The sequence below is a fragment of the Halichoeres trimaculatus genome, unplaced genomic scaffold, assembly GCF_033239565.1.
Source record: "Halichoeres trimaculatus isolate MK-OKI-2021-1 unplaced genomic scaffold, fHalTri1.1 fHalTri1_scaffold_16, whole genome shotgun sequence".
NCBI classification, from domain to species: domain Eukaryota; kingdom Metazoa; phylum Chordata; class Actinopteri; order Labriformes; family Labridae; genus Halichoeres; species Halichoeres trimaculatus.
The window spans coordinates 30472949-30533046 of NW_027437194.1; the positions used below are offsets into that span (position 1 = coordinate 30472949).

At 41.5% G+C, this 60098-nt stretch overlaps 1 protein-coding gene across 1 annotated transcript; it reads right to left on the reverse strand.

The window, feature by feature from the left end:
• Positions 1-2403: 2403 nt before the first annotated feature.
• Positions 2404-52848, reverse strand: LOC141805642 (protein FAM163B-like). Its single transcript, XM_074690785.1, has 3 exons — positions 52718-52848; positions 12901-13016; positions 2404-4964 (listed from the first exon to the last, which is right to left on the reverse strand). Exons 2-3 carry the CDS (start codon positions 12991-12993, stop codon positions 4524-4526), a joined length of 534 nt encoding a protein of 177 aa, XP_074546886.1. The 5' UTR covers positions 12994-13016; positions 52718-52848; the 3' UTR covers positions 2404-4523.
• Positions 52849-60098: the final 7250 nt, after the last annotated feature.

Below are 60098 nucleotides of genomic sequence, written 5' to 3' on the forward strand. Positions count from 1 at the left end.
TTACATGAAAGTCACAGAGAGGACAAAATGCTGCATGTCTTCCATCCGTGCTCTTTGTTTACTGTGTCGCGTTTTCTTCTTTGTTGGATTTTATAGCGCAGTAAGCTGCTACCGCGTCGCGCTATTTTTTACCAGCTGCGGCTTCCGACATCTGGCTTACACGCCGCCCATCACAAGAGGGCACAGTTTGCTGTGGAAACGCAAACGGGATCAGACTTAACTGTCCCAAACCGTCCCAAACCGTACTGAACCGACCCGGACTGCTTGGTGGAAACGCAGCTTTATAGACCTGGGTAATCACAAACACCAAGTCTGCAGTCTTTGAGTATGTTCCTTAAGTGAGCCATACTGTATGCACAATGTGCATGTATCATACTTTCATGTTCAAATGATATCGAGTGGTGGAAAGCGCTGATTAATTAGTATTGGAACAGGGTGTTTAGCATTTGGTGTAATTACTGAATAAGCATATAAATAGTGCCATGACATTCGTGCGTAATGTGCCACAATGGATGCGCTGGCATTGCTGGAAGTTCACACAAATGGTAGGATCAGGATGGAGAGAGTCTTTAGGGACCACGAGGAGTTCTGGTTCATGATGTTAACTGGCTAATGAGCCCATTTCGATTCCCTCGAGCAGGGCTCTTGGACCTATGTGCTGAACTGGGCCCAATGTTAGAAAGATCCACCCGCCGGAACGGCGCCATCCTGGTGCCTATTCAGCTGCTGATCACTCTGGGGTTTCTGGCAACCAGCTCCTTTCAGCAGGAACTAGCTGACAGGGATGTGTTTGATATTATTAAAAATATATAATTTTTCATGTTCTTTCTAAAGCCCATTTTGATCTATATGATACAATTCAGTTAACTTGTCCTTATAGGTCTGGGATATCACAGCCTTCCCTCAGCAACATAATTCCAACCATTTTGGATGGCATTATAAACATGACCAGTCAATACATCCGGTTTCCTTACACTGTGGGTGAACAGGCCAACATCAAACGGCAATTTGCAGCAATGTCCGGTTTTCCAAATGTAATCGGCCCAATTGACTGCACTCACGTTGCTGAAAGGGCACCGAGTGGAAATGAATTCATCTATGTAAACCGAAAAAATGTGCATACAATCAATGTACAAATTATTTGCACCTCAAGTATGGTTTTTACAAATTTAGCGGCACGGTGGCCTGGGTCAACACACGACTCTTTCATTCTGACGCACAGCAGTGTAGGGGACAGATTGCAGGCAGGTGCTGCAGGTGATAGCTGGCTCCTCAGTAAGAACAAACACCACTGCAGAAATTCTGACTATTAAAGCCTTTTGTTTGATTATTCTTTTTATTCTTCAGGTGATAGTGGCTACCCCCCCCCCCTCACCCCATTTGCTGACCCACAGAGCACAGAGGAGGTGCGCTTTAATATAGCCCACTCTTGTGCACGCTCCTGTGTGGAGCGAGCCATCGGCCGGTCATCAGCCAGAATTTCTGCAGTGGTGTTTGTTCTTACCGAGGAGCCAGCTATCACCTGCAGCACCTGTTGTGGAATGAGCTCCCCCTCCACATAAGACGAGCCCCCTCACTGACTTTTAAAAAAAGTCTTAAAACCCATTTTTATTCTTTGGCTTTTAACCCAGCTTGAGACTCTGCTCATGTTTTAGTGTTTTGTGATTAGTTTTAATGCTTATTAATTTTTTCATTGTTTTAAATCACTTTTTAAAACAATTTAACAATTATTTTACTATGTGTACCTTTGTTTTATTTACATATTTATTCCTGCACAACTTTTATGTACAGCATTCTGTTTCAGCTGAGAGTGTTTTAAAGTGATTTATAAATAAAGTTGAATTGAGTTGAGCTGAGACCTTTCTGGATGCTCTACTACACTGAAAAACACTGCACAGATATGTCTGTACTGATTGTGATTAACCCCTTGATGCCAGTTGTCGTGGATTTGTGACATACCCTGTCAGGTCTTGATGCAGCTGAGATGACCTTTATATCCCTCTAATGCCTATTGATTCATACACCATACATACACACAGAGCAAGGATGGAATCAAATGCACCTTGTCCAATATATTAGTCAGAGGGTAAACTTATTTTATCTATGTATAGAATACAACTTATTTATAACTACTGAGTGTGCTATATTTAAATATACAATCTCCACACAATGGAGTAGCTGTAGGACTTCACAATATAAACAAAAAAACATTTGTTTTTGATATCTATGATTGTAAATTAATTCAGGCAGTAAGCGTTTAAAGGAACAATTGTGGATTCCCATGAAAAAAACAGAAACTAAACCACTTGGTATGTTTTTTTAGTGAGCTCAACAGAACAAAGAGGAGAGACACGACAGATTTTCACACCATTTTATAAGCAACAATGTGTCTGTTAGTTATACATTAGAAACAAGGACAGAAACATTTCTGCTGTACTGTACTGAGTCTGAAAAACCAGCTGGATCATAAAATAAAGCAAGTAATTCAAATACTTCAGGGTTAAAGCAACACTGCATTTGAATATACACTTGTAATAATTATAATAATATTCACTAATAATTATAATAAACTCTCTCTTCAAGTCTTTATGGCACTACATTTCTCTTTAAAAAGTAAGGAAAGCAAAGCGTTGACTTTGTGTGTGTGTGTGTGTGTGTGTGTGTGTGTGTGTGTGTGTGTGCGTGTGTGTGTGCGTGTGTGTGTGTTGTGTATTTGCACGGAAGCACATGTCACAACAAGGGAGAAATCATAACAAAAATCACTCACTGTTTCAGCCTTTGGGAAAATAAAGGAGCATGAATGCAGAAAAAAAGAAATTAGGAGACAGAAGCGAGAGAAAGGGGAAGAAAGGAGGACAAAGGAGGAGAAGGGGGGAGAAAGGGGGAGGGAAAGACCATCCACTTTAAGAGGGGAGAGAGAAAAAGGGGCATCCTGTCATCTTCAAGTTTCACAACCACCAGCATATCTTCTTCAAATCAAGCATTAGATAATTTCATTCATGAAGTGTGCGTCCTTTGTCCTTAACACTCCTGTTAGAAGACCAGGCCTCCAGTCAGGCTGCTCAGCCGAGCGCAGGAAATAAAAAGCATCCCAAGATGAACTCTCAGAGTACCTCTGAGCAAGTATTCTTCAGTCCAACGAGTTGAGAGAACAGAGGCAGAGAGAGACTAGGGTGTATGCTATGGCCTGTTAAATATTTATAGATGTTGCTATAAAAGTGAAATTATCTTTAGCACATGGGTCCATGTATCAACAGATTTGGGACGACACAAGGAGCGCAGTGAAGAGTCCACCAAATGAAACCTCAGTGAAGAAATATGATGATACACATGGTTACGTGTTCCTGCAAATTCAATCTGTGTGTGTCATAAAACAGTACACATTTAGAAAAGAGCTCTGAGCTTACTTAAAGTTTGTCAAATGACCTGGTGGAGTCATTCTTGGCATCAACAGAAATGTCAAAGTAACATGGCCTACAGAAACGAAAAACCATCCCCTCCCCCTTCACATGAAATGTTCAAAATGTTATTGCAACCCGACACTGGGTTCAGTTTACTGTAGGGGGGGCGGACTGAGTGAAACTGTATGGACTAAGAACTCTGTTATGACAATTTATCGACTCTCACACACACACACACACACACTTGCATGCAAACACAGGCACACAATCACACAAAAGCAAGAACCAGTCCCCTTTTTGGCACCGAGTCCCGCCAGCCAGCAAAAATCACAGAGGTCTTTTTCTGCACGTGTGTATCAAAGAAACTGGCCTCCCGTCAAACTGCAGCCCTCTATGAAAGGATGTGGAAACACAAGCAGGGATTTCCATCTTCTGTGAGCCCTTTATGTCTTAAAATATTATGGCCTAAGTTAAGTTAAGTCTAAAATGTCTGTGGCTGGCAGCTCAAAAACACCCTCCCCCTTCCTTCCCTCGCCTTTCCACTGGCGATGAGTGATATTTTATAATCCCTCTAATCTAGCGGATGGTGGAACAGACAGATCATCCCATCACGGGAGGGGGAACCATCGGACTTCACCTAATCATATTTTGTCTGTAGCAGCTATGGCAGAGAGAAAATCCCTGCCGATTATGTCATTTGGACATGGCAGGAGTTTGTCTCTTTCAGGCCACGGGTCGAAGGGTTCAGGGGAATCAGGGCTTTGCAAACTTTACCAAGTTGTAAAACAAATGCCATTCTTGTTAAAAAATAACTATTCAAAACAAAGCAAGAAGTTCTTCTGTGGGTATTTAAACATTTTTTAAATACTTTAAACTTTTATAGGTCCAAGAATAAGGTCCTGGACCTGAGCATAGTACCTTTAAAAATCCTGTCCTGAGAGCAATCTGAGTTCTCAATTCTGCAAGAGGTGATCAGTAGGAGACCAGACTTTATCACACAACACCAGACTGGACTACACCGGTCAAGATGACAAAAACACAATCAGACTCCAGCTGTCCAGCTCAAGCCAGTCTCACTCAGTCTGCCATGATCTCCCTCTGAGGTCCACCTTGGCCCATCAGCTAAACATCAGTGCTGATGCTGCAGCTGCGTTGAAACATGTCCCTCATGGTGACCGAGCGGGCCAGATTGGGTTTCCTGTAGTTTGAAATGTTCACAGGCACAGGCAGCTCCAGGTCCTGCTGCTGCACGCTGCGATAGCTGATCCGGTCCCCTCCATTCCTCAGCCCATCTGGTTGATGGAGGACCTGGGGTTGAGGAGGCGGCTGGAGGTAGAAAGGCAGATCATAGTGCGTACAGGAAGGACAGAAGGTCTGTGAGCGTGTCAGTTTCCTGGCCAGAGGAGGGGTGGAGAAAATGGCCGGGCCATTTTGGATGGAAGAGGCGGCGGCTGTTGCCGCCACAATGTTGTGATTGGAGTGGACCGGTGGGAGGCGGGACGTAACGGCAAAGTCTGGCTCCTCCTCCTCCGACTCGGACTCTTCTTTTTTACAGCAATAATACTTAAGGTGGGAGAGGAGGGGAAGATGATGGAGGGAGATGAAGAGAGAAGGAAAAGGAGAATGTTAGAGAACTTTTCATGGTTGAAAAAATAAAAAGATAATTCAAAAAACAGAACTCAAAAACTTACTCAGAAATAATTTGGTCAAAACTTTTCCCTGCACTGGTCATCTTAAAAAGCTACACCTATTTGATATCTGGTTGTGCATCCAGCTATGGTGCATCAGCTGATCATCACTGATCCAGATCAAGCAATGGGTTAAACTTTAAAGCACTCTTTGTCAGGTCAGTTTGCATGAGAACAAGATAAACTTTTTATTTGTTTGTTTGTTGAATGGAGGTCTTATCATCATCTTTAATGTGACCACTTGATTTTGTATCAAATGTTGATTTATTTATTTATTTGTTTTTCCTTTTTCCTGTTTGTATGATGTTTTTCATGTCTTTCATACCATGTTGGCGTTTTGTTCCCTCAGAAAAATGTAATTTTATTTGAGCATGCCTTGAGGGCTTGAATCTAATATTTCATTTTTATACTAAAGTTGACGTTGATGGACAAAATGGTTTAGAATACACTAACGATTATCATGCATATGCAACATTGGCTGAGATTCTGCTATTTGTGCTCAAAGGCAATTAATCCTACATGCTTGTAGGATTAATTGCTGTGTAGATTAGCTAAGTGTCGTACTGTTGTACTAAGGGACTGTTACCAAACTGAGGTTTCTTCACTTATGCTCAACATCAGATGTCACCATTCAGCCCAAAGATGAAGAAAACTCAGCCAAAACTGCTCTTGTAGCTTGTTCCTGAAGGTGGGCCATCGAGTTTTCTTGCAATTACTACTTAATATACCGAGCTAGATCCATGTGGCTTCCATCACCTCTGTTCAACAGAAAGTGCTCTTCTCAGGTTCACTTAGGAGGATCCTCTGTTCTCGTCTTATTGGACCTCAGTGCAGAATTTGATGAGTCAGACATCAGGAAAGTGTCCCTCAAACTGTCTCAAATTGATCTCTTATTCCTCTGACAGAACAGTTTCTGTCTCTGGGTGACTAGTGATGTTCCTGTACGATTTGTTCAAAGTGAACAAATCATCTTGGTGAACGAACTAGCTGAATCACTTACTGAAAAGATTTGTTAATATTCTGAAAACCTCCAGTGCCCTCTCCTTTCTCCTGTCTCATATTTCTCTCAAGTGTCGCCCTCTCTCCTTCCCCGTGTCATGTCAGTGATACGTGATGACTGAACCAACCAGAGGCAGTTGGTCAGGAGCCCTGTGTCTCTCAAGCCCGCCCCTGCAGCTCCTGCTCATGTCTCCAAAAACGAGGAAGAAGAAAATATTTGATTTAACCTTTAAGTATCCTAAAATGTCTGTGCTATTAATGGCTGCTGTCAGTTTGTAAAACTTAATTCACACAGCAGACTGTTTTAATATTGGATCATGTCTGTGTGTGACAGAGGCTGAGGACCTGCTGTCTCACACGTCCAAGCTTGGTCATCCCCACTACATACTAAGCTCAGTGGCTTGTTTTTCACCACTGTTCTCAGTACAATCGCAAGCAGAACTTAACAATCAACCGTCCATCCATCCATCCATTTTCTTCCGCTTATCCGGGGTCGGGTCGCGGGGGCAGCAGCCTAAGCAGGGAAGCCCAGACTTCCCTCTCCCTAGCCACTTCGTCCAGCACTTCCGGGGGGATCCCAAGACGTTCCCAGGCCAGCCGAGAGATGTAGTCTCTCCAGCGTGTCCTGGGTCTGCCCCGGGGTCTCCTCCCGGTGGGACGTGCCCTGAACACCTCACCAGGGAGGCGTCCGGGAGGCATCCTCATCAGATGCCCGAGCCACCTCATCTGGCTCCTCTCAACGCGGAGGAGTAGCGGCTCTACTCCGAGCTCCTCCCGGATAGCCGAGCTTCTCACCCTATCTCTAAGGGAGAGCCCGGCCACCCTACGGAGGAAGCTCATTTCGGCCGCTTGTACCCGCGATCAACCGTGTTTTAGCTTATTAAATTCTGATTCACAGGCAGAGCTGCAGAGAGTACTGAATGAATCACTTTACTGAACTGGTTCTAATGATTCAGTCCACTGAAACAAACAGTTTTTCCCATCATTGTTGACAACAGTCTCATCCTTGGATCACCTGCTGTGGTGTCCATCAGGGTTCTGTCCTGGGTCCTCTGTTGTTCGCTCTGTATCTCCTTCATCCAGTGTACCTTATAAGATCTTCTAAAGATGTTTCCTTTCATTTCTGTTAAGATTCAGTCTCTGTAAATCTCTTTTAAACCTCAAATTATCTGTGTATACCTGCCTGAATGTGCACTTTACAAAGCTTGGATGGCTGATGATCTTCTTTTGCTCAGAAAGGAAAAAAAAACGAGGTTCCTTTCTATGCTCTTCTACTCTGTTGTTCCAGAGGTGAAGAGCTATATAAATCTTGTTTATTATCCTCAGCTATTAAACCTGCCATGTGCAATCTAAGAGGCCAAATGGGCCTGGCTCTGAGCCTGGACCCTCATATAAATAGTATCTTTTCACCATTTACTAAATGTCTTTGAACTCAGACCTGTTTGGATGAGCTCTAGATAATTGCTCCTGCTTTTGTTTCATCTTGGCTCAGGGATTAGGATTACTCTGCATCCTTAACTGTAAGACATAAATACATAGTTAAAAGTATTTAGGTTTAAAGTGGCTTTAACAGGAGTTCCACAGATGCATTACCACACTATGCACTAAAAGCATGCATTAATTGATTTTTTGTAATCAATTCTAACGCATGTCCCTGGTCTCCATCCCCCATGACCTCTGCTGTTCATTCAGTTCCTCTGAGTGAATCAAGCTCTTGTCAAGATGGTTTTGCTTCTAACAGTTTCAGCCTCTTATTTTAGTTATTAATATTTTTTTAATTGTGTTAAATCCTTAAAAAAATGGGCTTGTTTACATAATCCACTTTTCATGGGAGAATTTGTGGTTGCTATTCCTGGCTGACAACATGTAGCTTTCAAGTGAATTCCTGGCATCCAGCCATCCAATATGAAGTCTTAATATGAGGATTAGTTTGGATTCTGCTGTGAAATATAAGAATCTTAAGAAGTGAAATTAGCTCTAAGGGGAGAGGCTCATGTGTCTTCCTCTGCAGACGTGTTCACCCAGTTTCCAGCGTTTCCTGGTAAGTGGACGACATTTATATGGTCGGCTGGTTTGATCCAAGGTCTTTGACAAGTGTTCTGTTTCAAGCATTAGCTTGATATTGATATGGATGGCACACCTCCATTTCGTCCCTCTTTCCTCACAGCGCGGTCTATTGCAGAACAGCCATTATAGCTAAATTGCACCAGATCGTCTCCGCTCCATCATGGGGCTGGATCTGACAGGTTTTAATGTGTTAACCCACTCTAGCTCAGCTAAGTTGAGGTCCAGCTCCTTTTCCAATCCAGCAGGTCCAGTTCTGCAGGATTCTTTAGCAAAGATGCATCAGTCCACACAGAGCAGAACAAGCAGAACAGAAAGTGAGGCACCAAAATAACATAAAAACATCCGGCTGACTTTCAAAATAAAACACTCTGTTTCAACGCTGAAATGTGTTTTCTTTTAGTACAACAGCACACTACACACTGAGCTGAGCCAGGCCTATAGTCAACAGGTTTGAGGTTTTCAGAGGCCAATAAAGACAACGAGGAGAGACTCAGCATTGGGGGTAGGCAGTATGAGAATTCATCAGTCACGTTGGACGTTAGCTGTCCAAACAGTATCAGAGCAGACACATAATGACACACTGTTGGAAGCCCAGTGCTCAGCTTAGCACAAACATAAGACAAACATAAGAAAGTTATTTCCCTAAATCTAGAAAGGCTATTCCAATAAAAACTTCTACTTTAACTGCACATGTAAACAAAAGAAAAAAACAAAAATAAAAATGACCATTTTACATTCCTGTGTATCATACACATTTTTTTATCTTAGAGGTAACTCATTGGAGTGAATACACTTAAATCTGCTTGACCGAGTTCCTCATGAACTAATATGTTTGTCAAACTCAACACCTCCAGTTTAGAAAAAGAACATGTTGAACATTGAACACTGAAAGGGAAAAAGCAGTCTAAGTATCAGACTCAAAGGCTACGTTCACACTGCAGGCATTAAAGCTCAATTCTGGTTTACAGCTAAAATCTGATGTTTTTGTTTCTTCACATTGCATTTTTAAATGTGGCCTGTCTGCAAACTGTGATGTGGACTGCTCTCCTTCCTGAAGTTACTCGCATGCTCAGTTCAACATTACTGACATCATGCGCAGATATTTAGGGAAAAGAACATGGCCCCAGGCTTTTGGGGCTTGTTTTCTAAAGTGTAGTTGCTAATTTGGGTTTGCTTTGCTGCCTGTTTAATCCCAGCCTGAACAAATTCTTAAGTTTCACTTTCACTTTTCTCCATGCGCTCTTCTCTCCACCCCTCCCAGCTCCATCTCCGCTTTCCTCCATGTTTGTGTTCATTGAGCATGACCTCTGTTTCAGAATGGCGTCAAAGTTGGATAAAATGAGACCTGGCTGTTCAGACTGCGGTCGCATTCAAAGAATTCCAATATGTATCTGATTCAGTACCACATTTAAAGGTGGCTTGAATCTGATTTGAAAATGTCACATTCAATATGAGTTGTGCTGTTCAAAGTGTCAAAAACAGAACAGATATGGGTCAGATTCAAGTGAAAAATCAGGTTCAGGTGGCTTCTAACTGAAGTGTGAACGGAGCCAAAGAAAGGTTTTTAATAGCCAAAACGACTTCTTGTGACGTCAAAACACATCTCATTCTTCTCTCCAACCAAGGGTGAACTCTACAGTCTGCTGCATTCAGGTAATTCCTGCCGTTTGTTTTCTATTTGTGCCTGTTGGTAAATATTAGTTAACCAGCAGCATCATTCTAACTTAACTTAGCTTAGCCATAAATCAGGTCATAATCATCCTACAGGCACCTCAAAAACCAAATCACCTACACGTTCTTCATTGCTGATGTATAAAAATGACAATGTGCCTTTGTAAGAAAGGTTATGTGTTGAAGTATTTATAAGCAGTTTCCAGGCAACCAGGAGAAATTACAGGAAGTTAATGTTTGCAGCCAAGAAATGGCATAACCATTGTGTAACCAGTGCATAACCCGTATATACTAAAACAGGAACCTGGTTGGACCTGGTTAGATAAGTAAATATTCCACATGCTAAGTTTTAGATGCAATGAAAGTTTGTTTTGTCACCACAGGACAGAGCCAAGTTAGCTCAGTTTTAAGCTAAGCTAACTGTTTTCTTCTGCTCTCCTTCATCCTCTGCATGCCCTACCTGAACACCATCCATCACCTCAACCAGTGTTCAGCTGTTTTCCACCATGGGATCTGGTTCTGTCTGGTTTGGCAAAGTACACAATCATTAGCATTTTCACTTTCAGACCTACATTTTGGCTTCCCTTTGTTGGGAAACCACTCATCACCTTGTTCAAACATCGAAATAATCTACTTTTATTGATTGTGACAAAGTTTAATATGTTTTAACTCATAAAGAGGATGGTTATGGTTTAATACAAGAGTTGGGTTTGGTCCTATCAGGACATGATCAGGTGTTTAATTCAGTTCATCCCCTGAGCGGTGAGGAGGGCACAGAAATGAGTACATCAATTTGTCAAATTCCAAATTCACAGACATTTGTTCAAGGCGCTGGCAGGAAAATGTCCTTGTATTCGGTTTGCATTCGCAAACGCATTCGGTTGCTAGGCGCTACCCAAGTAGCTGCCTGTTGCAGCAGCTCTCTAGTCTTTGTCCGTTTCTTGTAATTTTTTCGTCTCTTTTTCGTAATCTTTGTATTTGGAGTGGATCATCACTTTGTATGGTTCATTGTCGGTCACGGACACCAAACTTTTTGTGGCTTCGGCGGTATTTTTTACTACTTTTCTCCTGTGTTTGTCTGGAGATCCTACATGTATCCATGGCTGCATTGTTTACATGCGAAATTTGCTGTTAGCAGCCTGTAGCATGTCAATGCTAACTAGTGTAGGGCTTGATGATTTCCCTCGAGCTGAGGAGAAGGAGGTGAGGACGACGTGCTGGTTCTCGGATGTGAGCTGGGAGGTGACGACGTGGACCTGTCCTTCCATCCATTGTTGTTGGGAACGTGGGATCTAGCCTCGGGGGATGGACGAGCTAGCTGTGCCAATCCAGCGGCATCGTGCTGTTCACGGACGTGGCTGACAGAGCTGACATCGGACGCCACGACACATCTGAGGAGCTTCGCCTGCTGTGAGCAAACAGGATCCAGGAGACAGAGACTGAACAGACTGCTGGGGAGGCTCAGTCCTGGACCCTGTGGAGGTGGAGACTGGCTGGGCCGGAGAGTGGTGGACGAGTGGTGGACGGGATGTCGTCATCTAATTTCTTATGGACATTTTTGCACTTTCTATACTCTTTCTTACTTTTGTTTTCTTAAATGCTGCGGTGACTCCTGAATTTCTCCTCGGGGATAAATAAAGTATTTTCTATTCTATTCTATTCTATTCTATTCTATTGTAAAGTCATTTGAACATTTTGCATTCACACATGCAGCTAAGCCAGAAAATTGCAAAAAGTTTTGAAAAGTTTTTTTTTATGCACGTATGAGTGTAGCTGTTGTGATTTATGGAGATGGTTGTCAAGAGAAGGCCTGGACCATTAACAAATTTTGATGAACATTATACTGTCCCACAATTATTGACGATAAATATTATTACTTTTAATATTATTTTGAGACCAAATTAACTGCTAATATACAGATAATATATCATTATAATGTAGCACACTCTTTCAAATGTAATATAATTTTGTTTCTCATTAATATCTTTTACTATAGTAATTGGAAGATTAATAACTTTTAAATATCCTTAAAAACAAACAAAAATAAAAAATTAAATGGGCTCTCAGCCAAGAATTGCACTTAATTAAAAAAACATATTAAAGGGCAGCATTTCTTTGGGATGTAGCAAACTCCACTTTCTGTGTTCATGTGAATTCTCATCATCCAGGTCAGATTTCTGAACGTGTCAAACCGAGGAAACTGGACTGTTCAGAGTTAGTGAAGACGTTTCTCCTCTCATCCCTGAGGCTTCATCATCCTCATCAGCTTCATCCCAAACTATAAACAGTCCAGTTGTCAGGGTTTTAAGCGTTTAGAATACACTCTGTGAGCGCACACTGTTTTTGCTCTGCTCAGTTTATTTTTACTTAGTGGATCAAACGCTTCAGTGAGTGTTGACTGTCAGGACCAAGGCTCTGTATCTGCAGGTTCAGTTTCTTCCTCAGCTGGGAAAACTGGTGGTTGTGTTTTAGGTGGACATGTGAGTTTGTTGTGTTGCCTTTTTTTGTTGCTGCACACTGGCTTGTCCGTGTTGATGAGCTCCCCTTGCTCATTCAGTTTGAAGCTGAAATATTTCTACTCTGGGACTGAAGTGTTTTGCTTTAAAATTGTCTTTTTTCCTCCTAATTTCTGCTACATTAACCTGCGTTTCCCCTTACAAGGCACACTTGCTACACTATGTGTGTTTACGTTAGCCTGATGCTAGCAGCCCGCCTCCTCCAGAGACAAAGATTTTGGATTACTACCAAGAGGGTTCACTCTGTTCATTCTGCTACAGAACAAATGCTCCCTGGTGCTTAAAGCAACACAGTGAACCCTGGAGTCATCCAGCCTGTTTGAAGGTGAGACGAGGAAAACAAACACACATGCACATGGCGATATATATTGGGCGGCAAAAGTATCAAGTTCATTTCATTTATTGTTTGGTTAATTGATTTATTGACTATCATCTTAGGCCTAGTCAGAGAGGCAGTTTTTGTCATAATATGTGCAGTATGCTACATAAAACTGATTGATCGATTGATTCAGAGAAAGTATAGGAAATGGAACAGAGCCTTAAAGTAGCTGTCCTTACCTGTAGCCTACAGTAGCACAGCACAGCGATGATAAGGAGTAATATAACCGTAGCAAGTATTCCACCAGTGATGACCACTGTCCCGGCTGTCATTCGTAAGGCTCTCCATCAACACCCTGCAGAAAGCGGGAGGCGAGGAGCAGGGACAGAGACAGGGAGCAGAGGTAGGGAAAGAGCAGAGAGGAAGAGGAGGAGTGGAGAGTGAATCAAAGGAGAAACAGCAGAGGAGAAAGTGCACAATTCATCAGCACAGAGGTTTTATTAAGTAGATTATGACTGTGTGTCATCTCACTGGTGCTTATTGAATTATCCAGCAGTTAGGAGACATGTAATAGAATCATCCTACAAGTGCTGCTCATAATATAGACAGGATGCCGGGCTGGAACAGGCCAAAAAATGTGTGAGAGAAAGGGAAAGAGGGGGAGAGCAGCATGAAAAAGGAGCAAAAAGGACAGAAGAGAGGAGAGATAAATGGATGGTGGGAGTACGGAGAGCTAAAGTGACTGAGCAGGTGAGGAAAACAAAGACAAAGTGAGCAGTGAATTGAGACAGAGCGAGTGGGAGAAGGAGGTCAAGATGAGCTGGGTAACAAGCCGAGAACGGGACGTGATGAATGGATATGAAACAGGGAAATAAAATGATGGAGGGGATGAAGAACAGTTTCTGAGAGGTGTGAAATAAACAGAGCAAACATGGAAATGAAGACCAGTGGATGGGCACAGGACTTCTGCTGAGATTGAAGATTTTGAGAGCAATCCAAGTTCAGAGACAGTCAAACAACATTTTTTATGCAGGCACCCGGGACTCATGAACATCTAATCCCAAAGACTTTTGTTCATGGTTTCAAAAGCAACAAAAGAAGAAGAAAAGAGCAAAAAAAAAAAACTTGACACAAAGTCTTGGCCAGAGTTTTCAAGGTCTTGGGAACTCACCGGAGAAATGCTTTTTGCACATGGAACGACAGAGAGAGAAGGTTGAAAAGACCTTTCCTCTGACAGAATTTATAATACTGCTCTTTAAACGAGAAAATCTTCATGAAGAGGAAATAGGGAAAGTAAAAAAGGCACAACAGAAACAAAAAAAACAGTGAAATCGACCTTCATTGCAATAACCAGTAGGATACGTACAGCTAGAGGGCTCGAGAGTTGACCTTCGACCTTCAGTCAGAGCTCATAAATGCAGATGTTGACCCCTGTGCCCTGAGCTTGGATTAATCTTGCAGACTTCTGCAGATAAACATTTACTATACTTAAATTTCCCAACTCTTTACTTCAGGTAAGTCTGTGCACTTGTTATAACAATATAACAAAATCTACATGTTGATTTATTTATCCATTTACTTTGATTGTTTGAAGGACAGTCCCTCAAGATAAACTTCTTGCTTTCAATGGAGTCCTTAAAGGTAGGGTCTGCAGGATTTTCCTAAATAAATAAAATAGGAATAATCTTGCTTAATAGTCTCATAAGGGCCTCTTTATATGTCTGTCAGTGTCTGTGTCTGCCTCAACCCCCTCCTCAGCCTGTATGTTGATATTATGATTGTTTCTGGGTGGAGGGTAAGCGTGGTTACATCAGCCAATCACAGAGGGCCCAGTGCCCAAGTCAAGTGACTTTCCGTGTTGATTAGCAAGTGGAAGAAGCTAATCAGAGCAGCTACAATAGTCGATGCAGCACGGAAAAAGAAAAACACAACCAAAGTGAAATGAAACTCTAAAACAGGTAAAGCTTTTTCCTAAACGAGAGTGAAGCTTGGCTCAACTTTCACTCACTTTCGGGAACTGGGAGAGTAGCATGGGATGAAGAGTGAAGCAAGTTAGCCCTCTGCTAACCAGGTTTGTGTCTAATACCTGTGATTAACATGCCAAGTCAGGTGCACGGCTCTCGGGCCTCTGTCATATAGAAATACGATGCTACAGGTGGTTTCTGGGCTAGTGAGTGTGTTCACGTAGTCACGGTCGGAGGCTGTGGGTGTGTGCTGCTGCTGGCACTGAGCAAAGGAGGAGGAGCCCAGTTTGAATGTTGTGTTTACTAACAAGTACTTAAAACTCATGCAGACCCTACCTTCACAGTAAAATTTGGAAAAATTAGATTTCCCAGTTTGATCCATGTTTTGTTTTAAATAAAGGAGGCAGGTTTATCTCTAAAATAAAAGTTGTAGGAGTGGTTCATGGTTGAGGTAAATATTTGAAATGAGGTGTTTTACATTTATTTAATTTTACAAAAGCAGGGAGTAAAACTCACTTAAAGTTTCTGTTGAACTGTGGTTTCATAAAACACTGAAAAATCTTTCCTGCAGTGCTTCCACATAACACATGCAAACATGAATGACTGGAGTCAGCTTCTACTGAACGTCATAACAACATTTTGAAACAGAGTGATCGACTTGAGACTGGACTGACCTCATTCTGGGTTTCATTAGATCAATGCTTCCCTTTAATTAGCTCTTTACAGTCCCTACAGCAGCTGGATTACCAGAAGAAGCTGGAGCCTGGAGGTTTTCACTTTATTCTCTGAGCTGATGTACATTAATCACAAACATGTAAAATGAAAAAAAGTCTTTCTTCTGTTCAGCCTGAACCTCTGGTGTTGAAAAAAGTATTGTAGGATGTTTCAGGCTGTGTTTGATCCCTACAGCAGTGTTTTCATCAAGAAACCTTGACTCTCTATGACAACAACAGCTGGACTTACATTCCTGCAAAGAAGTCCCTGCTACCCTGATGTTAGTGGGTCACAGCCACATCGGTCTGTAACACTTACTGATGAAAAAGCACAATCACTATGAAATATTGTGAAGCACTGTTTGGCACAGGATATCCTGATAACAGTGTTTGCTGTGGTCTACTCAGGCTGTTTGATGTACACCACAGGACACCGGCACAAAGATGGTGTGATTAATCAAGATACATTCATAAGGTCACTGCAAAACAGATCTGGTTCCTGCCTGTCAAAAAATAATGGTGGGCAGGTAAAAAAAAAAAAATGGTGGACAAATTTGGCAGTGAGTAGGCTGGATGTTACACAACAGAAATGGTTTTTCAAATCCCTGATTCAAGATCTATTTCAATGCACTGAGGCAAAAGTGATGAGAGGAGTGGTTTGGGATCCTTCCTCAGGATAATTTGAGCATCCAACACTTCATTTCTTGCAATCTGTTTAATATGAAGCAGTAATCTGCAGTTAGATATTGGACGAGGATCTTTATTAGAAACGTTAGTGCTATTCACACAGGATAAGTATCATGCAGGGACCTCTTATAATTTCAGAGTGACCTCCTGATGTCAGTTTTTGGTGTGGCACATTCAGTGTTTCTCATGGTTCTGGTTGTAAAAGCTGCACAGACCCACTGTGCTTTAGCAGCAGCTTCTCACCCTGCAGCTCACTGCGAGCCATACATTCAGACATAAGAAGAAGACATCCACAAGGCTTCAGTCATACAAGGTGCAGTGAAAACTTATGGGCATGCAGAATACATGTGATTTGTCTTAAAACTTAAAGCCACTTTGCAAAAGATCAGTGTTTCCTGAGGCATATCCCTGACAGTTTTTTTTTTTAATTGATAATACAATCATGCACTCAAAGACATTGTTCATTGCTAGGGATGGGTACTGAATTAGGGACTTTTATAGGTACTGACAGACTTCTGTCAAAGGTACCAGGTACCAATTCAAGTAATACCAAAAGGTACCTAAAGTTTGTACCTAAATGCATTCTTGTGACTGTGAGGCAGAGGAAGAGTAGGTGATTTTCCATGCTGGACATGAACACAGCATTGCAAGGTTATATGTTGAAAAAGAAATATGTCATATTGAAAAAAAAAAAAATTCTATTGTTAAACAAACTGATTTTTTTTAACCACATAATCACAAAAAAGAACAGGAAATTGGTACCGCTGAGTACTGATACTAATTGCCAGGTACCAGGCATTAGTACCATATCGTTTCAAATGTGAAAGGTACCCATCCCTAGTCATTCCCAACCTGTCTTTTAGGCTCACTGTTCTCAAACCTCTTGGGTTATGGAGCTGTCTAAATATATTACTGAATGAAGGTTTTATTTGTTGTCATCATGATTGTGTCAGCTTAGCATCCTGTGAGTGGCATTACAACAGGGATGTGTTTTTTTTATTGTTATATTCACATCCATAAATGAGACTTCTTATAGCCTATTTATGATGACATAGGGCAGGGGTGGCCAACCAGTCAGAGACCAAGAGCCACAAAAATGACCGTGGTACTACAGAGAGGAACATCACACACGGGGTCTTACAAACACAATTCCTCTCACGCATAAATGGAGTGACATAAAATGAAAATCAAAACATTTCCAATTTTCAAAACAAGATTTATTGTGATTGTTAGTGTGTTTAAATTTGTACTAGAGAAGAGAAACTGAAACTTAAGTATCAATGTGTACACCCAAACACTGATCCCAAGATTAGCATCAGTATATACCTATTTTAGATTGTGTGGTTCACATTTTTATGAATGGATCGAAGAGCCACATGCGAATCCCGAGCCGCAGGTTGGCCACCCCTGACATAGGGGTACATAGCGAGTCTCCTTTCGCCCTGTTAAAACTTTGCCTAGAAAGCCAAACGCTGCTTTTATTTTCTTCTTTTTTTGTGCAGAAAATGACCAAAAAAGCTGCAAAGACGGTCTCAAAAATATTACCATCATAAAATTACAGGGATGTCCCTTTTGACTGGATAAGTATTATCAGAGGACCTATGTATGTCTGACATTTGGTGATCTACCCTGGAAATTTCAGTTTACAAACAGACTTGATCAATTTGCACAGATGCCCTCTGCAATTCTGCAATTATTGCATTATTACAAAAATGTCCCCAGGTGAAACTAATCCTGTGGGAATAGGGCTTTAACCCACAAAGGGCACCTGTGAGGGCTCTTTATTGTTCTATCCCCCAGAGGGCATCCAGCTGGGACTATAACATGTTAAAGCCACTGAAAGGGCAACGAAGGAGACAGGGTTTATTGGTGTATCCAAGAGGGCACTCCAATGGAGGGTTTTCAGACAGAGCATTGTGGTGTGTTTATGGTTTGGTTTGTCCCTTTTGAATGAAATAGTACCATGATATGCCAAATAATGTCATCTCTTATCTTAGCACACACAAAAGTTGACGCTAAGTTTCCAGTTTTTGGTAAAGTCCCTTTTTTTAATGAAACTAGGACCACCCTGCAGACACTGGATGGATGTATCTACAGACCCTTCCTCCCCTCAATGCATCCACAATCTGGAAGTGTTGTAGCACCACACCATCGCACTGCATTGTGGATAATTGCCTGCAACCAAAAATAGGCCAGCAGGCTTGTTGCTAAGCTATGACTCAATGGTGCAATCCATTATCAGCTGCAAGCACACAGCAGCACAGGCTCGTGTTGTCAAGATGTAAGTTAACTGTGACATGATGGTCACACCCATAAATAGAGACCTTAAAAATAAGCAGACTGCTGCGTACATAGCAATCTGATAAAAACGTCAAAGAACAGTCATGCTGTGTCACCAGAACTCTCCACATCCTGAAATCATCCGTCAGCTGACACCCTGCTGAGAGACTGAGCATCTTAAACTATGTAGGAGGCAGCTATGACCTTTTGACCCTGTATCACCTCTGCTGAATTCCTACGTGGCTAACCAGTCAAAAGCATGTTAGCTGTAATCGTGATGCATCGCTCCAGAAATGCTCTCTGCAGTTAGAGTGGATCAGACTGTCTCAGCGGTGTACTATCTGCTCTGTCTACAAACACATTGCAGCCACTCTCCCCTCAAAATGAAACACAACTGGACACTAATCCAATCTGCAGGCCACACAGTCCACCAACCAAATCAATATGCTGGGAAAACAAGAGGAGAGAGATCGAGCCTTGAAGGCTTCGAGTTAAACCGAGAAGGAAACGAGGGGGATTTATGACATTTTTTGAGTCAGGAAAAAAAGAACATGAAACTTAGAAGTTTGACTTCTCTGGGTTTATTTCACTCTGCTTTGAAGCTGCAGAGCAGGTTGAAGAGCAACAACAGTCAGTAAACTCACGTTACTAATGGGACTGATGATGATGCGCTGTGTAGCAAAACAGTAATTCATAATGACAAAGCTACAGAGAATAAACACAACTCTGCAGTCTCCCCTCAGTTCAGTTCAGCATCTTTCAGCCTCTGTTTTAGTTTAAAAGCGTGACACTTCTGTAAAATTTAAAAACCAGCTGATCCCACCTGTTCAGACCCGGACAGCAGAGGTACATAATTAGAAACCAGCTGGTGAAAAAAGGAGCATTTAGCAAATAAAAAGCTGCATGTTTTCATTTGAGACTGAACCCAAAGAGGCACATTTCCTGTCAGTGAAAGGAAAAACAAAAAGGGCTCAGACTGGATGCAGGGGAGAAACAGATAGCAATCATAACTTTGAGACCAAAAATTGACATAATGAGATGGAAAGCTGTTAACATGTGGTGAGTTGGTGGTTCTTAAATGGGGGTACGTGTACCCCTGGGGGTGCGCAAGGGCACTCCAGATTCAAAAGTGTAAATTTTAAAAAAATGGAAACCAAGCAAAATTCCTTTAACCCATTTTTTTCAATATCACTTAAAAAATGTTGAGTAGTCCAAACCTTGATACAAAATCAAACTAGTAAGGTATTATTTTGTTGTTTTGCCTTTATCAGTATATTCACTACAATACACTACTACAGGCTACCTATTATACACACCTGATCAACATCTCAAGAGCAGCTAAAAAATACACAAATTTACATTTTTTTACTGTTGGATATTTAGAAGATTCTACATAAAGTTTCAAAATGCAAAAATGAAGAGATGGGAGTGAGACTAGGGGTGCACCGATCACAATATTCTGGCCAATCACAGATCACCGATCTTAAAAAAGCCTGAGCTGCCGATACCAATTTGGGCTGATACAGATTTTTATTTTTTATCTTTTATAACTGACAGCATATATCTTCAATGTTCCAGTCTTGTTTTATTGAAAATCATTGAACAATACCTGTAAAACAATGAAAAATCTTTATGTTTCAACTTAAACAACCAATAAAGTGTCCTGAGTTTTAAGTCTCAGAGCAAAAGGCAACAATGACTGGCTGTCAGACCTTCCCAGAGGTACATAAGATCAGTTTTATATGTAAGGATGGGCCGATCACCGATCCCTGATTACCAATCACCAATCCCCCAAAATTAAGGAAATCAGCACTGATCGATCAGCCAGCAGAGCGATCAGTGCATGTCTAAGTGAGACAAAAAAAAATGAGTAGGCAATTCATTGCAAACAATTCAACTGAAATCGTCTGTTCATCAGCTGATCAAAAGTCTAACACCACAGTCTTTTAAAGACAAAACCTGCACAAAATTGTGGATTCAATGTTATGTCCTGTCAGGTATTCTCTCTGTCATGACCTCCTGAAGGTAAAGGCTGAAAAGCTTTCTCTCTGAGAACGTGGTGGGATTGTTGTGCTGCATCAGTGAGGCATCTCACAGCACGGCATCGCTGCTGAGGTTGGACACAGTAACACAGACAATTTGACTTTCTTTAAGTGGTAGGGACAAAATATTTTATCGCTGGAGGATCTTATTGTCAGGACGCGGGACGATCCTCGACCGAAATGAAGGCCGTTACTGCAGCAAAATCAGACACCATCTGAGAGAGAAGAGCTTTGAGATCAGAACACGTCTTCAAAGGTCTCGTCTCCTTCAGCCCCACAAACTCGCTGTTTGGACTTTTTCAATTGAACTTAAAATTTTGATCAGGTGTGAAACTTGATCAGTAGGCCAGGCCAATCCTTTCCATTTTATGTTATTAATATTTTTCTTTTTCTTTTTTTTTAACCTGAGGACTACCTGATTATTGTGACTATTATGCACATAGTTCTGTCTTCTTCCTCCACGCTTTTGACTCATTACCCCAAACTCGTAATTTTTTTCTCCCCATAATTTCAACCTGTTCATGTGTCATAATCATGGCTTTTGATCATACAGTGAGTACTTTACATATGAGTGTTTTTTTTTTTTTTTATGAACAAGGAAAAGTTTAGAGATGATCACAGATTACAGCCATGACAGACTCAACCAGGCTTCCCTAATCTGTTCTGACATGACATTTACTTCATAATTTGCCAGAACACAAAAAAATGTATATTACATCAACTATTCATGGTCCCTGTTACTGAAGAAAAGAAAGAAAGGAAAATTCCCCATGAGCTTAGGTTAGACCCCAGGCCTCCTCCATGACTGGATGAACCTCTAAAAGGAGGCACCCCGGAGCAGCAGCTCTACTCTGAGCTCCCTATTAGTGTCAAAGTTTCTGACCTGTCTCTAAACACAGACACTCTTTGCAGAGAACTCATTTCAGCCTCTTGAGTCCGTGTCAGAACCCATAGCTCATGACCACAGGTGAGGGTTGGAATGTAGAGACACTGGTTTTTCAGGAGCTTTCCCTTCCAGCTGAGCTCTCTCTTCACCACAATGATTCAGTTCAACGCCCACATCAGTGTCACAAACCACTTTACTCTCACCTATGAACAAGACCCCAAGACACTTAACCTCCTTCACTTTGGGAAAAGACTCAATCTCCACCCAGTGAGAGAGCAATCCACCATTTTCCAGCAGAGAACCTCGGCCTCAGACTCAGAGGTGCTGACTCTCATGCTAGCCTGATCCTGTTTGTGTTTCCACAGCCCTTCTTGGTGGACGATGTGTGAGCCAGATGGTGTTTTGTGACACCATTTTCCAAACAAAAAGATTCAAACATGGTAGAGCAATATATTATTCTTTATTACTGCTGATGTACAGGAAGTGATGGTTCTTACAACTAATCAATGAACTGTAGTTTTTCTAGCTCCACCTTCTGGGGTCAGATCTGTAGGTCTGGCACTCCAAGAGAAGGGTAACAGAAACTGGGATGGTATGGGTGGTAATTTGGAGTTCTGTCCCGGTTTTAGTCAAAGGAAACGCCACAAAATGCGTGACATACGAAGATGTACCGAACCAAGTCGCTTGGAAACTGGACTAATGTCTGCAAACAGCAGAGATGACATCCTGGGGGGGCCTGAGACTTAAAACCCTTCCCCCCTGACATGGCAAGCGCAAACATAACTGGTGATGAGCGTGATAAACCTGGTGGAGGCAAACTCGCAACATGTCTGAGTTTTGGGCCTCATGTTGGTCTTAGGGATCAGACAGCCTGTAGCAACATCTTCCGAGACCGCATACACCTGCAGACCCCTTCCACAAGACCCCTACAGGCACATGATCATTACACGGTAAGGTAAGATAGAAATAAAAGAGATAAAATATAAAAGACAAAATAAAGGACGAAAAAACACAAAGATGGCTTCACATAAAAGCAAGTCTATAAAAGTGAGTTTTTAAAAGAGACTTAAAGGAAGTGACTGACTCTGCCCACCTTATCCCCTCTGGCAGGTCGTTCCAAAGTCGAGGAGCTCTGATGGAGAAAGCTTGATAATCTTTGGTTTTGAGCCTCGACTTTGGCCTACGCCAGAGGATCTGAGGCTACGAGGTGGCTTGTATGGTATAAGTAGCTCTGAAATGTAGCTAGAAGCAAGTCTCATGAGAGCTTCTAAAGTAATCAATGAAATCTTAATTCTAAAACTCACAGGAAGCCAGTGGAGGGAGGCTAAAACTGGCGTGATGTGATGCCGTCTACTTAAACCAGTTAAAGGCCTAGCTGCTGCATTTTGGACTAGTTGGAGGCGAGAAAGGCATTTTTTATTTAAACCAGAGAGGAGAGAGTTGCAATAATCGAGCCTTGAAAAAATTAGAGTGTGGATTATCTTTTCTTCTTGTCTGGTCAGCTGAGTGTTTGTTTCGTTTTGGAAACAGAGCGCAGATGAAAGAAGCAATTTTACAGCATTTCCACTGACTAATCACCAAATAACCGAGAAGACATCGCACTTTTTGGACCCTTCCACAGTGATGCTAGACTAAACTCATCTGATCCTGGAAAGTGGAGCTACAACACTATTGCTGCTCTTTGTTTACTGTGTCATAGGGCTGGGTGATTATGGTAAAAATAAGAATCATGATTATCTTAAATTATATTGAAATCACAATTAATACACACAATTATTCATTTATTCAAAAACTTCAGTATTGATTTAAACACAACTTTAAAGAACCAGCAAGTGGCACATACAGTATTGCTGATACACATAAGTCACACACACTCGCTGTGGCTGCACATGGAACACAGAAGAGCTATGACAGGAACTTACATACATCTACACTGTGTGGCATATTAATTGTTTTACTTCGATTATATTGTTTTTATGATTGTCAGATGGCAAAATTGAAATCACGATTAAAATAGAATTAATTGTCCAGCCCCACTGTGTCACGTTTTACTTCTTCGTTTGCGGGTACACTGTGTCACACTGCCGTGGCGTCATGCTATTTTATGGCCAACAGCATCCAGCTTACATGCCGCCTACCACGAGGGGGCACGGTTGGCTGTGGAAACACAAACAGGACCAGGCTTAACTGAGCCAACCAGTACCAAACCATACTGATCTAAACCAGACTGCTTGGTAGAAAGAGAGCTTTATACAACTTTTTTTTCCCCGGAAATCCCCTTTGAAAAATGGGTCTGTCTTATTTTCTGGGACTGGGCTTTGAACAGCTGTGCCACCTTCTCTGTCCACTCTCTCTGTCCCTGTCTCACTCGCCACTCCACAAAACCTCCCTACATTATTTTGAAATGAGACATCCTTGGTGACTAAACCAGATTTTGTCAATAAATAGTCTTTTTCTCAAAATCTGTCTCACAAAAGGAGTTGTCTTAAATTCAGGGTTGTCCTGTAGATCGATGTGGTAAAATCTCTTCTCTCTGCTTAATTATGTCAATGATGCATAGAATGTTTGCAACTACAACAATAAAAATTTAGCACAAACATGTCCAGGAAAGTCATTAGTCATATACACACAGCACACACATAAACCAACCCTGAGTAAACAGCACATACACACACACAGACATGTACATGCATTAGTCACTGGAAAGAGGAGGCAGGCTGTGTGTATGTCCTCCAGCTCCGTTATTTAGAACGGTGTGAGGAATAATCTGCAGCGGAAAGACGGGCAGTGTTAATTATTTAACCGCACGCGTACCCAAACATACAACTCTGACTCCTGTGTGAAATAGCACCGCAGAAAGGCAAACTCGTCTGCTCAGCTTTTTCTGCGGGTACTCCTCCACACGACAACAAGAAGTTTGGTGTGGGGGGGTTACACAGTGGTAGGCACACACACACACACACACACACACACACACACACACACACACACACACACACACACACACACACACACACACACACACAAACACTCACATGCAATAATTTTAGTAGTAGCTAACATGCTCAGACAGTGGGCTTTGGAATAAATCGCCACGCTTTGATGAAACATGGCAGGGATCACAGCAGAGGTCTTGCTGGGAATAATAGCTGTTGACAGGCTCTCAGCTGAATGGGGTACAAGCACACCGGGGGTGGCGGGTTCAAGAAATACACAAGAGACGCTAACATGCCCTGAGAACAATGGAAAGAGCTCAGTTACAGCTGTACCTGTCAAAAAGGGATTTCAGTCGTATATTTGCAGCCATATACAGAGACACGGAGCATGCACACGCACAGGCCTCTCCAGAGGAATCACAGGAGCCAAAAAGCCCTGAAATATATTAGAAGTCTCCAACAGATCTCAAGTTTCAATTTTCAGAAGTTTGCTTTTTAATTATAACAGAGCTGGAGTTGTTCAATAAGACATCATGCCTCATCAGGTTTCACGACAAAACCAGCTCGATTACTGCGTTTGTCTCTGATTCACCTTTGTCAACCCGTCAATGAGCCATATAATCAGCCACATCATCCCTCTGCCTACAGAACTTCCTGCTACACAGGGAACAATCTTATTCCAGGTTATTAAAAATAAATCAGATTTCTATTCATCTCATTTGCCAACAATTACTGATGTGTTTCTGCCGATATATGCACCACCATGAAGACGGCAGAGTGTCACTGTGATCCCATTTCTGCAGCTCATTATTGTTGCTGTGGAGCTCAGTGTGTCCTGCTGTGACACGCTGGTGATACAGCTGTGGCGGATGTTTTGCCTGACATGGTCAAATGATTATATCAGACATAGGGTGTTTTCACACCTGAAAGTCTGGACCAAGGTCCAAGATTTTGCTAGATTGTAAACATCTGGTTCAATCTGTCACAGCTTTATGCTTCCTTATTACAAACAGACCAACCTACATAATATTGTCATCAACTAAATGCTTTAAGTGTCTCTGCACTAAAAAAACCTGAAATCTCATTGAGTGTTTTTATTTTATTTCAAGTAAAAATTGTCTTGTTATACTCGATATGCACCACATTTAACTCATCAAAACAGAACATGTCTCGGTTGAAGCTATTTAAAGACAAAAATGAGATCTGAATCACTTGTAACAAGTAAAAAAAAACTGCCAATAAAATAAGAAAAAATTGCTCTTAAATTTGCTTGAACCAGAGTAATGACTTTATACAAGTAACTTTTCTCTTGTTCCATTGGCAGGTTTTTGAATTTACTTGTTAGAAGCAATTCAGAGCTCATTTTTGTCTTCAAACAAGACATTTTCTGTCCTGATGAGTTGAATGTGGTGCATATCGCACAACTAACTCAAGATAGGGCATTTTCTGGACTGGTCAGGTAAATTTGGCTCAGATTAAGTCTAAAAAGACATCTTCTACCAAAACTGAGACAAAATTCAAACGTGGCGTTAGCTCAGGCTAGGCCACAACATCAAGCTCTAATGGTACGGCCACACCGAAAGCGAATTTGCGTCGAGATTACATACAAAGTCAATGCAAAGGCGCGTTTGGACGCTGATTCGCCCGTGTTGGATGCTTTTGGGGCGTCAGACGCCTCTACACCCAAGTTGAAAATATTGAAATTTCGACGGGAATTTGCATGAAGGCTGTACCGCGGCAGCCAATCAGCAATGACATTCCTGCACAATGTCATTGATTTGATGACGCTGGGGGGAAACGCCACCTGCTCCGACTACAACCCCCGCTGGAAGCTGTAGGAGAAAATAATCTGTGGGGTGTGTCAGTGACACACGTCAACCCCACAGCTTGTCAAAATAGTCCAGCCTACAGACTCGCACCCTACATGGCGCGTTACAGGCACGTTTAAATTCACAAATTCGGGTTTGATGTGGCTGCGGCATAACAGCTTAGCTGTCATCGGTGCAGATCAGCTGATTGCTTGGTTGACTCCTGTGTCCACCTCCTATTGGAAAATTGCTTTTCGACCAGGCTATTCAAACAGCTCTAGCCCAACCTCCTTCCTGCTTCCTCTGATGGCATTTTGCAACCCACCTCCTCCTGTCAATGTATGCATGTTGATTGCCCTGCTCTGTCTAGGTTTTCATTTTTGCTTCTGCGCTCCCTGCTTATGCCGTTCACAATGGCTCATGATGGGCATGACAGTGTGCTCTTCCTGCCTCAGGCTTTCCACGCAAGCCCGGGGAAGAGATTTCATTTTTTCCAGTGTGTAGTTCACATTGATTGGTCACTTGGCCGGCAGGCCGCCAAATGTCCTCTGGTACCTTCTCTCATTCATCTTTTTGGAGAACAGATGAAAAGTTTCAGTATTTTTGTACTTTTTCCGAGTTGGCCGCTTATTGATAGCCTCACCAGACATTTTGTCCCCTCGTCCCCCCACGTGCCCCAGCTCATTTTGTTTCAGCGATGTTTTTTCTTTTTTTCAGTCAACATGTTGTAATGTACCACAGGTGGACTCCAGTGAAGCTGTAGGAACATCTCAAGGATGATCAGAGGAAACAGGATGAACCTGAGCTTAATGGAGAGTTTGGTGGCAAAGGATGTGAATACTTCTGTCCATATGATGTCTTATTTTTGATTTTTAATCTAGAAAAAACACAACTACATCATTAAGGGGTGTTATTTTGAGGGAAAACGTGAAATTATTCCATTTTGAGATGAGGCTGTAACATAAAGTGTGTGCTGTGAATACTGTCAAATACACTTCAGGCATCGTAAATCCCTGATATTGCTCACTCTGTTGCTTTATGATTCAAATAAAGTCAGACTTTTGTATTTGCTGAATCTTTACCTACACTTTGATAAACTGCAATTTCAATTAAACTTTCCACAAAATTCAATAACCCTTTTAATGACTACCATCATTGTATCTAAAAAGCAGGAATGACTGAATAAATGAATAATTCAGATTTCCTTTATGCAACGTTTCATCTGCTTTAATTAACTGATGTGTGACACATAATATATTCACCATCATGAAAGTAAAGAAATGTTGCTGCTGTCTTATTTGTTCATCTAATCACCATCTTCCAAGCTCAACCTGTCCTGCTGTGACATGATTATAATAAAATTGTGCAGCTTTAAAGGGACATTTCACATTTTTATTCTTATGCTAGTTTTTGTAAGCTAAGAATTTAGCCTCTGAATAAAGATAGAATACAGGGGAAATATCTCACTGGTTTTTTTTTTTTTTTTTTCGTTTGTTTGTTTTTTTTGTAAAGATACACCCTGTTAGGAGTTTTTTTTTTTTTTTTTTTTAATCTTCTACAGAGACAGACTCACATCAATACTACTGCCTCTGTGTGGCCAACAAGAGCAAGCAAGACCATAACAGCATGATTGATGGTTTCTATATGGTAATTTTTAATGCTCCCACTGCTGCTGGGCAGATATCAGAGGAGGCCATTAACAGCGTACTGCCAAACAGCCTTTAATTACATTTTATAACGCTTAGATTCACAGGCAGCTAAGTGTTTGAAAGACAGCAGGATGAGATTTTTATCAGGAGACACAAAAACTCAGGACAGCAGAGATAAGAGGTTCCATGTTGTCTACAGGGGGCACCAGAATCAACACAAAGAGACGCTTCCTCAGAAAACACAATTATTATGCTCATTGCTCCACCTGGGGGTGTAAGATATGGATTTTTATGAGCCAATACAATCATAACCTCCTCCTGATGGACAACACTGGTAGAATATTGATAACATGTTTATATTTTAGATACATAGTCATTATTACACACCTGAGGGTAACAGCAGCTTATACCAGAGAGCAAAGTGTTTATAATATTGATCTTTACCAACCAGTCTGACATTCATATACACACTATAGAAAAACAAGAAATCCAGTCCTTGTCTGTTGTCTTTATTTTACTATTAACCACCACCAAACTAACAATGCTTGATGTCTGTACAGTTTATTTTAAAAATTTTCATAAAAATTAAAATGTTTCTTGACACGTTGCCAGAGTGGGCCTCAAAAACTGAGCTCAGCACATAGCTCTGCCCCCAAGAGGCCTCTAGTAGATCTTTACCTATCAGATCCAACATCCTTCTCTTAACACACTATAAAAAAAAAAAAAAAATCCAGCTGTTGTCAGTTGTTTTTTTTTTTTACTATTCAAAACACCTCTCTGCACAATATTTGATTTGATGTAATTTTCATTTATCATAAACTTGCAGATAGGTAGAAAAATGAAAGCCTAAAGAGCAACAATGTCACAGTGATCCAGTTTCTTATAATGATGAAAAACAACAACCAACATAAACATACCTGCAATGTTTGAGAAGGGACAGGAGGAGCTTAAAATCAACAAATAAAGAGAAATATTTCAACCCTTGCATCTTTCTAAGTGGTTGATTGTGATTTTAACAGTTAAAGAGGTGGTATTTTGCTTTCCCATATTTTAAATATGAGTTTGATCTAACAATGCTGGATGTCTGTACAGTTTGTTTTAAAAATTGACATTAAAAATAAAATGTTTCTTGACATATTGGTGGAGTGGGCCTCAAACACCAAGGTCAGCCCATAGCTCTCCCTCTAAAAGGCCTCCAAAGGCCTGGCCAATCAAAGATAACGGAGATGGGGGTTTGTAAAGCGGGAAGTCTTATAGGGACAGCAGCTAAAACTCAACAATTCATGCAGAGGCTGACATAAGCTGGAGAGTGTGTATGGTGGGGGGGTAGACGGGGTAAAAGAGGTATAGAATGTGAACTAAATACAAAGCCCAATACTCAAACATTAGCCCAAACATCAGAGGCTTGTCTGTGGTAAAACTTATGTCCCTGATGTTGTAGTTGATCAGACTGTGGATGTGTGTAGATGGCTCACAGAGTTAGTTAAATTCAGTGATTATGTCACTGATTGTTTTGCTTTTGTTTTTGTTTTTCTGTTTTTCTAGTGATCTTTCTGCAGCTCCAAAACCAGGGGTGGCCAACCCGCGGTTGGTTGATCAATTCATTAAAAAAAATTGGTATTTTTATATTGTTAAAAGTAGTGGAATGGCGATTAAAAAATAAATATATTGATGCTAACTTTGGGACCAGTATTGATCATTACTTTGATGATGAGATTGACACTTAAGTTTCAGTTACTCTTCTCTACATGTGCCCCTCTCAATCCCTCATGTGCTCGTAGCCATCTATCCAGAGAGATAGATACCGTAAAATACCAAACAGTAGCCAGGGCGTTTATTTGTTTCAATCACTGTGCAGACCAGGCGTTTATTTGGAACAGGCGTTTATTTCTTTCCCAGAAAATAACATTCAGCGCAAGTGGTAACGTCTTCTTCTTTGACTCTTCAAAGCCTCCTCATCTTTACGTTGTTATTGCATAATTCGTCCTGGCAGACTACCTGAGTTTGTTTATATCTGGCACGCCGCGAGTGGACTGATACACTAAGCGGCGAGTGCCTCGTACCCAGCTGTGGCTCTGCAGCGGAGGTAGCGCCGTTTTACGACACGATGAGAACTAGAGCCTTATTTAGCGGTGTTTTTGTGTGAAAGTAACGAGCTGAAAATTCTCTAAATAAAGCGTGAATGCAGACCCATATCAGATTTTTTCGGTGGGAGTCCGTTTATTTGTGTTTTGGGTCAAGTAAAATATGGTCCCGTCTGAGTGCAGACTCAGACGGGGCAAACAAGCAGACGGCAGACGAGCAGGGACGGGGTGTTTGGTGCGAGCGCTCTGGGCTTCTGCTGCACAAAAAACACTGCTGTAGGGTCATGTGTGTGCCGAACCGATTACGTAGATCATAAAGGATCACAGATCACTGCGGCTCGTAGGCTGCGCCGAGTAACTTACCATACCCCCGGCGTTTATTTGGAACGGGCGTCTATTTTGCTAAACGTGCTGCTACACCTAGCGTTTATTTGGAACCCAGCGTTTAATTGGTATTTTACGGTAGATAGATAGATAGATAGATAGATAGATAGATAGATAGATAGATAGATAGATAGATAGATAGATAGATAGATAGATAGATAGATAGATAGATAGATAGATAGATAGATGGAACTTTGTCTCTATCTGCAGTTAAAACAGAAATTTGTCTTTGATAAGTTCAAGGCTTCAAGTACGAATTTAAACACACAAACACAGCAAATCTCATTTTGAAAATTGTAAATCTATTGATTTTCATTTTATGTCATTTTGTTTCTGTGTGAGAGGAAGTGCATTTTTAAGACCACATGTGTGATGCGGCTCTTTGTAGTACCATGGTAATTTTTGTGGCTCATGGTCTCTGACTGGTTGGCCACTCCTGTCCTGGTCGAATCACCACTACTGCACTTACCCTTTTCCACATCCTCATTCTGGCAGCTCTATGTTTTATTTGTTGTGACGGCAACTTTTCATGTGACTTGAGAGGTTTCTTGTGTTAAAACTTGAGAAGTTCCTTTTCCCTTCTCTTGGAATATATTTTGCACAAATGTTTTGCACATTTCAATAACATTATTCTCTCTCAATCACTGAAAAACATCCAGACTGGTGCTGATGCTCCTCATGCTCTCTTGTCAGCTCATTGAGGCTGTGTTTGTTTCTTTCATGTTATGGTGATTTGCATACCACCACCTACTGAGTGAAATAGGCTCGGTAATGAATAAATTAAAGAATGAAAGAAACTTTAATGAGATGTTTGTATCTGTTAATTGTAACATCAGGTTACTGATTAAATATGGTTTTCACATTGTCTGCTCGTGATTTATTGGACCAATATATTAATCATCCAGTGATGACACACAGAAGCTGTAGTCATAGAGACGAACCAAACCAAAAAGCAATATCAACCCTTCCTCCTCCAGGATTATTTTTACAGAAGTTATTCTCCCTATTTTTTTTTTCTTGTATTTGATTCGTCAATCCTTCATGATGCAGTAACTCAGTGGTCTATCTTTGAATCCCAAATGATGTAAATTCATGTTTTTTTTTCCTTTTTACACCTGTAAAAGGGACGTGACAAATCCATTTTTTCAGAAGATTTTACTAAAGGCTCAATAAAGCGAGAAATGTTGGTATTCTGAGCATGTTTACACACGCTTGTGTTCCTAAGGAGGGTGATGGAGGCTCCACTGAACATTTACATGATGCAGAAGATGAATTTAAAAAAATAAAAAAGAGCTTTAGCTGATGCCTTGGTGTAACATTGCTTTGACTGGATGTTTATTTTTGTGGTTTTAATCTCTGTTAAGCCTGAATTCACGCAGAAACGTAGACTCAGAAAATCGTCACCAGCCCACCTTCATCAGCGCTGCTAGACTTAGGTACACATTCCTAAATAAGCTTACAAAATTCCTCCTTAAGCCTCATCATGATATTATCCTGTCAGACTGCTCTGACCCTGACTGCAGCATCCCTCGGTTGTCTCGTTCAGCCTCCTGGCTCTCCCTGGCACGGTGTAAAATTTCACCATGAGCTCAAATGATTGTTTTGCCACCGTGTTTCTTTGTGCTTCTGCCTCCATCTCTCTGAGAAATGACAACACAGTGGTGACCTCAGGTAAACGCCTCCTTCCTCATCCATCTCCTGAAACATATTTAGCAGCTTAGCTAACCCTACGTCTGACCTCTTCATGGAAATCCCAAAGCTGTCACAGAAAAATGAGATGAGGAAGATTTGAAAATGTAGATAAAGAGAAACAGACTTCAGTTTTGGTGTGAGGTAAGAGCTGCAAAGTAGGTTTTATCCTGCTCATGTGTTGGAGCATTGCAGGCTGCATGTCTCTTATTACTGCTCTCCTGTGAATAATATATAATAAAAAAAGGCTCCAGGCTAGTATGACTATAGCAGCATAAAGACGGGAAAGCAGACATAATAGTGACCTGGGGTCTCTGTATTTAATTAAACAGCTCACTAAATGTCCCTCATCCATCGGCATGACCTTGCGCTGCTGTTTCTTCCACTTCAGATTGCATGCTGATGTTAAAGCTCTGCTGCAACCTCAAACCTGCTTTTCATGCAGGAGAAGCAGTGGAGCACATTTATTGTCCACTAGTGACTGCAGGGACTTTTTTTAAAGTATTTTTTTTTTAATGTTCTAAATCTGTCGAGTTAAAGAAGATTGAGTTCTTTTAAGGGAGCCTGAAGGTTTTGATCCAGATTTTATGCTATTTTTTTATTTTTGGCTTGAGACATCTTTATTTATTAAGATGTTACTGAGGGCTGTAAATGTAGCACCAGGCAACCCTAACAAGGTGTTTGTTCAATCAGCAAAAGTAAAACATGAAGCTTCTAATATATTATTTCATGTCTAGTGGTTAAAGATGGTCAAATCATGTTTTTTTTAGCATGATGAGCAAAATCATTAAGATTGCTTTATGTAAACTGAACCTGCAACAGGCCCCATTTAGCAGAGTGCAGAGCCAGAGGATAACCTGGACTGTCTGAAATTACTCCCTATTCACTCTAGTGCACTATATAGCGAATACACCATTTTATAGTGCTGTCTGAAATCTGAGTAAGCATGGTCATTCACTATATAGTCCACTCAATGCATTTTGAAAAGTAGTGTATTAGCGATGCTCACTATGTAACAATATAAACCATCATGCATTGCGGTTCAAACAAAAGAAATATCTGATACTGATAACATGAAACCACATCACATACTGTCAAATAATAACACAGAGCTCTCTGTTTAACTTTAAGACAAGTGCGTCTCACGGCTCTGAGCAGAGAAACAAACAACACAGACGTTAGCCGCTGAACCGTCAATAGCAGGTGATGCATTCAATGAACCTTGTAATCCTTAAACACAGCATGGGCTGAGGCGCAAATACATGTTTTTTTCTGTTCTTTTTTTTATCATTTCAAAGATAACGTGTCATAAATTTAACTATTTTATTTGTTCTGATAATCTCATTTTAAAGAGTGGATTATGATCAGGCATATATCAAGAAAGGAGACTTTTTCAAGATCACTTAGAAACTCCTCACAGCCCCTTATGTGTAATATAATGTGTTGATGGGCTGTGCTATGTTGGCCAACTTAAAAAAGAAGTGTTGTAAAGAATACACAGCCAGTCCATGCCGTGGTCCACAGACAGCCAACAATGCTACAATTTTATTTGGCAGATGCTTTAATCCAGAGCAACATACAACACAGCTTAATGTAGAGCAAGGTCTTATATCCACTGTGAACCATCCTCACTCACGGTTTAAATGTCTTACCTTATTAGATATGTTGAAACAAGCTTTCAAATTAAGTTGGACCCACACATTGCAAATAAGTAATAGTAACAACAATACTTTATGCTCACACAACACAATTATAATAAGTTGATTTAACAGATTAAAGTCTTGCTAAATGATAGCATTTTAATTATGTGTAAAATCTTTCAATAATTTTATTACGTTCAATCAACAAGTTGTTTCTTTGAGTGAACAGTCGCCTGAGTTCAGTTGTTGCTCATGAACGTCTTGGTAAGCCACACTATTCCCCTCCAAGTCCCGGAGTTTCCTTTGATATATAGAATAGATCTTGTATATGATTAATACTCTCTACCATGCATGATTCACACAGCATCTGCTGTAACTGTCACCTGTGTCCAGAAGCACTAAAGATGTCTTTTATTGCACTTTTATGCAAGACTGCATGTGGTTTATGTGCAACTGTAATCACACAGTAATGTCTGTTTCCTTATATAGATTTATTTTAAGCTGCAGATCAATTCTAAAAATAAGGATGTCATCTGTCAGTCTGTGTGCACAGTATTTTTTCTTCCCTGAACAGCTACAGAACAAGTTTTCTCTTTCAAATCTGTCAAAATAATTGTATTTAATCACACTGTGTCAGTCTGCCGCTGCACTTCCTGCTCCTCCCCTCTGCCACACCGTGCTCTGCCCTCCACTGTGCAAATAACACCACCAGTCTGTGTGTGACAGGCTATAATCTTAGTCCCAGCGGGAGCTGAAGTTGGCTGGCAGATATTACAGTTCTTTGAACTTCACAGCTGATGAATCGATGAGCAGTTCTCACAGCCTGAAGTCGCAGGTGCAGGGTATACGCCTTGCCTTACAGCTGTTGTCAGGAAATTCAGGGTTTTTAAAAAATCTGCTTATAGGTTAATGTCCAGGACATTATACTGTTTCCATTTTTTGACCAACAAATGTGCTAATTTCTTCACTTTAAAAGATGGCTGTATCACCCTTAGAGAAGATGATTTAACCAGAAACCTGAATAAATTATCCCGGGCTGCAACAGGTATGAGATTACCCAGCTAGGTCTTTACTCTGTACACAGTATCTGACTGCCTGCCTCTGCTGCTGATTCAACAGGCTCAGTGAGCCTCTGATGAGCCCTGAGTGGTGTCAGCAGTGCTGGACACACCACAAAATCTACAGCCAGTGTTTGGCTACAGAGCCCCAGCAATGGCTCAGCGCCATCGGATTTATGAGTGTCAGCTTAGAGCATCAAAGTCAATTAGATACACACAGTAAGCAGGCAACAATAGCCACAGACTGAGTGAAACAGACTTATTTAAGGATATCCAGAATGATTTGTCTGTAAATGTCTGAATTCATACAGGTCATAGCTGACACTCTGAGTTGAGTGTGGATAGTTGCTCACCAGGGTCTGTGTGAGACCTTGAGGAGAGTCACATCACACATTGAATCACATTATCATCACATCACAATACAGAGTGCTTCCCAGTGTCCTCTTGAACTTAAACATGCCGTAGAATTAGTGAATGTTCCCTATGGTTGTGTCACAGCTCAGATATTTTGACGCTGCAGTTTAGCATTAGCAGGGTGCATGCTATCACCTGTCCATCAGACAGACTGAGCATGGGGAGCAAACTTAAAGACACACACTTGAGATAAAAGCATCACTGTTAATGTAAGCTAAGCTAATGTCAGCACCAGTTCATTAACATAGACTTATCCAGGCCTATAATGCTGATAGACATTAGCTAAAGTTAGCACTTAAGCAAAAGTATTTTTTTTTAACAATTATAAATCCTAACACTATGAAGTATGTGTTGTTTTCTTTGTATATACATTAATATTAATTTATAGTTTAATGACTTAAAGGGCTTGTATTTAATTTTTTATTGACTAATTTATTTGAAACTCTTCTGTTATTATTTTAGCATATTTTTATTTTCAGCTCTTTTATTCATCTCCCACTTTTATCCTCACCTTTTATTTATTTAACTTATCCAAAAAATTTAAAACTACTCTTTTTACTCCAAATCTTTTTTTCTTTTTTTTTCTTTTCTTTTGTTTCTTTCTTTCTTTCTTTTTTTTTTTGGTATTATGTTTTGTACTATTTTACTGAATGTTTTTCAGTCACTGTAAAGCACACTGAGCTGCATTTGATTTGTACAAAATGTGCTAAATAAAAGTGTATTGGTTGGTTCATTGACTGATAAATGTTTATGCAATTGAGTAGATTCAGAAAATACTGGCTTATCATCTTTTAGATTTTTTTTTTTAATTTTTATTTTTTTAGCAGCTAATCTGATACTCTTAGTAAGCCTTACCTCGTTTTTGTTATAAATTACAATGTAAAATGTACTGAGTTCTTACATCAGCAAAGACTTGCACTCTGGGGTGTGTCTTGTATTTTTTTTAATTTGTGGGGGCAGGTAGTGACACAGACTGTGTATGGGCTGCACACTGCAATTAACTTTTCTTCTTCTTTTTTTTAATTTATGCCATAAATAGACCATAATAAAAACAGAGGGCTATGGTATGATTAACATGAATGTCTATTTGCCAAAATCAATACACTTTGTACAGTGTGAAATCATCCAAAGAGGTCTTCTAATAGTCCATGACGTACAGGTTTTGAAACTACAGGTAGGCAAACTGCTCTGCTGGGTGTGGCCAGGCAGGGTGGCCAACCAGACTCCAGAAGCAGCCAGTAGCCATGCCCCTGCTTTTACTTCGGATTAACATTGTTAGTACTGTTTAATACCACCTTAAGCTGAAGGCTCCAGGCATACAGCTTCTTCCATTGTGCAGGTTAACAATGACATAGCCTTGAGTCAAAACTTTGCATGGCTAATAAATGGAGTAGCTAAGTTAGCTAACGATAGCACCACTTGAAAGTATTATGAGGAAAATTGATTCAGAGTGAAAAAGCCCTGTTAAATGTTAATGCTATCTAACTGGTGCTGACATTTGCTTTATTAACGCTGACAGTAAGCTAACCTAGTCGAGAGGAAAGTTTGACAGAAGTTTGTTTCAAAGCTGATTTAAAAGATTTAAAATGATGTGAAAATCGGGGTCGCAGCTGTTACTGTGAGCTCTTTACACTTTCACTCCTTCTCATTCATGCACACACTCACAAATCTCAGGCAACTTCACTCAAATAACAAACAGTTCTGTTTCTGCTCGGCGCTGCATAAATACAGCACACAAGAGCTGAGCCATTACTCGACAGCATCTCTGCTCCCAGGGCCCTGCGGAAATAAACTGCTGCTTACGACAGAATATCAGTCTGCTGAGAGAGAGATATTTATGCAAACTCTCTGCACTATTTGTTCTGTTATACTGGGTAATAAAAAGAACAATAATGGAAGCAACAAACAAACCAAATCTCAGCATGTATACCCTAGAGGCTGCAGAGTCTGTACAGCCCGACTGCAGGTGTGACTATTTTGTTCAATTCTCACTCCATAATAGATGATAGCTGTGTAACAGTAGCTGCTGCTTGTCTGCCACTTGTGCACTTCTAGTTTATGAGTTCAATGTCAGTCTAGTCTGCCCCTGGGATATTGCTGTGACAGAGGAAGCAGTTTGTTGTGACACTCAGCCGTGTCAGGACCTCCTGTGGGAAAACCGCACAACCATGTTAGCCATGCACGCAGCTAACACCTTACTGAGTATGACCTCATGAGAGATTATATATACACACACACTCACATATACAAGTCCTCCCTCTGGCTACATGCACTGTTCAGGGTAATACACTGACCTCGAATAAATTGAATTCCTTTTCCTCTTCCTGAATTAGATAAGACGCCATTAAATTACATTTGCTCCCCGACACTTGACAAGGAGATCATTCCAGTTTTAGACTTTTTTGTCCCTCACTGGCCCTTTTCTTCCCCAGCAACAGCAGAGCGTACGGTTTTTGAATGGTTATAGACTGCTCATACTGTGTGTCTATGTTCTTCTAAAGTGTAACATGTTAACATGCACACACATGTTTGGGCTGGTTAGCATAACTAGCATTGGCTCAACATATGTCAGCATGTGCCAACAACTCCCTCTTCAAACAAATTGTGCCTCATGTTTCACACAGCTTTAATAATTTACAGTCAAATTTGGTGAGTTGCAACCTCTGTTCCCCCTCATTTTCATGTGCCAAAAATGAAGACTTAAGCTGTGGAGACTAAAATTGAAATCGCGTTTAGTTCTGTGAAAAAACAAGAAGGTTAATCAGCACACCCTGTTGCTGAGAAACTGGTTAGCATGAAAGAAAAGTAAGGCTGCAGGCAGGGGTACACTTGTGCAATGTTGTATGTGAACGAGCAAAAATGAATGTGCTCATATTTTTATGAACGGTGAACTGAGCTGCTCAGTTTATAACTCATTAATGTGAAAGTGAGTGTAGTTCATACTGGGGGCAGTAAAGCTCTGTTCCCACCAAGCAGACCAGTTGGGATCAGTACAGTTTGGAACTGGTATTGATATTGGTGAAGCCTGATCTTGTTTGCATTCCCACATAGCAGTTTACCCAGCTACTAACTCTAATGAAGAAGAAAAACATGACACAGTAAACACACAGAGCAACATGAAAACAGAGTTTTGGGTTCTCAAACGTCACCACTGATTGACGGGGGCTCATTCTGCTTGGCTGGCACAGGTTTAACGTCTGGAAACACTGCCAAATATGCGTTTGGCACGCTAGAAGCCACACCTATCGGTGGATTTGCACAGTACATGTGGATGAAAGGTTTTTTTTTTTTTTTTTAAATGAGGGTGGTTACTCGTTTTTAAAAAATGCCCAGCTATGTGTGAACAAGGCCTGAGTCAGAAAATAGAAAATAGAAAATAGAAAATACTTTATTTATCCCGAGGGGAAATTCAGGAGTCACCGCAGCATTTAAGAAAACAAAAGTAAGAAAGAGTATAGAAAGTGCAAATGGGTCCATAAGAAATTGGATGACGACATCCCGTCCACCACTCGTCCACCACTCTCCAGCCCAGCCAGTCTCCACCTCCACAGGGTCCAGGACTGAGCTTCTTCAGCAGTCTGTTCAGTCTCTGTCTCCTGGATCCTGTCTGCTCACAGCAGGCGAAGCTCCTCCAATGTGGGGCCGGCGTCCGATGTCAGCTCCGTCAGCCACGTCAGCCACGTCCGTGAACAACACGATGCCGCTGGGTTAGCACAACTAGCTCATCCATCCCCCAGGGCTAGATCCCACGTTCCCAACAACGATGGATGGAAGGACAGGTCCACAACGTCACCTCCCAGCTCACATCCGAGAACCAGCAGGTCGTCCTCACCTCCTCCTCCTCAGCTCGAGGGAAATCATCAAGCCCTACACTAGTTAGCATTGACATGCTACAGACTGCTAACAGCTAATTTCGCATGTAAACAATGCAGCCATGGTTACATGTAGGATCTCCAGACAAACACAGGAGAAAAGTAGTAAAAAAAATCGCAGAAGCCACAAAAAGTTTGGTGTCCGTGACCGACAATGAGCCATACAAAGTAATGATCCACTCCAAATACAAAGATGACAAAAAAGAGACGAACAAAATTACAAGAAACGGACAAAGACGAGAGAGCTGCTGCAACAGGCAGCTACTTGGGCAGCGCCTAGCAACGGAAAAAAAAAAAAAAAAAAAAAAAAGAAGGTCTCAGGTCTAGCTTTTTGTCAATATCTAGAGCTGATAATTGAATGTTGGTGAAGGTTGAACAAAGTTTAGTTGTGGTTAGCTGTGGCTACATTATTTTAGCTGGAAATAAATACCGTAAAATACCAAATAGTAGCTGGGGTGTTTATTTTTTTTAATCACTGAGCAGACCAGGCGTTTATTTTGGGACCGGGCGACTATTTGGGACAGGCGTTTTAATCCTTTCCCAGCAAATAACATTCAGTGGAAGTGGTAACATCTTCTTCTTTGACTCTTCAAGGCCTCCTCATCTTTACGTTGTTATTGCATAATTCGTCCTGGCAGACTACCTGCGTTTGTTTATGTCTGGCATGCCGTGCGCGGACTGATACACTAAGCAGCGAGCGCCTCGTAGCCAGCTGTGGCTCTGCAGCGGAGGTAGCGCCGTTTTACGACACGATGAGAACTAGAGCCTTATTTAGCGGTGTTTTTGTGTGAAAGTAACGCGCTGAAAATTCTCTAAATAAAGCGTGAATGCAGACCCATATCAGATTTTTTCGGTGGGAGTCCGTTTATTTGTGTTTTTGGTCAAGTAAAATATGGCCCCGTCTGAGTCTGCACTCAGATGGGGTAGACAAGCAGACGGCAGACGAGCAGACGGCAGACGAGCAGGGAGAGGTGTTTGGTGCGAGCGCTCTGGGCTTCTGCTGCACAAAAACACTGCTGTAGGGTCATGTGTGTGCCGAACCGATTACATTGAGCCGAACGGATCAAGGATCAATGATGATCCGTTGCACCACTACTAATAAGATGCAGTCTGATTATGTTTCTTTTACAAAAATCAGTTTTCAATAGTCAACTGTCAGCTGTGAGCTCAGCTTTTGCATGTGTGTTCTGTAACTACGACTGAGGAATGAAAAAAAGAACAAAAGAAATGGACCTCGGCTTGTAGGCTGCGCCGAATAACTTACCATACCTGCGGTGTTTATTTGGAACGGGTGTCTATTTTTCTAAACGTGCTGCTACACTCGGGGTTTGTTTGGAACCCGGCGATTAACTGGAACTTGGTGTTTATTTGGTATTTTACGGGTAAATGAATCAACAAAGACACTTTTTTGCTTCCAGATGGAAGCTCCTGCAGCCAAATAACTTGAAGCACTTTGTCACACTAACTAAGGTTTTCCCTCCAGTCTAAATTCTTGCTTGTATTCTACGTCGCTTCGGACAAAAGCCTCTGAAATTGTAGAATTGTGTATATCGCCCCCTGATGGAGAACATTTTCCTTGGTCAGAACCAGAGTTTGCTGGTTGCTAGTTTACGCAGCACGTAACACTGAAGAAAACTGACCACTGATCATCTGGGCTCAAGAGACAAGCCTGTGATGATGGTTCAAGTATACCTGAAGCCACCTTTTAACATTTTTTTTTCCCCAGATATCACAAAAAATAGAGCATCCATGTAAAACTGTCACAGTTAATATATGAGGGCTGCTGGCACTTGGTCATTTTTCTCTCAGCCAAATGTGGCACCTCTGCTTCAAAGTGATCTACATTTAGACACAGATGTACTTTTACAGCAATTTTACTGTTTGTCTGCAAACATCACATTCAAAACCCAATTTCACACATTGTGTTCAATCCAGACAGCCTCTGTCTGCAGGAAGCCTCTCAACGGTTTGCAGGTGATGCTGGTTTTCATATCTCATCCTGTTTGCTGTTGTGTGTGAAAACCGCCTGCTGTTTACATAAGTGCAGCCTGTTACTTCTCTGTTTTATTACATTTTCTTATCCCTCCATAGTTCTTGATGGATACTTCAAAAGTTCAGCTACAGCCCACACAGAAAGCTCTTATCATGTCACAAAACACTCTTCACTTTGTTATTTTATCATAAATGAAGGATAAACACTCTGCTTGAGGAGGCACAGAGAGCGGGGACGTGTTTGCAGACTATGTGAGAGTCTCAGTCAAGGACACATAAACTGATCATGATGTCCTCATTCTGGATAATGGATATTTCATGTGATGTTTAATCTAAATGTGTGCATTAAGAGCTCCATACAATACCAGAGGACACTCACACACACACACAAAACACACACTTTGGCCTGGTGCCTGGGTAAATGTAGTGAAACAAGAGGTGGTGTTGTGAAGGTCAAGTCATATTATAGCTACATAACCTGGTTAGCTCAGCGCTCACCGCTACATAACCCCGGCTGTTCCTGCTGTTGATGCTAACATCTGGCTAGCAGAAGGTTTGTTTTGCAGCAGAATTAGCAGAGAGGAGTTTTGTCTGGAGTGAAAACAGACCTCGCAGAGAAAAAGGCTGTTGTGCAGTACACTGTAGGCTAAACTGGCTCACAGCTGAGTCTTTTTGTCTCTGATTTTCCTTCGCTAAAAGCTTTCTGTACAGCCAGCTGTGCTCTGCTCTGCTCTGCTGCTCTCCTCCACCTTTTTATATCCACATCAAAATTTTCGGCACACTGCCAGTCATGTCGTCCACTTTTTTTGGTCATCTTCTCCTCACTTTGGCTTTCCTCCACCTGCTCCCCTTGCTGTCTCCCTTCCTGTAGCCGTTTCTGTTTCTCCTTAGCCTCTCTTTTTCATTAACTTTCTCCTTCTCAGTCTGTTCTCTGCTGGTGTACACATCCAGCCTCGAGGAGCGTGCTCAGGCCTCTCTGTGTTATGAACATGTTTTTGAACAGCAGAACCGCCCACAAGCAAAGACAGCAGCTCCGACATGCAGATTTCTAAATGCCACTTTGCATATTCAAAGGTGTATGTGATGTTTACTAGCAGTCCCAGTCAAAAGACCCAGACTTTGCTGGGTACATGAGCCTGATGAAATCATCACACAGATATGACAGATGGTGAAATGCACTTTAGGAAATGATACACGCAGATTATGTGACTCCCTCGACATTCTTAGAAAGCACTCCAGCATTTTTTCTGCTTCACAAACCTGGATCAGAACCAGACTTTGGAGAAATGGTGAAAGAGAGCAGGTCAGCAAGAAAATCCCAGAGTCATAAAATTATCCTGCTGAATCCAGATTTAACCGCGCGTGAAGTTGAGTCCATGATTTTAGCGTGCCATCGGCCTGGTTCGGGCAGGTCCACAGAACAAGGTGTGTTTCTGAGGTTTTGACTTTCTGAAACCCATTCTTTCTGTTCCTGTCTTTCCTTCTTCTGTGGTGCCCTATGAGGCACAAAATACCAAAGTGGCACAGGCAAGAGAAATAACTGTGATCAGAAAAATGCCACTTCCCTGAGTTTTTGTTCCCAGCACCCACATGTAAGTAGAGTAATAAATGTCAAACTTAACTCTCCCCTGGCCTGATCTCCTCTGAGCAGCCCACTCAAATCTAAAAAACAAGAAGTTTGTTTAAACAGCTCAAATGAATGTTAGTTTTGGAGCATCAAGAACTGCTAGTTGCCATGAAAACCAAATATCACTTCTAAAGGCCCAATCCATGTGTGTATGTAGCTGTTATAAGCATGTAACTTTGCCTTCTTTTGATTTTTGCAGCTTTTCCCTGTAAAAATCAGAGCTGCTTTTTTAATAACCTGTCACAGCTCCACAGGAAACACAAGATGATGGAGGACCCAGTCACAGATTCAACTCAAAAAAGGTTTTTATTCTAAATAAAATCAAAGCCAAAAAACAAAAGAAATCCAACCCAAAACGGGACACTCAGCAACAAGCAACACTCATTAGCAACAGGCAACACGACAGGCAGCCAGTGTTGGGAATAACAGGGTCAAAACTAACGCCATTACTAGCAGCGTCACTTTTTCCAGTAATGGGTAATCTAATTAATTACTATTCTAAATGTTATAACACTGTTACTGTTACCAACAGTGAAATGAGGCGCGTTACTGTGTATCTGACCTGGCTGGCTTAGCCAGGCACAGCAAAGGATAGAAGCAGCAAATTTGATACGCGTGAGTGCTGTGTGGTCTGTGGGGTTAAAACTGGAGTTCTCAGGATGGGAGTCGACCTAAGGGCTGATGAAAATAAACAGACACCACTTCAATGTCAGAGATGGAAAAGACAAGAACAGACATGAACATTACGAGAGAAAAACCTGCTCTAAAACTGACTTTAGCAAAATTAAAGGTTTCTCAAGAATTGTAACGCAATAGTTATTTTACCTGGTAATGAATTACATTTATGGAGTGATTCAGTTACTAGTTCAGTTACTTTTTTTGGGAAAGGAACAAGTAACTGAACTAATTACTTTTTAAAGTAATTTTCCCAACACTGCAGGAAACAGAAAACACTGAACTGACAAGAAACTCAAGAAACAGACGCTGTGTCCCAAATCACTTACTTTTGTCAGTAAGGATGGGTACCTTTCACATTTGAAACGATACAGTACCAATGCCTGGTACCTGGCAAATGGTATTGGTACACAACGGTAACAGTTCTTGGTGCTTATGAGGTAATAAACATTAATTTGTTTAATAAAACAATCCCAAAGTTTTTCAATTTAACATATTTACTTTTCAATATATGAACTTGCATTGCTGTGTTCATGTCCAGCATGGAAAACTGCCAACTCCTCCACTCCCTCACAGTTAGAAGGATGCGTTTAGGTACCTCAACATGGTACCATTTGATATTACGTGAATCAGTACTTGATACTACAGATGGCCTTCGGTCAGTACCTATTAAAGTATTAATTCAGTACCCATCCATAGCAGGGGAAGCTCTATGGGTGGGCCCAAAGGTCCCAGGCCTACCCACTTTGCAACTGGCCCATCCTAAACTTTTCTTTCTTTCTTTTTTTTAATCACTTTACAGAGATCATTGTGAAATTTTGTCACTCATCGCTGTATTAGTGAGAGATGCTCTGTCTTTGTAAAATGAGCCATGGTTTTGAGCCTGTTGGGGAAAGAAACAACAACTGTGTGACAGAATATTCAGCTCCTTGTGGACAGGATCAGAACATTATTTTGGGAAAGACTGTAGATTTGCATTTATTCAGTTTAACTGTGCTTAATGTCCATGCCCTTATGGCTAATAACACAGCGCCACTCTTTGGTCAGTACCATTGTGAGTGGTTGTAGGTGGATCTGTCTGATGCACAAAAGGGTTATAAAAATGCAATTAAAATGAAAAAAAGCAACCAAATTTACTTTAATCACACTTAGTAAAGAATAGTAATGATCTACAAACTTTTGTAACTCAAGGCCCTAACAAAGTTTGTCTGGCCCACCCAAAACTGAACTCCTGGCTCCATCCCTGATCCGTAGTACACTTACATAAAGTGCACTGTGTATACTCTGCACTTAGTTGAACAGTTTTTCCCCAAATCAAACACTCACTGGAAAACTACCATCACATTTCACAACAACTGAACTTGATTGCATGTTGTGAAACTATCCAAAAACTCTCCATAAAGGCTTGAAAGGACACAGCTTAGTTTTATTGTGCAAGAAAATGGAACAATAAAAGAATAAAAATGAAGCCATTTAATTCTAGAAAAGTTAGGAACAAAAAGGGGCCACAGTAACAGGATGCCTGCACGGTCAGCACATGGGCCCTGCCAGGAGATCCTCACGTGATGACATCATCATTTCTGTTTTTTCTAGAGTAAACTATTTTGATCAGTTTACAGACAGGTTCAGGAATTTCCTCAACCGATGACTGTATGTAGAGGTTTGAAAATCCAATATTGTTATTTTGAATCCATGTTTAAAATATAGCAAAGTAAATCATGCCCTTTTTTAAAGTTCTGTCCAGCTTTAATCTAATAAGTCAAAAGTGCAATAAACATATCCAGCATACAGAATCCTTCTTTTCCTCACCCTCCATTACTGCTCACTGATCCAACCCTGTAGACAACAAACACACATGTATTTAAGTGTATGTATGCTAAATTAGCCAGCACTATGCCTGTGTGTGTATGACATTTTCACCATCTTTGGTCCATGCAGAAATACAGCTGACATGTACGATCAAAGCCTGTGAACTGAGGAGGAGGTGTGTTCAATGGAAGAAGGGCGACACATCATGAGAAGAGCGGTAAGTGGGAGTGGACGGGAATAAAACGGTAACAGGCAAGAGAAAAAGAAGAGGTGGAGGAAAAGATGAAGGCGGCTTTGAAAGCAGCCTGAAAAGATGAGGAGTCCTTAACGTGATGTAAAGATGGCTGAAGAACATGAGTATAAGAGCACAGCACTGACAATAGCTTAGCTGTTAGCCTTAATGGTCAGTGCTCAGGAGACAGCGTGTGTAACAGTACAGACGGGTCTTCAGTTACCATGGTGACGGGCTTTTACAGACTGACATTTTACCGTCGCCTTTGCGGATTGGTGAGTGGGCGGTTTGAGCTTAAAAGTTCTGGCTTCATGCACTTGAACCAACTTTTCCCAGCTTGAAAAACTGCATCATATTCTCTGAGATGATGATCAGAGAAGCTAAACGGTGTGGTGTATGTTACCTGCCTTTACATGTTCACAATATACGCTGCATATATACATATTTAAACAACTCTAAGGGTGTATAATGACTTTGCTGAGCTAACAATTTAGAGTTATGTAATGTCTATAAGCAAATAACTAAAATAAATAATGTTAATTCAGGCTTTGGTTATTTAAGTTGTAACCAGGAAGTCTCTCAGCATCTTTAACTGCACAGTAAAACTTCAAAGTTATTCTTCAAGGCATGATGTAAATGTTAAATCTCCTGTAAGCTGTCTGCCGTGATAAATGCTGTGTAAAATATGCAGCATGCTGCAGGCCACACAGACAGACAAGCCAGCTGTGCAAAGCTTCAAGGAAGTTTCTCATGTTTTTAATGCTCTGTGGTCGTTTTCTACCCTTTTTTTCTCTGACTTGTTTTAATATACCTGGAGCTGGGATCTGAAATAAAACCACTGGCTTAAAGGAAAAATAGAAAAAAGTGGCAAAAAATACAAAATAACTGACAAAACTGTGAGGAAATCCCAAGTTGCCCAATGTTGGCTCGTTTATTGGAAAGTCTATTTATTCAAAACTGGTCCTTCATTTGAGACCACAACTACTAAAAACTTTCTGAAGTTTTCACAAAATGCCAAAAATTTCCTCCTGACTTCAACCACCCTTGAAAAATTTCTGCAAGAAGACAGGATGAGTCAATGTCAGAGCTGAGGTGGAAATACAGGGTGTTAATAAAGTCTTACAATTTAAAAAAAACATATTAAAAAGATATCTTTATCAGATTTTGTTCTTTGTACTCAGTAGCTATGAAACTTTTTAATTATTTCGCATTTGTGCAATTCAGGTATCCTCCTCAGTAAAAGCTTAGTGTTTGTCACGGTGTATTGAAACAAAATCTGATTTGCAGACTCTACAAAAACTACAGAGCTGATTAAGGAAGAGATCCACTGTTTTGTCCGTCAGTTCATTCACAGCAAAATACATATATATGTATATATGTATATTTATAAAAATATATATAAATCTACAGAGAGAGAGAGAGAGAGAGAGAGAGAGGGAGAGAGAGAGAGACAGAGAGTGTGTGTTGGATAAAGGGTAAAGTGGATGACCAAGAACACCTGAGGAAAACATTGCTAATGTAGCACAAGCCTTTAAGCTTTATCCTACAAAATAACTTCTCCTAATTAACTAGTTAAAATAACTTCAACATTTTTACCTAATTTTTCAACAATTTCCACATAGTTATTTGTTCATTTGCTTTTAGATTTTCTTTTCAATTGTAAAGAACCTTTAAGAGACACCCTGTACTGCTGAGAATTCCCTTAAGTCTAAAATCCAAGCTCCTGTGAAGACCAGAGACCTCATAACATATCAACATAATGTAGACTCTGTGACATCACCCATTTGTTTCTGATACAGGGTTTCAAACCTCCTAGTTGCCAGTAGCCACATTAAAAAAGTTTTCCTCATTGTAGCTTTGTTTGAGATGGGAGGTAAAGAGGCTGGCCTGTAGCCTCTCTGCAGTCAGCTACAGGGTGCCCACCTGTCAGTCGAGTTAGATAATGTTGAGTACTGTTTTCTAACAGCATGAAGCTTATCGAGAATTTTTGCTGTAGGGCATGCAAACTGCACCTCAACACCTAACCTTGGTCATGAAGAGGCATGAATAGTTACAGTCTATCTCATAACCAACTACGACTTCTCTCAAGAGCTGTAAAAACAGCTTCGTCTGCCAACCTGATGGTAACATTATACTGTGGCTTTCCTTTCAAAATGTGCATTGGTACCATTTTTTGCCTCATCTGCAAGCCCATTCATCCACAAGGAGAGACGTCACACTCAGTACGTTTACATGTATGCAGTGGTCCGACTAAGGCCATAGCTTGGTTGTAAAGTCACAGTGGTGATCTAGTCTGCATGCAAGAAAAAGAATCAGACCAAGAACGTCTCAATCTGTTTTAATAGGTGTCCTTACTTTGATGAGTGAAGCTGCGTGCGTATCAAACTAGCTTCACCCGAAGAGTGAGAAACTGTCTAACGACAATGGCCAAGATGGATGCAGCTCTTTACGTTTCTTACAATCAATGCATGTTTATTACTCTACAGTGTGTTCATTGTTGTGCTGGAGTACAGCGACCCTTTTTATCGTGGTCATCTACGTTCTATTTGAAATTTGCTCATTCTGAACACCGAGGCGTACCGGGACCTGCTGAGTCCTGCTGAATCCAACCACAGTCCAACAGTTGTGTCGATCGAGCTATGCTCAGTCAGTTGTCATTCAGTGAAAAGGTACTTCATTACTTTTGTTTGGCGTCATCAGTACTGTAGCCAAAGTGTGCCCAAACAATGGCCACAGTTTTCCTTTTGGGTCCAAGCTTCTTGTGTGGTGCTGTTGGCTCAATGTTTGAGTTTTCCTCTACAATGCTTCTCAAAGTCTGATAGCAATCACATTATCTATGTGTGTTGAACGAGATATGCTCAGTCTATTTTAGGTCTGACTAAGCTGTTTACAAGCATCTTAAAGGGTAAACTACACAAAACGTGCCTCCAGGAAGTAGAGCACAGAAACTACCTAAAAACACCCAGTGACTTTCAAAATAAAACAAACCGTGTCAAAACCAGATCGAATTTATCTTGTCTACGACGATGAACGGACAAAATGAGTGGAGCCAGACCAGGAGTCAACAGGTTTGAGGTTTTACAGCCCAACATGAATGAAGAGATACTTGTCAATGGAGAGAGAAGAGCAGGAACTCCTTGTCTGAGACTTCAGCAGTCTGTCAGTCATACAACTTGTCGGACTGAACACGGAACAGGGTGTAAGTTGACAAACAGTCGACACGCAAAAGAGCAGAGTCAGATTGTATACATATCTGGTGTATTTTAGACGTAAGACAAAGTCTAGGAGTATTTTGGTCACTCAAATGTGACAGAGGTTTTTGGAAGCTACAAAAAGCTGTAATTTGGTGTAGAGCCTGTCAACTGCCTCTGGGTCAGATTTTGGCATAGTAGTCTAAGGGAAGGAGACATGGAGTGCCATGTTCAGCTCAAGCTGATACCCAGGAGTAAAGATGGTCAAGGCTACTATACTCACATGTTCAGGACGGGAGTAGATCAGAGAGTAATGATTAAGGATGCTACTAAAATCCAATCTGAAGTAAAAGTCCCTCACTGCTTTTTTAACATGACTACAAGCTTTTCTCTGGAGCATCCACCTCCATCATTACAAAGTGCTTCATTTCAGAGGATGTTGTTTACACCCTGTTTGATCCTGGAAGGCTAATTTTCTTTGGCCTATTTTTGACATGTTGAGTAATTTTATGTAACTAAGCGATTAATATGCTGAGTAAGACATTCTGACTCTAAGAAATGACTCTGGATTGGAGAAAATCAATGCCATTTGACTCTGCAGCCTGCTTTATTAATTCACACAGTTTGGTCTGCTCCTTAATGAATGCATGACACTTAAACGACAGCGAAGCTGAAGAGGCAAAGTGAGAGAAGCTGAGAACAGCTGTTCCTCTGCTGCTGTGTCTCCTCACCCTCTTCCTCCCTCCCTCCCTCCTTCTCCTCCCCCCTACTCTTCAGAATGAGCTGCAGGTTTTTACAATCACTCATTGGGATGAGGGCAGCTGACCAGCGGCTCGTGTGTGTGCATGCTTGTGCGTTTCACATGCACCGCTGATGCTTGTGTCTGCGCAGGGGAGCCATCTGTGCGTGAGCATGATGTGTTAGCATGTCAGGGTGTAGCTGGGAGAAGAGAGGGATCACCATGCCCAGAGGTGGGGGGGTTGGGGTTGAGATTGTGGTGGTGGTGGAGGAGGATCGGGTGGTGACTGTTTAACATGATCATTGAGCAGCCATATTCCCTTCCCCCCCTTGTCTCCATCCTTCCACTCCATCCACTTCTCCTCTTTATCTCCACCACAGCGGCTCTATCATGATCCTCCCTCCCAGCAGAGCATTTTAAAGGTAATTAAACTGAAATGTGAGTACGCTTTAAATGCCCAGGAAAAAAGAGAAAGTGCTGCCTCTGTAATTGCATTGACTCTTGACTATTCTGCCAGTGTTTAAACCTTTGCCTCCTCTTCCCTTCCTCCCTCTCTTCTCCTCCTTCTCTCTAGCTCCCTGTTTTATCTGCGTCCTTCTCTCCACACCTTTCTTCATCTTTTTTTTTTTCCCAACACCCATCTGTCTTTGAAATTTGCTTCTCCATCTCCATCCCACTCATCTGCTTGTCCTTCAACTCCCTCACGCTCCTCCTCCTCCTCCTCTCTCTGTCTCTTTCTGACTGCTGCAGAAGCAGCAAGGAGGCAAGAAACACACAGTCACTCATAGTCACGCTCTTAAGGGGGGCCTTCAGCATGTGTGTGTGTGTGTGTGTGTGTGTGTGTGTGTGTGTGTGTGCAGGCTGGAGTATGAATGATCTCCCAGGGGGGCCAAGGTTGTTTCGAGGGTCAGTGTGAAAGTCTCCATGGGAACAGAAGCCCCGCCTTCTCTGTCTTTGTTGTTGGCGCTGTTGAAGCACGGTGCATACGCCTGTTTGTGTGTGTATCCGTATGCTACCTCCAGTTCTCACCTGTTAGACCAGCTGATACAATATGGAGCATGCAAAGCAGCCAGCACTACAGCGTTAGAGAAACTACCCCCCTCACAGCGTTTCCTGAAGCTCACTGAACGAGCATGTGCAGCACAGAACTCCAGGGTATGAATCTGAGATAGTTAGCAATCTTTAGCCATCTCTGCTCCTGTGAAATTAGAGTTAAACCCAACATTAAGCATCCCAGGGAAGAGTTAGTGTCAACACAAGCTTAAGTCCACAAGCTTAAAAAACCACAATCCCCTCGAAGGTATCAGATGTTTTAATAATGGTGGTTAACGGGCGAGCTACATTTTAGCACATCCAGTGCCTTGTATGAAAGCAGTGACACTCTATTCTTCCATTTGTTATTGACCAGAAACAACGCATCCAGGCTGCATCTGGTTCTGTTTTCAGTATCTGCCTTTTCAATAGCAGACCTACCCAGCAAACATCCCAAAGTGATAGATATCAGCTGATTAAAGGGGCTATGAGGAGTTTATAGATCTTTAAAAAAGTCTCTTTTAGATATATGCTGAGCCTAATCCACACTTTAAAATGAGATTATCAGCACCAATGTTACAGGTTCCAGGTTACATAAAAATTCTACTTCTTAGCTTCCCGATCAGGTCGGACAGGACCTGACGTTTAGCTTTATGTGACAACACCACGTCAGCTGATGAAGTTTAAAAGTGAGAAGAGGGATCTGTGTTTTTCTCTGCTGAAAACTATTTCTGTGATTAATTTTGTAGTGATGGTGGACACTGGAGCCTAACTGTAGACAGAAAAAGGACAGAAGAGCAGGAGAAAGATAAACCGGGGAGTGATATAGCCTGAGCTAAAGGCTAACACAGGGGCCAAGAGGCAACCTCCGGTCTGGGAATATGAGACAATGCAGAAGTGCTAAAATCTGCTGTTTCTGGAGTGTTCGCTTGAGGCTGGCTCCGGAAGTAGTGGAAGTCACATACACACCAAGCCAAAAAAAGCCATTTTCAAAGCAGAAATTAACCTGTTTACAGCCTGGTTCGAAAAACGTCTCCTGTCTGAGTCGCTAATTTTACAACCGGCTCCCACTGTACGGGGGGTGAATTTTTCCCAACGCGGCCGTTCAGAGGATATTAAGATCGCGAGCTCCCCCAATAACAGGCACAGCCATAGGGTCACGTGACAGCCGGTGCCCTATGGCTGTAGGCAAAGCCCTTGCCACTACCAATATGGCCACGATAGCCAATGTGCTTCATTTTTCGTTTCAGTAACAGACAGGTGACGTCGGCGAGACTACGTCCATGTTTTATACAGTCCATGACAGGGGTTAATCTGTTTGTGCTAATGTTGATTCCAACCCACAGTCAGCAGTTATTCTGCAGTGGTCTGTTCAAACTTGAGAGTCTATTAATAAAATGAAGAGTGAGGTTACGTTAGCTCTGATTGGTAGATGACTGACAGGACATATCCAAGTTTCACTAACGTTACACATTACAGACACGTCTCAGAGCACCGGGCTGCCAGCTGAGCTACTAAATGACTTACAAACTGACAGCGTTTACTTGTTGTCAAGTTAGCCTACAGATACATCAGAGCACTGGGCTGCCGATAGCACTACATATAGCTGGCTACTACAACGTCTGCTTGATCTTACGTTTCAAACCGAAACCAAAAGTTGACTTGAACAAAGAAAATTTGTTTCGATGTGTCAGTTCCAAAACAAACACACCTCGCTAAAAGTCATTTACGACAGTGTGCGTGAGACTTTGGGCCAGGAGGTGGCAAGGGAGAGCAATTAAATCAGATCCTCCTCACAGCATCTTTAAGTTGAGGGAATTACACAAGGGAAAAACTTGCTTTTGTATGTAGTTGTTTTTCGGTAATTTGTGTGTTGATTTGGCGAAAACAAAAAAATCTGAACAGATCACATTAGATCCTGATTTAAAGTCTTAATTGCCCCAGCTTTTGTTCAGGATCTTCTCGAGTAAGAAAAATCACTAACTTTAGCTTATCGGCTGTTACTTTATCCACCATGTTTCTAAAGCACCCAGTGGGTGTCTTGTGCCCCCCTGTGGGATTTTTTCCTCATTTACTTTTTCTTTCACTTTAACCACGCTCAATAGAAACCCCTTTTTAACCACATCCTTAATGCACTTACACTCTCCCTAAAAATATCTGGAGCAAAATCAGTTTGGGATGTGACCATAGCTAACAGTTGGTGACAGTAGCTCGGGCTCGAAAAGCCATGCTGCTTTTGTCAGCATGTGGCAAAGCGACCAGCCAGCGAGTCTGTCACAGGAAGCACTGATCCTCTCCCCCACTTTCCACCTCGCTTTTGTCCATCTCTGTGAATACTTGTGTGTTTCTGCACCTAAAAACAAACATCTTAAAACTACCCAGAATGCACTTTGGTGCATGTAAGGTACTTTTACTGTGTTGAGTATATGGGCTTTGATGAATTATAAATGTGGGTGAAATAAGGAGAAGAAAAACAGATTTATCCAATGCTCTGAGAAAGTATGGCTCTGTCCTTGGTGCTGAAAGAAAACCCACACTTTCATGACTCAACAAGCAGATGGACCCTATCTGTTGCACGTCTGTTTCTGAAAATCAAGCATGTGAATGGGTGCATGGATACAGAGCTTTTACATGTTTAAGTTGAGGCTCTTACCTTCAGAGATAAGTGGGATTCACAGGGTCACATCGAGGGTAGCGGTGGCTCCTTGGAGCTCAGGTCTCGACCTCTGCTGGTTGCAGTTTCAGCCTCAGTCACTGAATAATCAGAATGATGGTGATTGAAAATATATGACTGTATTTAAAAAAAAAAAAAAAAAAAAAAAAGATTTCGCTATGCTGCTTTTGTTGTCTTAATGTTTGCTTTTAGATCACTTTATCCGCGAGTGAAACATCCAACATCAGAAAATCACTCCACAGAGGGAAAAATGAGCCAGGCTGTAAAAATAATTAAGAGAAAACCTCTGGAGAGATGCTTGGAGCAGGCAGTTTCATCCAGCGCTTGTCTGGAGTTGTTTGAACAGTAAGAGACCAGTGTACCAACGCCGTCCGCAAAATACACGACTCCTACGCAAACATCATCATCATCATCATCATCAGCCTCGGCAGCGCGCGTGCTGGAGGAGGAGACAGGGTGATGGGAGAAAATCTCGACAGCTCCATTCCAACAACCAGTCGGTTTTTTCTGCCACCGTCCGAGGAGGTCGAGGTCAGGTGTTTGCTGAAGAGAAGCTCCGGGAAAGCGATGCTGGGCTTTTACTCCTCTCTGCTCGTTCCGTTGTTTTTCTCTTTCACCAATCTGTCATTTATCTTCTCCCCTGCGTTTGCATTCTCTGTTTGCATCCCATGCTTGGCGAACGGGCTTTAAAGTGTCCGTAATTCATGAGAATACGTCTACTGTGAATTTACTGCACGGCAGTTTGGTTTCCGTGTGTTTTGCTGATTCCTGCAGAGCGGCATCCAACGAAAGAGAAAGAGGGAGAGAAGGAGGAAGAGGAGGAGAGAGGAATCTGCTTTAAATGCAGAGGTGGCTTTTAGCGCCCTGCAGAGCCAGCGAGTAAACGCAGCCTGGAGTGTGCAGCCGGAGAGATGGCGCTTTAGTCACAGGCTCAGATTGGCTGTGGCTGCTGGAGAGAGCAGACATGAGAGGAGGGAGGGAGGAGGGGAAAAAGAGGAACTATCTGCTGGTGAACGTCCTCTTTCGACTTCTGAAAAGAAGTCTGTCATCTGAGATGTCAGTGTGCTAAGTAATGAATGGTTGATTGTGGATAATATATGAGAAACACAGCTGAAGATCTTTGGGGCATAAAATCAAACGCTCATTATTTACTGTCTTTTTTTACTATCACACAAAATACACACTTTCAACTTTCCCAATAGCAGTGATTCCAACAGTAAGATTGACTTAAAGGGGCTGTGAGGAGTTTCACAGTGATCTTGTAAAAGTGTCCATTCTAGATATATGCCTAATCCTCCACACTTTAAAATGAGATTATCAGCACCAATATTACTGGTTACAGGTTATTACAAAATGCAACTTCGTAGCTTCCAGATTGGGTCAAACAGGGCTGACCCACAGTCAGCAGTTATTCTGCAGTGGTCTGTTCAAACTTGAGAGTCTATCAATAAAACGAAGAGTGAGGTTATGAGCACTGGGCTGCCAACTGAGCTTAATATAAACAGCTGCTGAACTACTTACAAACTGACAGTGTTTGCTTGTTGTCACGTTAGCCTACAGATATGTCAGAGCAACAGGCTGCCAATAGCACTACATATAGCTGGCTATTACAATGTCTGCTTAATCTCGCGTTTCAAGCCATAGTGCTATGTAATTGGAGTGATAAATACCTGACCTTGGCACGTTGAATCCAGTGAAAAGTTGTCTTGAACAAAGAAAATTCTTTTTGATCTCCATTTAATTTCAAAACGAAAATCCACCTTTCTAAAAGTCATTTACAACAGTGTGCGGCAACTCCAGGCCAGAAGATGGCGAGGGAGTGCAATTAAAACAGATCCTCCTCACAGCAACTTAAACAGTAATGGAATCCTATCAGAGGAATTCATTATTTGCTTTTAATTAGTTATATTTGGTGGTTTGGTCCTGTTTTTGGAGTTCTCTGCCCTCCCAGTTTGCCAAAACCAGAGTCTGAGTTGGGGAGTGCACACTTCCCATCCCTTCCATATGTAAACATGAAAGGCGAAGCAAGGGGAGCAGCAGCAACAAAGATCCCAAAAAACAACCACCTCAGGCAGTGGTGTGCTCAGAGGGTGGGCTCCTCGTGGCCAATTGTTGAAAATGTGGGCTAAAGTGCCCTTTTTGGATCCAAAACAGCCGTGCAAAAGTGCCCTCCAGATTGACAAAACACATTAAACTGCCCTCTTGGGTGGCAAAAACGCACGCTGTATGTGTTTTTTTTTTTTTTACTTTTCACCCTTGCCCTTCAAAAAGTCTGTGCATGCCACTGACACGAGGTGAACCCCCCAGGCCTCCATTTGCTAATGGTAAGTAGAGGTAGCAGTTTAACAGCAGAAACTGAAGTAGTATCAATGTTTTTTGAGTGCTGATGATAGCTTGAGCTTCAGGGTTTTGTACAGGCAGTAACTTAGGCCATAATTTAGCAAATAGCTGACTTATGAAAACCCCCAAAATCAAGAGGGAACTGCAGCACCAAGCTAAACTGCAGGTCAGCTCCAGACTCCAGGTACTAATAATAGTAATACGAGATCAAACCAAGTCACAGCTCAGATCTGAATCAGTTTAAACAAAATTATTGTTTTGCACCTTGTTACAAAGATCAGTCAATCTTTGTTTCAGAGAAGACTGTGGGTCGGTAATTTGGGGGACTGTCCCAGTTTTAGTCAAAGGAAACTCCACAAAGTGCGTACTGAGACGAACTGAACTGAACCAGTTGGTGGAAACAGGGCTTAAGTGAAGGCAGAAGGAGCTGGTGACGCACACAGTAAATTCTCTTTAAACCAGATTACTATTTTTTTGTTTTACATTCCACTTTGGACTTTGGGGTCTACACGGGCTACGAAGCATGCATACTTAGTAGTCTTTACCCTTCAAAGGATGATGACCCTGAATTAGGACACAGCTCACATGATAGACCTCTGTGATGCGGATGTAGCTGATTGATGTCTGATGAGAAGATAACTTGATAGCAAGGGGTGGAGGGGGGTTTCTCATGTGCCCTGGGTGATTTTTGTTGCTGTAATATACTGCTACCCGAAAACTGCTATCACTATGTATGTATACCTGACAGATCTTCTGACAAGAGTTGTTGTTTTTATGGTCATACCTGGTCTAATTATCCTTGGTCTATCAAGCTTTACTCAACAGAGAAATGTGCAGCAGGTAACAGAATCAAAATCTACCCCTGACTGTGGCCACACCTGGCATTCGAATCAAACACTGTTGTATCAGTGATGGTTTGGCTTTAGCCTTGTGTTTTCTGCATTTCTGGGATTTAGATTTTTTTCTTGTGTATCTAGAGTTTCTTGGTTATTCTTTGTGATTCTGGTCTCATTTCTTGTTAGCCTGAGTTATTCTTGTTGTGTGTTTCCTATGTGTCTTTAGTCTTGTTCCTTGTTGTTCTGGTTTGGTTCTAGTCATGTGTAGGTGTTTTTGTTATGTCTACTCTGGGTCTTTCTGCGTTTTGGATTTATCTTGTCTCTGTCTTTAGTTTCCCTGTGTTTGGTTCAGTTCTCCTTGTGTTCCCCTCTTGATTGCACCTCATGTGTTTTACCTGTGTCCCATTTCACACCTGTGTTGTTTATACCCCTGTCTATTTAGTCAGGCCTTGTACACACGTAGCCAGCGTTTTCAAAAATAAACTCCCCCCACCGCCCCGTTCATCTTAAAAAATACTTTCATGCACATGCAGAGGGAAAGTTCGCCAATAAGTGTGGCTTGAGGCATTTCAAACCCATATGTGTGTGTGTTTTCCAGACATAAAACCCGTGCCATCCAATCAGAATGAGCCCCCATCATTCAGCTGTGATGTTTGACAACTGAAAACTCTGTTTTCTGGCGTCTGCACAAAACCATGAAACCAGTGTTTTCTAAAATCTTCACTTTGGCCGGAGTTTTCAAAAAAGCGACAGTTTCATGTGGAAGACCACGCCGCATATCACACCATACTTAGAAACTACTCTAGTCAATCACAGTGTTGCCAACTCCTCAGCGTCAGGAGTCACTAGAGGCCCGCCCAAAAGTAGACAGGAGTCGACAGATTTTTTTTTTTTCTGTCCAATGGGGGGGAGGGAGAACCTGTGGTTGCCTACCTGTCAACTGAGCCGTCCTAGTGGCCGTAGTGTACAGCTGGCCATTCAGGCAGCCACACACACAATGCATGCCACACAGAGAGAAGGGAGCAAAAGAGAGAAGCCTCCAACCACCTGAAAAGTTGTAGATTTGTCGCTAGGTGCTTTTCTCTAAAGTTCTTGCCAAGAGGGTCCAGAAAGTCGCTGAAAATAGTGACAGAATCGTTAAATTGGCACACTGGTCAATCATTGCATTCACACAGCACACGTTGCGGTCAGCCAGTGCCTCGATCACCTAGGCTGAGCGTGGCTATTTCGCTGTGGGTCTATTTTTGCCAGGGGATACTGCAGAAACACATCAATCTCTGCAGAGTGAATTGGTGCGCCCCAAAATCGCAGCGCTTCACAGCGCGGCGCTTACACTTCATGTGTAAATTAAGGGTGAATGTATAAAACTATATGCGAGTTCCCAGATACCCGGACATGTGTGGACAAGGCCTTCGTCTCAGTGTTTCTTGAGTTCTGCGTCAGTTAATTGTGTTTGCTGTTGTGCTGTATGTGTGGTATGGTGTGTCGCTGTGCCCTCTAGTGAGTTTTCAAGGTTTTTTTTTTTCTTATTTTTTGGTTTTGTTTTTTTTGTAAGAGCTTTTGATTTGAACTCTGGGTTTGGGGGTTTTGAGTTTAGTTACAAAAAAAAAGTTGAATCTGCAATTGGGTCCTCCACCTTTTGTTTCCTGCTCTGTGGTTCATGACAGTATCAATATAATTTCTTCTTTGTTGGTAAGTCCTAATGATGTTTTTTTCTTCACCTGCCTGCTTTTCTGTACGACTTACATACTATCTAGGAAGAAACTCGCTGCAAGCAATAAAAATAGTTGCAATTAATGTATTTGACTTTTTTTAATGGGGAGCTGGAAGAGTTAATGTTAATGTTAATGTTAGTTTGACCATTTTAACGCTGTAAGATTTCAATCAGAGCTCAATATTTTGTTGGTTTTTGTCCAAATGTACCATCCCCTCTTGTGAGGATGTTCTGTGTGTGACAGTGGGTTCATGTCACTAACAGGAATCCGGGTGTCACAGCGTCTTTCCTGTTCTTCTCAGTGAGTAGTTTTTAAAACTCTCCCTCACACGTCAGGAGGAATAACAGAAGAAGTGCAGGAGTGATGGTGAGAAGAGGAAGCTGTTGGGGCCTGAAAGTCAACCTCTCCTGCAGCTCTCACTCTGACACCCTGAACCTGCTGCAGCACTTACAGCTGATCTATGAAACATCCCCACAGTCACAGCAGTTTATCAGCTGTATGCATACATGGCAGCCAACTCTATAAAGATAATTAAAAAATTACACCTGTCCTCTGCCCAAGGTGGAAAAACAAACTGTCTCCTGATGTCTGGAACACAACGATCATTAGATTTCATTAGGACGACAGAGACGACTGTCCCTGGAAGGATCATTTCTCTCTCCGTGTCCCTCCTTCAGCCTATAGGGCGTATGAAGAATCAATCCTTGGATACAAGAGACTGCTCCCCAGGCGTCTTTTCACTCTCTTAATGTGATCCAGTGAATCCCATAACTGCTAACCTCTCAACCCAAACACGTTTTTTCTTTTTGTCTTTCCTCTTTCTCTCCCCCTCCTCAATTCCCTCACCCATCGACTCCTCTAATCACCCAGTCTTTACGGGGTCTCCTTTCTCCCATTCAGATCAGACCAGGGGCAGTTTGAGGCAGCGTTAAGAGTAGCAGTGTGAGTTTTTATTGCATTCATTATTCAGACTCACAGAAGTGGAGATTAGTGCACTTTGAGAGTGTGCGCTGCTGAAATATTCATATAAAGAGAGAATGAGATGGTTGCATTGGACATGTTGAGGTAGATTCTGCTTTTATCCATTTTCTCTCTGTGTCTGTGAGTGTGTGAGAGAGAGTGTGTGTGTTTGTGTGCACATCCCTGAAGCATGAGGTGTGTCAGTGGTAAGGAGGCAGCTCAACCTACTATCTGGAGCTTATTCTTTTTTTAAACATTCACACATCTATTACCAAAGACCATGCTGAAAAAAGTCCATAAAGTCTCTTTACTGTTTAAAAACAAGTTACAAAAATAAATGACCAAACAAATTTATGGAAATTGATGCTAAATGTGGAATAGATATTGAAGGCTTGTTTTTTTTTAAATATAATTTAATGGAAGAACTCATTCTTGGACAGTTGCTCCCAACCAACCTACTTTTAAGTTTCGGATGTTTTCAAGGTCCATTGCCAACTCCATAAATATGGAGCCTGTATAATTCATTCTCAAGTACTTTGTTTTTTCTTTTAACTGAAGATTGATCATAAAGGACTGCAACGTGGTCCCACTGTAAAGAGGCCCGGCCAAGAACAACAAAAGTTCATAACTGTCCTTTGCCTGTGACACATTTAATACTTAAAGGAGCTGTGAGGAGTTTACAAGTGATCTTGAAGATGTCTCCCTTCTAGATTTATGTCTGATCATAATCCACACTTTAAAATGAGATCATCAGCACCAATATTACAGATTACAGGTTATTTTGAAAGCCTTCTCCTTAGCTTCCAGCAGCTAAACTACACACAAACTGACAGTGTTTGCTTGTTGTCACGTTAGCCTACAAAAACTCTGAGCACCAGGCTGCCGATAGCACTACATATAGCTGGTTACTACAATATCTGCTTGTTGTCACATTTCAAACCGTAGCGCTATGTAACTCTACTGATAAATACCTTACTTCTGCACGTTGTATCCAGCAAAAAGTTGTCTTGAACAAAGAAAATTTGTTTTGATCCAATCTCCATTTAATTCCAAAACACACACATTGCTAAAAGAATTTAAAACAGTGTCTGTGAGGCTCCAGGCCAGAAGGTGGCGAGGCAGTCCAATTAAAACAGATCCTCCTCACAGCATCTTTACAGGATAAACAACTAAATAAAGAAAGAATATTTGAACTTGTTGATGTCATTTTAAATCTGAGTTTTAACATTTTAAAAAATATTCTGTTTGTTTTTAATTTTATATAATATCCCCATCCCACCCCCTCGACCCACGCACACACACACAACACAACTCATACTATTTCAGAAATGATTTGGCAGCCCGCTTGCAATACCTCTGCAGCCCACTAGGGGACCCCAGCTGAAAGGTTGGGAATCACAGGCTATGTTTCCATGCAGTCAGGAGGTTAAGGTCAATATTCCACTTTCTGGAATAACCTGTTTACATGTGGAGAGAACAGGGTGATTCCTGATTACATGTTGCACCAAT

Excerpts from the sequence above, each read along its gene's own strand:
- LOC141805642 (XM_074690785.1), bottom strand. The coding sequence starts at position 12,993 with ATGACAGCCGGGACAGTGGTCATCACTGGTGGAATACTTGCTACGGTT. Across the intron at positions 4,965-12,900 it reads TGTGCTACTGTAGGCTACAG|TATTATTGCTGTAAAAAAGA; the intron begins GTAAGGACAGCT and ends TCCCACCTTAAG.